The 70,801-nt window shown below is 50.4% G+C and overlaps 1 protein-coding gene, 1 non-coding gene and 1 pseudogene across 2 annotated transcripts; 2 read left to right on the top strand and 1 right to left on the bottom strand.

Moving 5' to 3' along the window:
* Window positions 1-8,127: 8,127 nt before the first annotated feature.
* Window positions 8,128-8,234, bottom strand: LOC142438201 (U6 spliceosomal RNA). The gene has a single exon (XR_012782626.1). It is a non-coding gene; the product is annotated as a U6 spliceosomal RNA (small nuclear RNA).
* Window positions 8,235-19,250: 11,016 nt separating this feature from the next.
* LOC142434855 (NADH dehydrogenase [ubiquinone] 1 alpha subcomplex subunit 12 pseudogene) lies at window positions 19,251-19,686 on the top strand (annotated as a pseudogene).
* An 11,471-nt stretch (window positions 19,687-31,157) lies between these two features.
* On the top strand, window positions 31,158-61,678 carry SLC2A1 (solute carrier family 2 member 1). The gene is made up of 10 exons (XM_075554899.1): window positions 31,158-31,395; window positions 43,414-43,509; window positions 53,235-53,395; window positions 53,585-53,825; window positions 54,478-54,640; window positions 54,755-54,942; window positions 55,188-55,292; window positions 55,714-55,815; window positions 56,932-57,135; window positions 57,607-61,678. The coding sequence occupies exons 1-10, from the start codon at window positions 31,378-31,380 to the stop codon at window positions 57,805-57,807; spliced, it is 1,479 nt and encodes a 492-aa protein (XP_075411014.1). The 5' UTR covers window positions 31,158-31,377; the 3' UTR covers window positions 57,808-61,678.
* Window positions 61,679-70,801: the final 9,123 nt, after the last annotated feature.

Here is a 70,801-nt window from a genome sequence, read left to right as displayed (position 1 = left end):
ACGGAAGTGGTTGCCCATGAGGCAGTAAGACATCTCTCTCCAATTCTTGACTCTTCTTCTTTCTCTGCTGCTCTAGAAACCAATTGTTGCGCCTAGAAAGTTTGAATGACTGTTTGCAAGCTTTTAAGATCCCCAGAGACTACACAACAAATTACGAGTTAGAGCAGAAACACTAAACACTAAATCAGGATCCTAACCCTCCCAACAAAAAACCAAAATCCCATGCGGTAGTTTGTCCTACACAAACAGCTTCCACAGCTAAACATTGTGTGTGTGTCATTATTAGACATCTATCTATAAGGCAACTTTTGGACAACTGACTCTTAAGACAGTAATGAGATCATTTTGATGACTCGTTGGGTTGTCAACAATTGTCATCCTCGTTGCTCTATGAAACTGATAAAAATGTTTGACTTATTCTTCTAGAGCCTATAACTTGGAACTTAAAACCAACCAACAAACACAGTAAGAAAGACTAAAAAGGCAAACCATACCAAATATTTTCCAGAGAGTCTTAAAAAGGTCCCTCGCGGCTGCTAAAAATGCAAGATGCACACGGTGTCGAGAGGCAAAGCCTTGTGCTGCAATCCCTTGCCTACAAGGACACAAAGTTGTCCTTCACGGAGTTGTTTATAACTGCCCCAAATTAGAGACATCTGGTAATGAGTTGAACTGTGTACCCCAAAACATCCTAACCCCTCTACCTGTGAATATCATCCCATTTGGGAACAGGGTTCTCTTTGTTACTTAATGAGCCCTTGTCAGCGTAGGTGTGTCTTACAGCTACTCACTGATGCAATAGAAGAACAGATTCGACACAGAGATTGCAAGCCTGAATTGGAGTGGAGGTGGGAAAAGGCTAGGGCACGAAGATCTCTAAGGGATGCGAAGAGGAACACGAGACAAGTTGCAACAAAGGTTTTCCCCCAAAGAGAGCGCGAAAGAGACAAGTCCTAGAAAGAGTGCCTGGATTCAGGCACGTAGACCCCTAAACTGTGAAACCATGAATCCCGGCTAAAGTCACCCACTTGTTGTATTTAGCTTATGACAGCGATAGCAAACATCTTTTAAATATTCAGCATAAACTCACCATTGATTCGGGTAGAACTGCCCCTGTGGGTTCCAGGACTATTCATTCTTGTTGTTGTTGTTGTTGCTATTAGCAGCCTTATTCATAACCAGCCTGGTTCAAGAAACAACGGGCTACCAGGAGTCAGCATGAAATCATGTTGAGAATGCCTACGAGCACAGAAACGTTCATGATGAATTAAGAGATGAAGCAAGTTATATCCTGAATGACTAGGATTTCCATGGATACGCAGGCTTCATTTGGGACTTTGCTTCCTCGCACGGTCCCTCTGCACACAGAGCCACTATGTGGGAACTCGGACTGCCCCGCTGGGGATCAGAGGCCACGTGGAGGTTGTAACATCACATGGAGAGAATTGTCTGCATCACGGTTCCAGCTGAGTGCAGCTGCATAAGCAACCTTAGCTAAGTCCAGGTGGAGAAGAAATAATAAACAATTGCTGTTAAAAACGGCACCAGCATCTATCTGTCAGTATATCATATTGTGGTGCCTTCAGCCATTATGTGGAAGAAGACAGGGCTTTCTGTTTCCGTAAACAGTTCGTCTCAGAGCCTCATCGAGGTAGTTCTACCCTGTCCTAGAGGGCTGCTATGAGTCAGCATGGCCTCGCTGGTCGTGATGCTGGACGCTATGTTTTCAGCATATCACATGTCAGCAGGACCGCCCATGGTAGACAGGTTTCAGCAGAGCTCCCAGATTAAGACAGACTGGGGAAAAAGGCCTTAAAATCTACTTGTGGAAATAGTCAAGGAAAACGCTATGGATCACAATGGAATCTTATCTCATTCAGCACTGAAAGATGAGCCCGCAAGTCAGATGTCACTCCAAATACGTAATGACCAGCAGGACAGACGTGAGCAGATCAGCAATGATGAAGACGGGACAGGTCCGGTCAACAATTCACTCTCTTGTACCTGGAGTTCCAATTGCTGTGGTTAGTCGCCCCTGCGTTGGTTCTGGCTCATGGTGAGTGGATGTCTTCGAAACTCTGCAGCTCTGTGAGTTAAGAATTATGCATACTTTTGCTTTTAATAGTTAATGTCCACTTACCACAGAAAAATCAGAGAAAGAAAGATGTTACCCAAAAAAACCCTAAACTCACTGTCAGTGAGTCAATTCCAACGATAGGGCAGGGTAGAACTGGCCCCGGGTTTTCCAAGCCCTTAACTCTTTATGGGAGTACAAACCCCCATTTTCCTCCCAGGGAAAAGCTGGTTTTGAACTGCTGACTTCGCTGTTAGCAGCCCAATGTAAAACCACTACACCCCCAAGGCTTCTTTTATGGAAGAAGAAAAGAAAAATTACCCCTAATTCCACCTCCCTTAGGCAATCTCATTGAATTGCCATTTGATATTGCTGTGGATGGGTTGGATCGGGTCAGTTCTGACTCATAGCGAACTCACGTAACAGAGTAGAATTTCCCCATAGGGTTTTCTTGGCTGTAATCTTTCCAGAAGCAGATGACAGTGGGTTTGAATGGCCAACCTTTGAGTTAGCCTCTGAACATTTAATCGCTGTCTAGAAATCCCGATGTATTGCCTATGCATCCTTTAAACTATGAGATAAGCAGACTATTAAGTCACTTAAGTTTAATTCAGAGATATCTTGACTTTCCCTCAGTGTCACTGGATGGACGGCTCTGTCCACCAGCCCTGTGAGTGGAAGCCCCTTGCATGATTGTGTGGCCACATTAGCTTCACATGACCAGTCTCTGGTCCAGCAGTCTTGTTGATGCTCCAGGACCTCATGACCTGGCCACAGCCACAGTCTATGCCCACAGACTTGACATCGGCTTCTCTCAGGTAGAAATTTAGGATTGGGAGCAGGAGACAGTCAAGTCAACTCTTAGGGCTGTTGAAATCGTCCCGTGGAAACTCTCGCGGTGTGGTCATCCTAGTGTCTGCTGTGAGGAGCACAACCAACCTGCCTGTGGAGGAATGAAGAGAGCTAATGAAAATAACTTATATTGATTTTTCTTTCTTTATTATTGTGATCTACTCACAGTAAAACATACAGCAATGCATCAGTTTCAACATGGACTTACCCAAAAATTCAAACTCCCACTCCTGCGGGAAGTCTCGTTTTACTCCCTCAGAGCAGCTGGTGGTTTCAAACTGCTGACCTTGTGGTTAGTAGGCCAGTGTATAATCCACTGTGCCACCAGGGCTCCTCGTCTACATGGACAATTCAGTGATATTGATTATATTTGTCCACGTTGTGCACCCTTTATAAATGTGATTCTGATACTTGCAACCAAACAATTAACCATTTGTTGTAAAGGAAGCAGGGAGGAGGAGACTCAGGGCTATGCGGGGCTAGGCCTCTGGGATCCAGGAGAAAACAGAAACAACCTGAGCTAAGAGAATGTTATAGATTAGATTGTATCCACCCCTGAAATACATGTTGATATCCTAACCTCTGTGGTTGGAATTCCATTTGGGATCAGGGGTTTTGTTAGGTTGGTGAGTCTTATCTGCATTGTAGAGTGTCTTAAACCCTCCTTTGTTTTTTGTTTAGCTATAAAAGAAGCAGATAAGAAGATAAACACCACCTGGAGATGTCCAAAGAATAAAGAAACGCTCACCCAAACCAAATTCACAGCCATGGGGTCGATTCTGATTCATGGCGACCGTGAAGGACAACACAGACCTGCCCCTGTGGGTTTGTGTCTGTAACTGTTTACAGGAGCAGAAAGCCTCATCTTTCCCCCTCTGAGGGTCTGGTGGTTTTGAACCTCTGGCCTTGCTTTTAGCAGCCCAGTATGTAGCCCACTGTCCTACCTGGACTGGGTCTGCTAAAATGGAAAGAACTCTTCCCCCAGAGGTGACACAGAGTCTTCCCTTAGAGCCAGTGCCCTGAATTTGAATTTCTGGCCCCTAATGTGGGAGAAAAGCAGGAACCCTGGTGGCATAGAGCTTATGTACCCCGCTGCTAAATGCACGGTCAGCAGTTCGAAACTGCCATTTGCTCCATGGGAGAACCATGAAGCTTTCCACGCCTGTAAAAAGTTAACAGTCGGAGAACTTCCGGGAAGATGGCGACGGAGTGACACATACCAGAGGGACTCGCAGAATCCAGCCTAGGAGAGTTGCTCAGAGGGAAATTCAACATGCTGGACTGCAGGAGGCGCATCATAAGAATGCTGAAGGTGGACTTTGGGGGCAGGGCGTGGGGCCCCAACAGACTGGACTGGAAAATGCTCCTGAAGGCCAGCAAACGATGCTTGAACGACGGTAACTACATGATTTTCTTTCTTGTGTTTTGTTTTGTTGTCATTGGTTTGTCACTGTTTTGTTGTATTTTGTTGCTTGGTTTTGCTCTGTCTTGTTTTTGTGCATGTTATTATCTCCGCAGGTCTGTTTGAATAAGATAGGCTGGATGAACAATCTGGAGGAGAAAACAATGGGACCGACAGTTCTGGGGGGACATGGGAGAAGGGGAGGTGGGGAGAAAGGAAGTAGTGTTAACAAACCCTGGGACAAGGGAACAACAGGTGATCCAACTTGGTGGTGAGAAGACTGTGGGAGGCCTGGTAGGGAATTATCAAGGGTAATGTAACAAAGAGAAATTGCTGGTAGGGACTGAACATGATAGTGGGACAGGAGGAAAGTCAAGGGAAATAGAGGAAAGAGCTGGGAGGCAAAGGGAATGTATAGAGGTCTAGATAAAGACACGTATATGTGAAAATATATTTATATATGAGGATGGGGAAATAGATCTATGTGCATATATTTATAGGTTTAGTATTAAGGTAGCAGAAGTACATTGGGCCTCCACTCAAGTTCTCCCTCAATGCAACAATACTTTCTTCTATTAAATTGGCATTCTATGATGCTCATCTTCCCAACACAACCACTGAAGACAAAATGGGTGCATAAGCAAATGTGGCAAAGAAAGCTGATGGTGCCCACCTACCAAAAGATATAGCATCTGGGGTCTTAAAGGCTTGAAGGTAAACAAGCAGCCATCTAGCTCAGAAGCAACAAAGCCCACATATAAAAAGAACACCAGCCTGTGTGGTCACAAAGTGCCGAATGGATCAGTTATCAGGCATCAATTAACAAAAAATCATATCATTGTGTGCTCACCTCCATGATACGATCGCTCAAGACAAAAGGGTGCATAAGCAAATGTGGCAAAGAAAGCGGATGGTGCCCGGATATCAAAAGATATAGCATCTGGGGTCTTAAAGGCTTGAAGGTAAACAAGTGGCCATCTAGCTCAGAAGCAACAAAGCCTACATGGAGGAAGCACACCAGCCTGTGTGACCACAAGGTGTCAAAGGGAACAGGTATCAGGCATCATCAGAACAAAAAATCTTACCATAGTGAATGAGGGAGGGAGTGCAGAGTGGAGACCCAAAGCCCATTAGTAGGCCACTGGAGATCCCCTTGCAGAGGCGTCTCGGGGAGGAGACAAGCCAGACAGGGTGTGATGTAGCAATGATGAAAAAAATATAACTTTCCTCTAGTTCCTAAATGCTTCCTCCCCCACCCCCACTATCATGATCCCAATCTACCTTGCAAGTCCGGCTAGACCAGAGGAAGTACACTGGTACAGATAGGAACTGGAAACACAGGGAATCCAGGGAGGATGATCCCTTCAGGACCAGTGGTGTGAGTGGCGATGCTGAGAACATAGAGGGAGGGAGGGTGGGTTGGAAAGAGGGAACCAATTACAAGGGTCTACATGTGACCTCCTCTCTGGGGGACGGACAACAGAAAAGTGGGTGAAGGGAGACATTGGACAGGGCAAGATACGGCAAGATAATAATTTATAAATGATCAAAGGTTCATGAGGGAGGGGGAAAGAGGAGGGAGGGGAAAAATGAGGACCTGATGCCAGGGGCTTAAGTGGAGAAGCAAATGTTTTGAGAATGATGAGGGCAATGAATGTGCAAATGTGCTTTACACAACTGATGTCTGTATGGATTGTGATAAGAGTTGTATGAGCCCCTAATAAAACGATTTTTTTAAAAAAGTTAACAGTCTCAGAGACTCATGGGCCGTCCTACCCTGTCCCACAGGCCTTTATCAATCAGCAGGGATAGGATGGCAGGGAGTTTGGATTTGCTTTTTTAAAGTGTGGGAAAATAAGTTTCTGTTTTATAAAACTACTCATGTGTGCTATTTCTGCGACAGCTGCTCTAGATAATTGAAGAATAATTAAAACAAAGAAGAGCACCTTCTGGAGGCAGAGGCTGTCCAGCCACCTGACAAGACCATGAGCACCTGCAGGCTGGAAGGTGCACCTTGGGAGGCAGGGCTCTGCCTGGCACAGCAGCAAACAATTCTGAGCACCTGCCACGTGCAGGGCACAGGGCTTGGGGCACAGATAAGCAAGGATGCAGCAAACTGGCTGCACAGCTGTGAGCAAGCCACCTCGACCTCTCTAAGCCTCCATTTCCTCTTCTGTCAATGGGGTGAAATGCATCATTCTTTTAAAAAAATGTTAATGCCTAATTCTAAAATCTTACTTCCTCTCACACTTCATAAATCTAAGCCAGGATCCCAGCCCTCCAGGAAGAAAGTATAACGGCATTCCGACTTTCCAACGCTGAGTCCTACCCTTTGTCTCCTGTGATTCTTCCAATAACCCACGCAAGGCAAGTGTAGGAGCCTTGGGAATGGGAGGGGCGAGGTGAAGGAACCCGCCTGAGGGTACCTAGCTGGTGAGTGGAAGAACTGGAACTTAAATCCACATCTGAGACAAATGCCCAGTGGGTGAAGGATCCAATGAACTGCAGCTTTCAAGGTGAGGAGACTGAGGTCTAACAGAATGCAGAGTCAGTGGCCCAGATTTTAGCTTTCTGAGGTCTTCAGACAGGAGATTGGGTTCAATTCTCTGAAGTGCCATTTAGCTTATGTGCACATGACCACCACTTCACCAGGGGCCCCTGACGTCAGATAGGCAAGCATTTAGGTAAACTTAGCTAGATCCATTTAGCTAAATGCTTACCTGTTTGACCACAGGGGGTCCTGGAGACATAGTGCTTACACCCTGGGTGCGAACTGCAAGGTCAGCCATTTCAAATCAGCAGCCACTCCAAGGGAGAAAGATGGGGCTTTCTACTCTGTAGTTATGGTCTCAGAAACCCACAGGGTCTGTTCTGCCCCACCCTGTAGGGTCCCAATAAGTCAGAATTGACTCAATGGTAATGACTTTGATTGGGCCTCAGACAAATGATTCTGAATCGGTGCCTCCTATAGGGTCCCTGTGAGTCAGAATTGACTCGATGGCAGTGAGCTTGGTTCTGGTTTGGCTTGAATCGGTGCCTCCGGTTCCCTCTTTGTGACATGGAGAGAACAGTGGCACAACTCAGCTCCGTCGTGAGAATGACATGTGATCAGTCCACACCAGCCACCTAGCCCAGTGCCCACTACGCAGTCATGACGTGGGCCTGGTTTTTATGATGGGCTTGCACCGCAGGAAGGGCCTGCTAACTCAAACCCACTGCCCTCAAGTCCATTCTGACTCAGCGTGGCCCTCGGGGGACAGAGTCAGACTGCCCTCGCGGGGCTCCGAGACTGTCCATGTTGGCCGGAGCAGGAAACCCGTCCTTCTCATGCAGAGGCTGGTGGTTAGCAGCCCGGACCGGAACCCAGTAGGTCATACGGGCTCCTTGGAAATGGTCAAACAGCCTTGGGGGTGGGGCACCTTTTTTTTTTTTAATCACTTTATTTGGAGCTCTTACAGATATTATAACAACCAATAATTCAATTAGGTCATGCATAATTGTACAATTGCTGCCACCATCAGTTTCAAACCATTTTCTTTCTTCTGGAGTTCTTTGGTGTCAGCTCCCCTTTACCCCTCCCCTTCCCACAGGAACCCTTATTGTTATTTTTTTGGGGGGTGTATCTTACACCATCCAATGTATCCGTTCCCCTATGGTTCTGTTACTGGTTCCTCTCGAGTGGGGTTCTACAGTCATCATTGCTGTCAGCTCCCCCATCCCCTCAACCCGTACCCTCAGGGAACCATTACTCCCATTACTCTTTCTTTCTCTCTCTCTCTCTTTCTTTCTTTCGTTCTTTTTAAATATGGAACGCTTCACGAATTTGCGTGTCATCCTTGCACAGGGGCCATGCTAATCTTCTCTGTGTTGTTCCCATTTTAGTGTATGTGCCGCCATAGCAAGCACCCATTACTGTTTCTTAAGAGTTATCTATCGTGGGTTTTATGCATTGAACTATCTTACTTACAGAAATGAGCATACACGGGTCGAACAAGATTAATGAGGCAAAACAAAGACCATAACAGTAATAGTAAGGGGAAAATATTAAAGAGCTACAGGATAGGTCTACTGCACCCTGGATCTTTCATCCCTTCTGTGGGCCCTTCTGTGAGGGACTGGCCAGTTATCTTACAGATGGATCTTGGGTCTCCTCTTTGTCCACACTTTCTTCACGTCAATTTAATTGCTTGTTTTTGAACTGCTGATGCATATTCCCATCGACACCTCATGATCACATGGGCTGATGTGCTTCTTCCATGTGGGCTTTGTTGCTTCCCTTGAAGGCCAGTTTACCTTCAAGCCTTTAAGACCCCAGATGCTATATCTTTTACTAGCCAGGCACCATCAGCTTTCTTCATCACATTTGCTTATGCACCCGCTTTGTCTTCAGTGATCATGTCAGGAAGGTAAGTTAATTCAGTGCCACATTATAAGAACACACCATTCTTGTACTGAGGTAAGATTTAAGTAGAGGCCCAAAGTCCATCTGTTTCCTTGTCATATATATACACCTACCTTTATATATTTACATATACACTCATCTATGTTTATAAGTATGTATATAAAATTTTAACTTTCTGCTTATTTTCTTTTCCTTTTTTCTTTCTTGGAGGTCACTTTTTGCCAACTTTTTTGCTACAAAGGCAAAGAATCTGAGGTCCAGACAAGGACAGACTTGCCGAAAGTGTTCCAGAGAACCTCGCAGAGAGCCCAGTGTTGAGCTGAATTTCCCATCTCTGAGTCCAGAGAACCTCCTTCTAGCCGGCCTTCCCTTTCTTCCCAGCTGCAGTGCTCCGGCTCTGAGGCATCGGTTCTGAGCTCTCAGCTTGCACTCCCTCTCCTAAGGCGTGAGTCAGCTAAGCCTGACTCAGCTAGTGGGGTGAATCCTCTTGAACACAGGACTGCCAGGTGACAACCAGGCCAGGGCTGGGAGGAGGAGGCACGCCCCACCAGGTACCAACTGGGTCATAGCTGTTCTGCTGCGGTGTGAGGTGTGGGCTTTCTTTCGGATCCCAGTTGCTGCATGGTAATTTCTAGAAGTGGAGACGGCAAGTTTTACTCCCTCACTATGTTTCTGAATTCCTCCAGTGACGTGATCTCAATGCGTGGCTTCCCCTCTCAGCACCTCAGTTTCCTCAGCCCCTCAGTGGATATGTGAGTAAAGCCGGCCTTGCCTTCAGCACCAGGCACAGGCACGACCCAGGAAAGGACACGTGGGAAGGCAGGTGTTTGGCCCAGTTGCAACACTGCACCAGCAGGAGCAATGACTTTCACTTCTCAGGAGGAATGTGGTCCTGAGAACAAAACTGCCAGCTCAGGCTGTTGGCTTATGTTTCCTCACCAGCCCCTGTATTTCTCAGGGGCCCTCGGCCCTCCAGACTCACGGCTCGCCTCCAGGCTTCCAGACACCAGGGGAACTCCTGCAGGACAGCGGCATGGCTCCTCTAGCCACAATCCCTGTAATGCCCACAACTGCCTGTGCAGGACGATGCAAGGTGACGGGTTTGCAGCCCACCAGGAGGACTGGCCAGCTTGCTAATAATGCAAATGAAGTACACAGCACCATGTAGGGTGGCATTGATGTGGGGTGGAACCATGCAAATAGGGTATATGGAACCAATGAGCTATCTCAGAATCTCATTACCATTAAGAAGAGACAAGGATGGAGGGTGTCCTTTGGACCCCAGGATCCTTGGGCTGTGCTGAACCCCCTCACTCCAGGAGACAGAGCGCAGTGATATCGGACCAATGAGAAGTGGTCGAGAAGGGACAGCAGCGGAGGCAGCAGCACCAAGAGCACCAAACAAGGGCTATAACAGATAATTAGTCCACTCAGCAGGACAGAGGACTCAGTTCAACTCACTTTCACGGAACAGTTGATATCCTGAAGGTCCTTCAAGCTTGGGAATCAAACCTGGCCTCATGCATGGAGGGCAAGAAGTGTACCACTGGACCACCATTGCCCTCCTGCAAGTCCTGGAGACCCCCGCCGAGAAATAATGGGGTTTGAGGGCGGCAGAGCACCGCAACCCAGAAGTAAGACTGTGAGAACATACAGCCGGAAGCAATTAAATAATAGCTATCATTTGCCAAGGATTTACTGTATACCAGCAACTTGACAGTTGGATTCTTAATATTCACACAAAGACTTTGAGGGCAGCGCTGGCAGGCTATTCACACTACTGTTGTTAGGGCCCATCAAGTCGGTTCCAACTTAGAGTGCACCTGAGTCCAACAGAAGGAAACGCAGCCCAGTCCTACACCATTCTCGAAGCCACTGCTGTGCGTGAGTCTGTCCTTCCGCCAGTGTCAGCCCATCTTGGTGATGTTCTTTCCCCTTTCCCTAACCCGCTGTGAAACATAATGTCCTTCTCCAGGGACTGGTCTCTCCCGACAACATGTCCAAAGTACAAGAGGTCCTTCCTGCTAAAGAACATTCTGACTACACTTTTTCCCAGACAGATTGTTCCTGCTTCATGCGGTCCATGCATCTTCAGTATTTATCAAAACCCGAATTCAACAGCATCAATTTCTCATCTGTATCCTCTCGTCACTCGCCAGCTGTTTTCAGATGTACCGTAGTCCTCAAAATGGTATCTTTGATTGTCAACACTTTAAAGAGGTCTTTTGCAACAGATTCGCCCAACGAATGACATCATTTGACCTCTTGGAGCTTTTCATCGTGAACTGGGTGAAAGTTTACAGAGCGCATCATCCGTCTGGCGCTCAGCACGCCGCACACATTTGGTTTCATCTCCTTCCCTGCAGCGCAGCGCCCAGCCCGCTTCCTCCTGCGCCCTTTCCATTCCTACTTCTCTCTTAACTCTTCCGAACTCTGCTCTTGGGAAAGGGCGGCCCTTTGATTTTAAACGGCTTATTATTCTAAGGTGTGTGGACCTCAGTAGTGTTTATCCTTCCTCAGCTGTTGTTTGGGAGAACGACCAGGCTCTCTGTTCCAATCAAGACGTACTGTCTCTGAATCCCACAAGGGCTCTGCTCCAAGCTGCAAGGTCACGAGGAGTCCACATGGACGCAATGCCTGTGAATTTGAAGTGTGTGTGTGTGTGTGTGTGTGTTGGGCCTTTTTTTAATGAAAAATTGAGTCCCATGGGGTGAGGGAAGGCAAGAGTTTGGTTCTAAACCAGGAGGGTGACTAAGGGCCACAATCTAGGGGATTCGACCAGTCCGCATAAGGCCAGTAAGCCAGGTCTCTTTTATGAGTTGGAGATTTATCCCATTGTCTCCCACACTTTTCAGGACTTTCAAACCTGTTCCCTTTCAGAACAGTTGGCAGTGGTGGCTGGGCACCGTCTAGTTCTTCTGGATTCCACGTTGGGAAGACTGATCTGTGTTCATGCCCAGGTTTTCAGTCCATTACTCTTCCGACCTCAGAGCAGAGAAAGACCAACAGTTGCTCCTCGGGCGGCTGTGCATGTGCTTGTAAGGCTGCGGTCTCTGCGCATCAAAGTTGGATGCAGAGCATTATCTTTGTGGACGATGCTCCGTCTCGGTGTCCATGGTGACGATGGTCCTGAACGCCCACGACTTGAGACCCTTCCCTCCAAGGTTTTTACTTACGTGTAAAATGTTTTCATAACTGTATGAAATATAGAGCATGGATGCATGTGTGCTCCACCCCATTAATGAGTGTTTGCACCAAAGGTCTATAGCCACATGCATCCTTTAGTAAACCTGTATTTGTGAGCCTCCGCGCACTCTCGCTCCCGCGCCCTTTCGGCCTGCCTCTCTGTATGTTTGCTTGCGGATCGCCAATATTACAAGATCGTCTTTAACTCTCGCACTCTCTCAGTGTCTTCTCCTGCATCCATCCTTTTTCCTACCTCCCTCTGATTGTCTATTGCCTTCGCCATCACCCAAATTAACATGTGACTATTTCTTTCGCCAGTGGCTTACATATCCGCCTCCTTCCACCCCTTCTAACAAAAAGCAAGTTTCTTTTTGTATGAAAACCTTTTCTGGACTTTTTACAGTAGTCCCAGACAACATTTGTCCTTTTGGGATGGACTACTTTCACTCAACACAATGTTCTCCGGTGCGTCCATGTTAGGAAGTGTTTCACAAATGCATCAGGAGTCTTTCATGTTCTGTCTGTAGCCTGTGCGCACACACCACTGTTTATTTATACATTCTTCCACTGATGGGGATTTAGGTTGTTTCCATCTTCTTGCATTTTCTAATAGTGTTACAATGAACATAGGTGTTCATATATCTAGGCGTGTTTCAGTTCTTATTTCTCTAGGATATATATCAGGGAGGTGGATTGTTGGCTCATATGGTTTTTCTATCTCCAACTTCTGGGGAAAGCACCATTCTCTTATCCCGAGTGGCTGTCCTATGTTACCGTCCCATCAGCAGTGTATGAGAGTTCCAATCTCGCCACACACTTAGCAGCATTTACTGTTTTCTATTACTTTGGACTTGTATATTATACTGAGATGAGAGGATATTCTCACTGCTGTTTTGATTTGCAAATGGCAAAGGAACATACACATTTCTTTTTTTAAATCATTTTATTGGGGTCTTGTACAATTCTTATCACAATCCATACATACATCCATTGTGTCAAGCACAGTTGCACATTTGTTGCCATCATCGTTCTTAAAACATTTACTTTCTACTTGAGCCCTTCGTATCAGCTCCTCATTTTTAACTCCTCCTTCCCCCCGCCCCCCTCCCTCATGAACCCTTGATAATTTATAAAGTATTATTATTATTTTGTCATATCTTATACTGTCAGACGTCTCCCTTCACCCACTTTTCTGTTGTCCATCCCCTAGGGAGAAGGTTATATGTAGATCCTTGTAATCGGTTCCCCCTTTCTACCCCACCCTCCCTTCACCCTCCCGGTATCACCATTGACACCACTGGTCCTGAAGGGGTCATCAGTCCTGGATTCCCTGTGTTTCTTGTTCCTATCTGTACCAGTGTACATCCTCTGGTCTAGCCAGATTTGTAAGACAGAATTCGGATTATGATAGTGGGGGGAGGAAGCATTTAAGAAGTAGAGGAAAGTCGTATGTTTCATCATTGCTACCCTGCACCCTGACTGGCTCGTCTCGTCCATGCAACCCTTCAGTAAGGGGGTGTCCAGTTGCCTACAGATGGGCTTTGGGTCTCCACTCTGCACTCACCCTCATTTACAATTATATGATTTTTTGTTCTTTGATGCCTGATACCTGATCCCTTCGACACCTCGTGGTCACACAAGCTGGTGTGCTTCTTCCATGTGGTCTTTGTTGCTTCTAAGCTACATGAACGCTTGTTTACTTTCAAGCCTGTAAGACCCCAGATGCTATATCTTTTGATAGCTGGGCACCATCAGCTTTCTTCACCACATTTGCTTATGCACACATTCGTCTTCAAAAATCGTGTCGGGAAGGTGTGCATCATGGAATTCCAATTTAATAGAGCAAAGTGTACTTGCATTGAGTAAGTACTTGAGTGGAGGTCCAATGTCCACCTGATGCCCCACTACTAAACCTATAAATATATGCACATAGATCCATTTCCCCACCACCCCACACAAATATACTTATATATGTACATGCCTGTATTTAGACCTCTATAAATATCCTTTGTCTCCTAGTGCTTTCCTCTATTTCCTTTTACTTTCCTCTTGTCCCACTATCATGCTCAGCCTTCATTTGGGTTTCAGTAATTTTTCTCAGTTACGTTGCCCTTATCAGGCCTCTCACACGCTCCTTGCCACTAATTTTGGATCACTTGTTGCTCCCTTGTCCCTGGGTTGGTCAATACCACCTACTTACTCCTGCCTCTCCCTCTCCCATGTCCCCTCGGAACCATCGGTCCGTAGTTTTCTCCTCCAGACTGTTTATCCAGCCTATCTTATCTAGATAGATCTGCAGAGATAATAATATGCACCCAAAAAACAAGGCATATCACGACAAAGCAACAAAAGAGGACACAACGATGACAGCAAAAAAAGAAAAACAATGAACCATAAAAGAATAAATTGATTTAAACAAAAATGAAAAAAAATTTAATTTAAAAAAGAAAGAAAAACCTGTAAATAGATCAAGGTCTGGTTGTTGACCTCTAGGCGTGTCCTCCAGTCAAGTCTGATGGGGTGTGATGCTCTGGTCCCTGAGTCTATCCTTTGCACTCCCTCAGGAGCTCCCTGCTCTGCTCCCCCAGTTGCTCTGCCGCTTGCCTTTAGTGTTTTGCCTCAGTGTCACAGGGTCAGTTCTGGCCAATCCTGACACTGAGTCTCCAGTGTTGTCCCCCATAGGGCCATGGGGTCAGCAAGGGACGTCAAAGCATTTCTTCATATGTTTATTGGCTACCTGAATGTCTTATAAGTGTTTGTGCATAGCCTCTGCCCATTTTTTAAATGGATTTTTCTTATTGAGGTGTTGAACTTCCCTGTACACTTTTGAGATTAGTCCCTTATCCAATGTGTCATAGTCAAAAATTTTTCTCAGAAAGAGGGAACTGATCACAATGAGCAACATATAATAATCCATTCACCCCCACACCTGGGGATGAACAACAGAAAAGTGGGTGAAGGGAGACAGTAGTCAGTGTAAGACATGAAAACAAATAATAATTTATAAATTATCAAGGCTTCATGAAGGAAAATGGGAGAGGGAAGGGGGAAATGAGGAGCTGATACCAAGGGCTCAGCTTGGTATCAATTTTCTAAAGGAGAGGAAGTCAGGAGAGGAAATCAAGTATATTTCAAAATAGAATCAATTGTTCTAAATTTGTAGCGAAATTAATAAATTACAGGGCAACCTCAAAGAAAATTGAAAAACCTTCTCAGTAAAGCAAAGAAGCACCAATACATAGATAAAGAAATGAAAAGACATAACCATTTAGAAACCACTAAAGCAATGAAGAAAAATTTTTTTAATTTCACAAATAAATTTAACTCAACACAGAAAAATATGTCAAACAAGGAACTAGCAGCAGCAACACACACAAACACACACACCACAACAAAATGAAAGAAATAAATTCATACCTTTGAAAATATCCTGAATGCAAATGAATTAAATGCATCAAAAGAGACCCACATAAATAGGAGAATACACCAAGGTCCTGGATAGGAAGACCTAACATTGTGAAAATTCAATACTACCAAAAACAATGTATAGATACAACGCAATCTCAATGCAAATTCCAACATAATTTGTTTAAGGCGATGGAAAAACTAATTACCGAAAGGAAAGACATGAAATATACAAAGCACAGCTTCAGGAGAACAAAGTGGAAAACCTCTCACTTTTCCATCTAAAACACAGGCAAAGGGATCAAAACATTCTGGTCATGGTACAATGATTGATACATACACTAACAGAACAGAATTGAGTCTCCAGCAGTAAATCCAACCTCTTATGGACAGTTGATCTTTGACAAAAGACTGAAACAAATTAATTGGGGAAAAGATACTCTTTAACAAATGGTGCTAACAAACTTGCAGAAGAATGAATCAGGACCCCTATTTCATAACATATACAAAAATGAACTCAAGGTGGATCAAAGACTTAAATGTAAAATTTAGAACTATAAAGATCATCAATTAAAAAATAGACACAAACTTGGGGGTCTTAATATATGGCATAAATATACTATCAAAGAACTGAAGATACAAATAGCAGAAGACAAGCTAGATAACAGGGACCTCCTAACTAATAGACCCTTATGGGCATTAAACATTTTCACCAAATAGACAAGAGCTCATGGAATCCAGCTCAGATCAACCCCTCAGGAGCAATAATGAGTATAGTGAGACCAGGAGGGTAGGGGGAAGATGGGGGGAGAAAGAAGAAAGGGGAAAACCGATCACAATGATCACCCCCCTGCCCCCAGGGTGATGAACATCAGAAACATGGGTGAAGGGAGACAGTGGATGGTGTAAGATATGAAAATAATAATCATTTATCATTTATCAAGAGTTCATGAGGGTGAGAGGGTGGGGGAGGGAGGAAAAAATGAGGAGCTGATACCAAGGGTTCAAGTAGAAAGAAATGTTTTGATAAGGGTGATGGCAACGTATGTACAAATGTGCTTGACACAGTGGATGGATGGATGGATGGATGGATGGATGGATGGATGGATGGATGGATGGACTGTTTTAAGAGCTGTAAGAGCCCTCACAAAATGATTTATTAAAATAAAATTTAAAATTCACCAAAAGAATGAAAAGAGAATCCACAGACTGAGAGAAAAAAACTTCTTTTATAAAGCAAATACTTTATTTCTTAGACAAATAATATTAAAAGACATAAACTTTTCTTTAAAATAATGTTTTTTTCCATTAATGTATTATAATTATTTTTTAATCATTTTCCTGGGGGCTCTTACATGTTATTGGGGGTTCTTTTTTTAAATACTTTTATTGTGGGCCCTTACATTTCTTACTACAATCCATACATTCCTCCAGTGTGTCAAGCACATTTGCACATATGCCGCCATCATCATTTTCAAAGCATTCTTTTCCCACTTGAGCCCCTGACATCGCTCCTCCCTCATGAACCTGTGATAAGTTATAGATTATTATTTATTGGGGGCTCTTCCACATCTGGATTAACTTCAGGGTGGGGTTGTCGTGTATGTTAATCTCATTTGTCTATTGGTTTTGGTTGGAATTCCCTTTAGTATTTCTTAATAAAGTTGGTTTGGTTTTATAAATTTCTTTAGTTTCTCTCCATCTAGAAATGACTTCATTTATTTGTCATCAGACTCGAGGGACAATTTTTCTGGGAATATGATTCCTGGTTGGCTTTTTTTTTTTTTTTTAGAGTTTTGTATATGTCATCTATTGCCTTCTTGCCTGCACAATCAAAACTTAATCTTATTGGTTCGCCTTTAAAAAATGAAAGTAAAAGTGCTCACATTAAGAAGCCACGTTGGTTTTGAGAATGATGATGGCAACAAATGTACAAATGAGCTTCACCCAATGTATGTATGTATGTATGGATTGTGATAAGAGTTGTACGAGCCCCAATAAATTTTTTTTTTAAAGAAAAATAAGAAGCTACTTTGGAAGTTATTCAGTACTTATCAGCTAGCAACCAATTCTGACATTCCATCCCAAACTTAGTCTGGCCTTTCTTTTCATTCTTAGAATAATCCTTGTTGCATTCTTGCTCTGAAGATAAGCAAGCACTGAATGTGAGCTTTGAAAAGCAGTGATAGAGTTGGCCATTAAGTCATGGCATATGTGAACATACTATACATGTAGCAGGGAGTAAAACCTAGAACATTCTGCATATAAAAGAATGCTCTCTAGAATGCTGGTTCCAGTTACTCTAATACCACATAACAGACATTATTTTTAAAAACGTAGCACCCCTGTAGTGGGAATGAACACCAAACCAAACCCACGGCCATGGCCACTGAGTCTATTTCAACCCAGAGCAACCCGAGAAAACATGGTAGAGTGACCGCTTTATTGCTTCTCCTTTGTAGGGCAGTTTGTGTTCTTCCCAATCCTTTCTCAGAATTCTGTCCGTGGTTTTGCTTTTAGAAAGTTTTATTACACTCTATCTTCGTGTTCTATTTTGGGGTCTACCCCATGTGGCGCTTACTCAGCTTCTTGAATATATAACCTCTCGTCTTTCATGTTAGGAAAGTTTTCTTCCCACGGCTCTTTGACTGTTTTCTCTGTGCTCTTTGTTATCCAACCTGAATTCCAGGAATAAGTAAGTTATTCCTCCTGCTCCGGCTCTCTTCGGGTTTATGGTTATTTTCCCTGACTGGTCCTTCAGAGCGGCCTTGCGAGGCTTGTCCTCAATCTCACCAACTGAACCTTCCACCGCTTCAGTCCCGCTCCTTGGCTTTCGCTGTTTTCTCGACGTCTGCACGTCCCATAGCAAGCACGGGGCTTCTGCTTGCTGTGCGTGTAGGTTTTCACCTGTCCATCGGTCAGTTTGCTTGTTCCGACAGCGCTCCCCTGAATTCCCCTCATGTTTTTTTATTGTTTATCTTTTATTTCATAATCATAAACTTAACTCTGCTTTCCAGCTGGACTCGGGGGGAGTAAGGAAAGTAGGAAACTCGAAGAACTGGAGTGAGAGCACAAGATGACACGATACTGCAAGCACACTGGGAACAGAAGGGTGGTTTCCCAAGCTACATGAGGAGCGGTCTGGTGCTTACGATAAAACAGAAAATCCTGATCACATTTAGTTAGAGTTGTCCACAGTCAGCAATGGTGATCTTGCTGGTCTTGCCACTTCCACAATGTTCATGCCTTCTTTCACCTGGCCGAAGACCACGTGCTTGCCATCCAACCATTCAGTCTTAGCGGCACAGATAAAAAACTGGGAACCGTTCGTATTGGGTCCAGCATTTGCCATAGACAGGATGCCAGGACCTGTGTGCTTCAGGATGAAGTTCTCACCTTCAAATTTCTCTCCATACATGGACTTGCCACCAGTGCCATTATGGCGTGTGAAGTCACCACCCTGGCACATAAACCCTGGAATAATTCTGTGGAAGCAGGAACCTTTGTAACCAAAACCTTTCTCCCCAGTGCTCAGAGCACGGAAGTTTTCTGCTGTCTTTGGAACTTTGTCTGCAAACAGCTCGAAAGAGACGCGGCCGAGGGGCTCACCTTCGACGGCTATGTCGAAAAACACAGGAGGGTTGACCATGGCTGGGCACAGCAGGACCAGACAAGACTACAGATTCAGGCGGCGGCGTCTGCAAAGCGCCCCTCATGTTTTGTCTGTGCGTTCCTTGATCTCATCAGAAGCCTTCCAGATTTTTCCCCCACTCCATTGAGGGAGTCGAAATATTATTCTTTTGAATTCCTTTTCAGATAATCCCAATGTCTTTTCGGTCTGAGGAAGGACTGTTAGCTCTGTATTTTGATGATCTCTTTAAGCCGCTTGTTCTTGGTTTTGTGTGCGAACGAAACTCGGCAGCCTGCGGGGCAAGATGGAGGCCTGGCAGGTCTTGAAACGTGGGCTGCAGCAGGGCAGTGGTCACAGCAGCCTCCAGGGCTACTGACAAGCTTTCTTCAGAGCAGACGATGTAAGGGTTGGTACATTACTGGGGGAGACAAAATGGGCACAAATACTATGAAGACAAGAAGCAGGTTTGGGCGGTCCCCAGAGGGTCAGGTCTACTAGGGAAGCGCATGGCAGAAACCCCATCTGGGATGTGAATGGGAGCATGGTGCCACCTGAATGGCACCGTTGGCTTCACTGTCGGACTGATAATCCCCCAACCACAAAACCACCTACTGTTGTAAGTCTGTTTGGGTAAACCATAAGTCAACCTGGTGGCACTCCAGAACATATGCTCCTTATTCCACCACCAGGAAGAAGACTCAGGGGTGGCCCCACTGTCAACACCTTACAGGTAATTGATGCAAAAACGTGCTGAAAAAAATCAGCTTTTCGTGTAATTGCACTTTGATTCTTGCTAGCAACGTGATTTAAATTGTTGGACAAAAAAACAAAGAGGAAATTGCCTGTTGTCCTTGAGGTGTTGTAGTGTGGTTGTTTTTGTATTTGCTGATCGCAGGTTGGTGTGCACTTGGCCCTCACTATTAGTCTCCAGGTGGGTTTGATCATGAATGTGAGTTTGTGCACAAATCTCTGTTTTTTTCTATTCTTGTGTCTCAGTTGAGGGTGAGTCTGGTTGGTGTTGGCGGCTTTCTGTTGAGGACAAGGTTGTGCAGGAGTGGGTAGTGTGGGGGCCGTGGGAAGTACAGATGTGCCTGGGCTGTGTCAGCATAGTGCTGCTTACCATTGGGTGAGTCCAGAACACACAAACAACACTAAAGATAAAAGAATTAAGAACAATGCAGGGGAGCAGGCAAACAGCGAGGAGAAACAGGGAAGAGAAAGGATGAGATAAGAAAGGACAATGAGACAAAGGAAGAGAAAAAAGAAAGTGACAAAAACACATTAAATAAAATTGAGGGGAAGAAAAGAACAATGGAAAAAGTAAGAAGGAAAATAGAGTGAAAAACAAGGAAAGGCAAGAAGAGAGAAACTAGAAAAATGAAAGTAGAGAAAGGAAGCACAAAGGCACAGAGGGAAAGAAAAGAAAACCAAAAAGAGGAAAAAGAAAAGAACGGAGAAAACCAGGGATGAGGCAGGAGGCAGAAAGGAGGAAGCTGTGGGGCCGGCACCCAGGATGGGTTCTGCCCTCCTGGCCAAGGAGCTCGTAGGGCGGGGAGGGAGGGAGGGAGGGAGAAGGGCGTCCTTGAAGGAGTCCTTGCCAGCCTAGATCTTGTCAGGCATCGGAGCCCCTGATCTGGAAGTAGTTCCTACTAGTTCAGAATGTGGCTGAGGGCAAGGAACCTCTTTCAGCGTAGAGGGCATCTGAGGGTTGGAACGGCTATGGAAGGTCTTGGGTCTGCCTGAAGTCAGCCCTCCTCTTTCTGCTTGTTTGACGAGGTGCAGTTCTTGAGCCTCCAAACATGAGGGAACTGCTCAGACCTTAGGCAGAGCAGAGGCTGTAAAGGGGAGGGCAGGGGGTTGTCAGAAGCCACTGAGGTGGGGGCTTCCCATAATCACCAAAAGTATGGGAGAACGAGGAAAGATGCAAGCTTTCTCATCACCAGCCCCGTGTGCACTTGTCTTGCGAGGCCGTGGAGGGCTCCATCGAAAGCTCCCTGTAAAAGGTCGAGATGGCTGTGCCACATCACGTCTTCACTGCCAGCGGGTCAATGCTGGCTCATCGGAACCCCACAGGACAGGGGAGAGCTGCCCCCGTCCCAAGACTGTAACTCTCGGTGGGAGTAGAAAGTCCCACCTGGTGGTTCCAAACGGTAACCTTACGGTTAGCAGCAGCCTAGCCACCAGCACTGGCTCTCTCAGCAGGCTAACCAATAATCCACACATCTCCTCTCAGGTCCTTTTGTTTGGCTTCTTCTCTTAGTTGGTCCTCGATCGACGTGGGTAGCCTTTCCTCCAAAGCTCAGGGTTCCCAGATTACCGTCCGAGACCAGTTTCCCTTGTCTCGTGGGCATTTGTTGGCCTGAGCAGCATGTCTATCTGCTCTGCCATCTTACCAGAGGTCGTCCTTTAACTTCTTGAGTGCTGCGTCCATAGCAAATGCCAGGAAACGTGTTCGGCTGTGTTTTATTAACTGTACAAAGACATTTATCTGCTGGGACCATAACAAACGCTGGTTCACATTGCTAAGAATGGGAATCCCCAAACACTTCCTTGTGCTCCTGGGGAGCCTATACTTACACCGAGAGAGCCGATTGAACAGGACAAGGGATACTACCTGGGGATACTTACCTATTAATTAGGTGTGTGTCAGAATTAGTCTTTTACCATTATGTATTCATTCTGTGTGCTGAGCAAGCAATCCAAGAGCTGGGCTGCATGGAGACACACGTAGCATGGGGCTGGAGGGAGACTCCTTAAGAGCCTGCAATACACAGAGGGTCCAATCTTGCTTGCTGAAAGTGCAGAGGGCAGGAGGCACTGACTGGGGATGCTCAAAGACTGCAGCCTTCAGAACAGATTACAGCGCAACACAAAACTCTCAAAAAAGACAAACACACAACCCTCATTGCCGTAGAGCTGATTCTGACTCATAGCAACCATAATAAAGACAAAATTCCATACCACGGGACCAAGATCAACATCATGTTAAAAGGAGGAACTAGTAATGTCAAGAATTACCGAATGACAGTTAGGGAAATTGAGGCTCAGAAAGACTAGGTAATATTGAGCTAGCAGGTCTGGCCACAAAACCTGTGCTGTACTCACCTCATACAACTAACTGTTGGCTTCTTCGTTCATCATGAATTAGTGCGTTCATTTACTAAATAGTTCGAGCCAGTGCCCCGGACCAAGTACTTCTCTGGGCAGAGAGAATATAAGAATGCTTGGACACCTGCCCTGAAATGGGTCATTATCTAGACACGGTGATAATGTTTAATTGTAATCTATGATTAATTGTAACCTAAGATTAATTGTAATCTACGTGATATGAGCAGAGCAAAGCTAGAGCCTGTGCTGGGTTGGGTGCCTGAACTGTTTCCGGTCATGGTTTTTTATTTATCTTTTTTTTTTTAAACTATTTTCTTAAATCTTTAATAAAGATTATATTAGCAATCCTGTATCACTTTTTTCTGATGATATATTCTTTCAAATAAATAAATGTTTAAGGGCATCTAGTTATCATATGGTATGTGTATTTTTTTAAATCATTTTATTAGGGGCTCATACAACTCTTATCACAATCCATATATGTATCAATTGTGTAAAGCACAATTGTACATTCGTTACCCTCGTCATTCTCAAAACATTTGCTCTCCACTTAAGCTCCTGGCATCAGCTCCTCATTTTCCCCTCCCTCCCCGCTCCCCCCTCCCTCGTGACCCCTTGATAATTTATAAAGTATTATTTTGTCATATCTTGCCCTGTCCGACGTCTCCCTTCACCCACTTTTCTGTTGTCTGTCACCCAGGGAGGAGGTCACATGTAGATCCTTGAAATCGGTTCCCCCTTTCCAACCCACCTTCCCTCCACCCTCCCAATATCGCCACTCACACCACTGGTCCTGAGGGAGTCATTTGCCCTGGATTCCCTGTGTTTCCAGTTCCTATCTGTACCAGTGTACATCCTCTGGTCTAGTCAGACTTGCAAGGTAGGATTCAGATCATGACAGTGGGGGTGGGAGTGGGGGGAGGTTGGGGAAGGGAGGAAGCATTTAGGAACTAGAGGAAAGTTGTATTTTTCATCATTGCTACATCGCACCCTGACTGGCTCATCTCCTCCCCAAGACCCTTCTGTAAGGGGATGTCCAGCGGCCTACAAATGGTCTTTGGGTCTCCACTCTGCTCTCCCCCCTCATTTACTATGATAAGACTTTTTGTTCTGATGATGCCTGATACCTGATCCCTTCGACACCTTGTGATTGCACAGGCTGGTGTGCTTCTTCCATGTGGACTTTGTTGCTTCTGGGCCAGATGTCCGCTTGTTTATCTTCAATCTTTAAGACCCCAGACACTATATCTTTTGATAGCTGGGCACCATCAGCTTTCTTCACCACATTTGGTTGTTCACCCTCTTTGTCTTCAGTTTGTGTCAGAAAGGTGAGCATCATAGAATGCCAATTTAATAGAAAAAAGTATTCTTGCATTGAGGGAGTACATAAGTGGAGGCCCAATTATTTATCTTTTTAATGGAGGTGCTAGAAGTCATACCTACCAGCTGTGTGATCTTGGGCAAATCACTTCCCTGATCCTGTCTCCTCCTTTAGAAAATGGAGAGAAGTTTTTGCATAGAACTCCCGTGGGGTCTAAATTAACCTACTTAGATGATGTGTTCACTCATTCAACAAATACACCCAAGTCCCGCTGTGTGCCTAGCACTGTTCTTGGTGATAGAGGAGCTGGGAGAACCTGAAAGGAGACATTTCCTAGAGCTGTGTAAAGATGATTTTTTAAAATTCATTTTACTGGGGGCTCATACAACTCTGATCACAATCTATGCATACATCCATTGTGTCAAGCACAGTTGTTGCCATCATCATTCTCAAAACATTTGCTTTCTACTTGAGCCCTTGGTATCAGCTCATTTTTCCCCCTCCCTCTCCGTATCCCCTCTCTCATGAAGCCTTGATAATTCATTAATTATATTATTTTGTTATATCTTACACTGTCCGGTGTCTCCCTTCACCCACTTTTCTGTTGTCCATCCCCTAGGGAGGAGGTTATATGTAGATCTTTGTAATCGGTTCCACCTTTCCACCCCACCCTCCCTCCACTGGAAAGATGATTTTTTAAGTAAAAAAAAAAAAGTTTTTTTACTTTTAATGGAAGCATAATGGGAATAAACAAAGTGTCAAAATCTTATGTGTTCATAGCTCAATCAATGTTCACAACCAAATACTCCTGACTGTGTAAGCAGTGCCTTGATCAAGAAACAGAATATATATTTTTTAAGAGTCAGAACATTGCCAGCAAGGAAAGGATGAAGGTATAGCAAATAATTCCCCTCTTTCCCACATAAAACTTAACCTGAAACCAAACCCACTACCATCAGTGGATTCTGACTCATCACAGACCTATCTGGAGTTTCCCGGGCTATAAATCTTCATGGGGGCAGAAGGCAGCCTGATCTTGTCCCACAGAGCTGCCGATAGTCCAAACTGCCAACCTTGCAGGGTTCTTCCATAAAATTTAAGGGACATCCAAGAGTTCAAAAATCAAGGTAAGTAATATTTTTAATGATTTGGGGGGGGGAAATGTCAAAGAATCCCCAAAAGTCCATGGTGAAAAAAATATCAGAATTTTAAATAAAGAAGAAACACTGTCATGCTAAATCTTGGGGCAAAGGGAAAACCCCGATTTGTATAACCACTGTGGAAAGTGAGCTGGTGTGACCTTCAAGCAAATGGGAATAGAGATTCTAGACACAGCAATCCCTCTGCTGGATAGATCCTAAAGATGTAACAGTCAGACCAGGAAGTGACTTGTGTACACCCAGTGTAGCGCTGTGCACCAGAGCAGGATGGAAACATGAGCAGACGAGTAGATAAAACACAGCATGCTGGTACATATGCACCATGGAATCCTATGCCTTGCTAGAAACAATGACACCATCAGGAAGCACTTGACCACATGCATGGACCTGGAGACCATTATGCGGAGTGAAGTAAGTCAATGACAAAAGGACAAGCATTGTATGAGGTCACCGTTACAAGAAAAGCAAACACAAACCTAGGATAAAGGGACCAGGCTCTGGATTGTGCCAACGACGACGCAGAGGGAGGGAGAGCAAGCGAGGGCAGGCAGCAGACGTGGGTGAAGTGCAAGATGGTGATATGCGGATGGAGAAGGGAAATCAAGGGGGAAGTTGCCGACAGGGAGGTTGTTTGGTGGTTTACACTATGGAATACGAAGTTAAAGATCTGAAATGTAACCCCCATACACACACATACCTCACCCCCGCCGGCTGAGCGTGTCTCACTTGCCTCACTTGCCTCATCCTAGCTCTGGGCTTGACCACCCCTGGCCATCATAGAAAGCACACTTCTCACTGCCACCCATGGCTGCGTGACAGAAACACCCCCGCGAGTGGCTTTAATGAACAGAATTGTATTCTCTCCCAGGTCAGAGAGAGGCTTTCTCTCTGTATCAGCTCTGGAGAGAGGTCTTGTCTCCTTCCTCATCTGTGGGCCCATCACCCCTTGGAGAGTCTCTGGGTCTGGGCGCCAATCTTCCCCTGGGCCAGGCGGTTTGCAGCGTGGGGGCCTGGTGCTCCCAGCGCTTCTTTCTTGGTGGTGTTGAGGCCCCTCTTTCTCTGCTTATACTGCTCTTTTTTTTTATCTTCTTTGTAATATTTGCGGTGACAGATGCAGGCCATATCCCGCACATAGGATCAAGGCTATGACCTGAGGAAGGGTACTGGCTCCCTCCCTAATTCCCCTACAATTGATTGGCTGATCACCTCAGGTCACCTAAGGGGGGTGGTAACACCATTACCTAAGTGCCAAACCACTGGGAGTGATGGCCCAGTCGAGTCAAGCTCTCCCCAGATCTGGGGAGAACACAGTTCAATCCATGACCCTCACCAAGAACCACCATCCCGACGTTTAAGGCCCTAGATAAATGTGGCTGTGGCTGAAGTTCATTGTATCCACGCACTCACACTCCTTTGCGTAAGACTTTTCACTCAACCTTTTGTCTGTTGGTGCCACAAAAAGACACGTAAACAGGGGAGTGCTGTGCTCTGCTCTGAGTTTGACAGAGCAATGGCAGGTGGTAGAACAAACAGAACAGGGGTGCTGGCCTGCACCCACTCACTCACTCACTGCCGTGGACTCATAGTGCCCCTCTGGGGCAGGGGAGAACTGCCCCTTTGGGCTTCCAACACTGTACTTCCCTGCAGGAGTTGAAAGCCCCATCTTCCTTGGGGCAGCTGGTGCTTTTGAACTGCTGACTTGGTGGTTAGCCTAACCACTACACCACCAGGGCTGCTCCTAGCCGACACTAGAACAATAAAATAAGGACGGAGATGGAGTCGGGTAATATTTTGCAAGAGATTGGCTGGAGATCCGGAATGAGGGAGAAAGGGGGGTTCGGAAAGATGTCAGAACTCTGGCTTGGGCTACTAGGTGGCTGGAGAAAGCTTAGGGTGGGGTGGGGTAAGATTGGTGGGGAGCTATGAGGGGAGGGTTCAACTTGGAGAGTAGGAGATACCTGTAGGATGTGGGCGGGCAGGGGTGGGGGTGCTGGAGGGACTGGGGCAGACACTGTGGGCATCAGGAGCGAATGGAGCAGAGAGCTGTACCAGCATCAATGGGCAGTACACGGTGAGAGGAGACACTTACATAGGGCTGGAGAAGGCTGCGGGGAATGGACCAAAAAGGAATCCCGAAGAGCTTTCTGGGAGCAGGTGGTTCTAGCAGGTGTGCAGAGCAAATGGACACCCTCCCCACCCCACCCCCCCGCCCCCACCTCCTTAGCCCACCTGGCCTACCAGGGGCCCAGCACTATTTACCTGCGTGCCAGGAGGATTTGAATTGCAAAACACGCTGTGGTTTAGGGGGTTGCCCCTCCCGGCCCCCCTTGCATCAGCTGCTGCTGACTCAGTAAAGCCCTTTATCTTGGCTGCCTGGGACGCTTGCCTTTAAAGGCAAAAGCACCCTTGCCAAGCCAGCCTTACTCACTCCTGACTCGAGCGGTGAGACCCGCCCTGGCGGCCTCCCCCCCACCCCCCGCCCCCCACCTCTCCTCCTCGTCCTGCTGCTTGCGTGCTCTCCGGCACGCACCAGGCACCACATTTGCCTGTCTACCAGCCATTGGCTGACCAACCCCGGGAGAGCTCTTTTCCACCCCACCGCCTGGAGCTGGGACTGCTTGGAATTGGACCCAGAAAATCCCAAGTTCCCGCCAGGTCTACAGGCAGCCTCTGGGGAACAAAGCCGCCACTGTAAAGAACAGCTTGGGATGGGGGCACTTGGTGTGAGGTCCTGTCCCTGCTCAGAGCACCGCCTTGTAGACAGCAGAGCTGGGACCCACTAGTCCCAATCCGGAGCTTCACTGTGCCACAGCGACTTCTAATTGTGTCTCAGAGACGCCTTCTGCCCTCCGTGGCCGCCCACAGAGCACTGAAGAAAGTCCTGACTTTTTCCTTTAAATCCTTTTATTAGGGGCTCTTACAGCTCTTATCACCATCCATTGTGTTGGGCACATTTGTACATTTTTTTTCTACTTGAGCCCTTGGTATCAGTTCATTTCCCTACACCCCCCCCCCCCTTGCTCATGAACCCTTGACAATATATTTTAAAAGACAGACCGCCGTCTCTCATTACCCACTTTTCTGTTGTCTGTCCCCCTGGGAAGGGGTTCTATGTTATCCGTTTATGAAGCCCTAACTTATCTGGTCTTTATGGCCTTTTGTGATTCTACCCTTTCAACTTCTCTCCCTCAAATTCCACCCCCGTCCCCTGCTGAGTGGAGTCACTAGTCGAGCATTCCGGCTTCAGCTCCCCTCTAAGCCTCCCCTCCAGGCATCTCTCCATCCACCCCCCACTCCCATCCAAAGGTTCCCAGCCCAGATGTTCCTTCCTCAGGCAATCTCTGGAGCTCCCTCTCGGTCTGGAGTTGAATCCTGCTTCCCAGATTCCACCACCAAAATGCTGAGAATGTTGCCTCTGACCGGTGTCAACAGTATCTGGTGAATTTGCCTGTAAATAGTAGCCTACAGGGATCGTAAAACTTCGGCTTGTGGAATCTCCATCTGGCAGTTCAGGGGTCTGGACTGGGAAGGCAAAGATAAAGCTGTTTTTCCGGCCACTTCTGCTCTTGGACAAAGTAGAGTGGCCAGAAAAGCAGGATCCGGAGCCGGGCAGTGTTCTGTTCTGTTGCACCCAGGGTCCCCAGGAGCCCACTCAACTCAACGGCACTAGACAACAAAACGACTTTATGCCCCCCAAACCAGAGACCAGTCACTGCCACCGAGTCGATGGTAACGCACACTGAGTGACTCCACAGAATGGGGCAGGACTGCTCCTGTGAGTTTCCAAGACTGACTGTCACTCTTCACGGAGCTGCTGATCTTAGAGTCAGTAGCCCAACTTGTAACCACGACGCAGCACCCCACAACCCCGGGATGGGAATTGGACAGAACTTCTGACATCAAGATTGAGTGCCGTGTATTTGGATAAAACTTTATACCCTTCAGTTATTCCCCGGGATGACCCAGGATAGGATCCTCATGCCCCATTGTACCAAGGTTGGTGTTGAGAAGGGATTTTGTTCAGGGATGTTTGCCAAGGAAATGGCAGGGCTGGGTCCTGGGAGTCCGAATCCAGAACGCTGCCACGCCACCTTGGCCTCTGTGTCCCAGAGAGTCCTTCTTCCCTGGGCCTGTCAAATGCCTTTGCACATACTCTTAACTTCTGATTACACCCCACTTTTCAAATCTTGCCCAGCTCAACCTCTGTCCTCCCTAAAGTTGTCTCTTTCCTTCCTTGTGTCTCCTCTCCTGCATCTCCTTCAGCTTGGGGTTTCAGAAGGCTCCAGGCTGGCAGTGAGCTCACATTCCTCTGCTCTCAGAGATGTCAAACTTCTGAGCGGAGGGTCAGGCTGCCCAGGGCTGGAGGAGGTGAGATCCGAAGAGGGAGAGAAAAAACCACAGACAGCAGGGGAGGGTGGTGGTGTAGAATGTGCAATCGGGGGGGGGGGGGTCCTGGAAGCCCCTCATACTTATATGGAAAGAGAAAGTGAAGGTGCAGGTGGCCGCAGCTTTCCAGGCTAGTATCTAGATAGGTGGCAGAAATAGGAGCCATGCCCAGCAGAAGATAAGCGTGTATCCAAAAGAGATCTCTCTTCCCTTCCAGGGCTCCTTGCCCAGCGGGGGTCCCGTTGGCCGGTGGCCAGCACTACCCACCCAGCACAGCACAGCGACAGAACTCCAGGGGTTAGCTCATCAGCTCAGCTTCCTTTTCCTCCATAAAGTAAGAGCACCCTGGTTCCACTCTTCAGGGAGAAGGTCATGCATGGGCTTAACCTCAAAACTTTGGCCAAAGCTTTGGAAAGGTCTGTTACTGGTCAAGTAAAGCCTTAGTCCAGGCGGGTGAAATCACCCTCATTTGACTGCTGTTCTAAGTTGCTGTGGGGTGCACTTTATTTAACTCAAGGCCACCTTACCTGCATCAGAAGCAAACATCCAGCCCCAACCACCCATGGTTTTCATGGGCTCCAACCCACGGTTGAGGCTATTTGTGTCAAGCCATCTTAATGATGGTTTTCCTCGTTTGGTTGTTTGTTTGTGTGTTTAGTCTTGGTTTTGCTGCTTGTCTACTTTACCAGCAACAACGACAGATGTCCCTTTCTAGCAGTCTTTGGCTGATGCTGTGTCCAAAGTGACCAAGTCAAAATCTGTCCAAGCCTGCTTCTCTAGAGAATTCCCAGTGCATGTCTTTGCAGACTGCTTTGAAATCAGAGAATCCTGCCACCACTTAGACTAGTCCTGCTGTGTACCCAGCACCTAAGCCCTGCACAGGCTTGTTTGGAAAGGCTAGCTCTCACAATGGCTCGTGAGGTTGGTTATGTCGGAAGCCCATTTCCCCTGAGAGAGCAGGCTCAGAGATGAGGAGCGAGCCTGGGACCACACTAGGGTCAGTCTGGGCTCTTACCCATTCCGTTAACCTGTTTCTGGTTTTGGTATCTTTCACTTCGCCATTTGATTGATCCACCTCTCCCGGTTGGTTGGTTTATGGATTTCTACTCCCATTAACAGCAACAGTCTTGGGAACCCACAGGGGCAGTTCTACCCTGTTCTATACAGGGTCACAAGGCATAGGAATTGACTGGATGGTGGTAGTAAGTTTGGTTTTTTAATTTTTTTTTTTTTTTTAGTGGCATGATAGATACACATGTGCCGCTGTCAGGAGTAGAAAAGGAGGGGGGTATTAAAGCCCAGGATTGAGGTAGAATGGATTTCCAGGCAGGGGAACCAAGCATGGACAGGGCTTCTACTTGTGGGAGAACTCTCCAACTGTTTCTTTATTAGCAACTCCGGATTTGGGACACACGCACGAGTTCCAACAATGAGCTCAAACGTAGGCATGATTGTGAGCATGGTCCTGCAGGGGCCAGCGCTTCCTTCCGTTGTACACAGCGACTTGGAGTCGGAACTGACTCCACAGGCACCCAGCAACACAACAAATATCAATTACCAGGTAACACGATGCCCTAGACACTTTATAAATATTAACTCACTTAATCTTCAAAGCAAATTTACTAAAGGAGACCCAGATGGGACAAAGGGTTACTGCATTCCCTACTAACAGTTTTTAGCCCACTCCTGGGTGCTTGCAGGGGCGGATGCCGCGGGAGGAAACCTGGCGATCTTTGATTAAGATCACAGCCAAGAAAATCCTCTAGGGCAGCTCTATTCTGTAACGTGCCATAGCTGTGAGCCGCACCCCACACGCGTTCTTACCATCCTACTTTGCTGAAGTTACCTGGTGGTGGCGTCAGAACCCCCGGGTCCTAGCTCGGCCGCCCTGGCCTTACAACCGGATACCAACACCACCATGTTGCTAAAGGAGGCCGTGAACCTCAGAGAGGTGCACACACTTGGCCGGGGTTACACAGAGAACGCCATTCCCTCGATTCGCGCACTGGGTGCCTCGGAGAGACTGCCAGCCAGAGCGAGGGGGCGACCAGGAGCCCGGTCACCACCAGCAGCGCTAGCGCCCCCATCCTTCCTTTTCCCTGGTCCTCTGAGCCCCGCCCGAGACGCCTTCGTCCCCAAGCCCCGCCTCAGAGTCTGCCCACACCCCTGACACACCCCCCGGCTACCGGAGCCAATGGCAACCCGCAGGCTGGAGGGGTCCTATAAACGCAACGGTCCGCGTGCTCATCCGAGGTGGCACGAGCGAGCTTGTAGGTCGCGATCTTCGGGTCCTCTGAGTGGGAGTACCTGGGAGCGGGAGGACGAGCGAGGGAGTCGGAGTCTCGGAGCCAGAGCGGGAGCCTGAAGCAGGAGCGCGCCACCGTCACCGCTTGCTGCCCGCCCGCCCGCCGCGCACCCGGCGCTGCCCGAGCCACACGCGCTGCCCGGCCATGGATCCCAACAGCAAAGTGAGTGCCGCGATTGTGCGCGCCCGCGGGCGCCCGCGTCCAGAACAAAGGCGCGGACCCCGTCGGGCCCCTGCGCCACCCGGGCCCGGCCGCGACGTGTGTCCCCGGCGGGCGGCGCGCCTCCCGGAGCCTCCCGGGTCCCGAGCTCAGCTCCCGGGCCGCAGGGGCCGGGGGCCGGGAGCGGGGCTCGGGATGGACTCCGGATCGCCCGGCGAGAGGGCGCCGCCTCTGAAATTGGCGCCCTCCCTGCGCACGGCTTCCTTCCGGGGGTGCCGCGCCGTCTCCCGGGCCGGGCGGGGGCCGGGACCGGAGAGCCCGAGCGCTGCACGTCGCGCACGGCCTTCGCAGCTGCGGCGGCGCGCGGGCTCCTCCCGGCGCGGGGGAGGGGGCCCGAGCCCGGCACCCATTGGCCGAGCGGGCCGAGCCCCCGGCCCTTCCCCGGGCCCGGCGTGCGTAGGAGGCGGCACCCGCTTCCCACTCGCTGCCCGCTGGGACCGCCGCCTGCCCCCAGCCCGAGCGCCACACTGTGTGCGCGGCCTTGTTGGGGGGTTTGCGCAGCTTCTCGGCGGCTTTGCGCCTTGCTTCCTGGACACTGGGCGAAAGGACACCTTTATAAGGCCGGCTCGACCCGGAGCCTTCCAGCTCCAGCGGGGAGACGAAAACCCGGCCTCCGAGACCCCCTTTCTCCCCCAAGTCCCAAAGCTGGAATGCAGGGGACATTTGCTAGGAAGTGGCACGTCCCCTGCTCGGGCGGGGCTGTTGAGGGATGGGCGGAGGTAGACCCTAGGGGGCCGGCGCCTTGCCCCCCGTGGGATCGGAGGTTGGGAGGGGGCCTCCGGGCTGGAGTCTGGAGGAGGAACCCATCCCTGGGCGCTGTGGAATGAGGAGAACCCGTCTCCAGGGACCACTGGCTAGAGCACATCTTTGTCCATCGTTCAGTCTTGTGAATCCTGCCCTCTTAGCCGCGGAACCCTGGCCCTTCCGCGGGCTTATTTTTGTCGGCAAATATTTACTAAGCCCTCCGGTGTGCGGGGCTTTGGTGCTGTCCTCCCTCTCTTCGTCCCTCTTGGAAAGGTTCTTTGAAGTCACTCTGTGCTTTTGAAACGCTCCCTCTCATCAACATGGATTTCCCAGTGCGGGGATGCTCTTTCTTTGCCCTGGGAGACCACAGGACTGAACTCTGCTCTGCTCCCCCTGTGGAGGTGTCTAGAGGGGCTGAGCAGGGTCCCTGGCTGGGAAAGTGCGGGGGAGGAGGTGCCTACCGGGAGCCCCACGTTAGCGGGAAAAGGCGCCCTGGGACCCCAGACCACTTGCTTCGCCCAGCCCCGCCCCACTGAATTGAGGCGAAACCCAGAGGAAGTTCTCGGTAGCCTTTCCGACAGTCATGGCCGAGCCGATCCCTCGGGTTTAAACGAAGTAAAAATAACATATGGACTGATTCTAGACAAAGGTTTGGGATCCTGTTGTTACCAGGCTCTGGCCATGGATTGAATCTATCTGGATCGCAGTTTTCTAGGATGAAAATCGTATCTTCCTTAAAACTTGAGTTCTTCCAGGGCCACCTCCATGTCAGTTGATTATGGCGACCCCCCGCGTGCCAGAGTAGAATTGTGCTCCTGCCGGGTTTGATGGCGTTTGAGTATTTGCAACGGGGTGGGCAGTGTAGGTCACCAGACCTTAGTTCCAAGGCATCTCAGAATGACTTGAACTTCCAACCATTAGCAATCAAGTGCATTAATCCTTTGCACTATCCAAGATAAGAACGGAGATGTAGGGCCAAGGTGTTTACTGGGAGAATCAGTGCTTATTCTTACTGAAGCCAGAAAAGCAGGGGGGAAAAGTAGTAAAACCCCTACAGTTTACACTTAAATGTGTAAAATGTGATTCTTTGGAATTTCTGAAACGGGAATCTTTATGGGAATAGATAACCAGCCTCCTCTCTTTCTCCTATGGAATGGTTGTCGGATTCGAACTGCCAACTTGGTGCTTAGCAGCACAAGCCCCAAGGATGCCACCCAGGGAACCTTGAAAGATCAAGGCCCACCAGAAAGGTCTTTCGTTGTCCCTGTTCTGGAAGCCTGCCTTAACATGTGGACTGGACCGGGGAGAGCTTGTCTGTCCCTAAGGGCTGCCCTTGTACTTGCGATGCTTAGACACTATCAGCCGGGTGTTTTTCTCTTATATGATCTTTAAAGATTTCCAATCGCCCAATCGTGATCTATATTTATACATTCATTCATGTGCACTATTATGTGAAAAGATATGTCCACGAAACAGCAATTTAAAAAAGTTAGTACTGTGTGTTTTTGTCACATCCTCACAAGATCATCTTGTATACATTTTTGTGATAAAATTTCTTTGGGAAATTTGATTTAATCAACAGTCCTTTATTGGGGATGGGGGCGGGGGTTAAACTGAAACCTAGAGAGGTTATGTCACTTGCCCTAGGTCTCAAAAAACAGGTTGTGTCTGACTGTAAAGTCCGCTCTTTCTGCTGTGTTCTTCATTTTATTTATTTTATTTTTGTGTCTGCGTTCTTCATTTTATCGCCTGCAAACTGGGAATTTACTCAGCTGACTGCTCTGCTCCTCCGCTTGGCCTCGCCGCTGCCTGAGGAATGGGCTTCGGAATGGGCTTCCTTGAGCAGTGTTAGAGAGGGGCAGGTCTGTTCAGTTCTTCCTCCAGGCAAGGCTGAGCCCAGCCTTTGGTGAAGAACTTGTGGCTGCTTCAAGGATGGTCCACAGACCTCTGCCTTCCAACTTCCCTGCCTTCCACTTCCCGGCAGAAGCCAACTACTGCTTCTGCCACACAGAGGAGACACCCAGAAATCGGCCACTTCAGTAATACAAAGAGCGTAGACTTTTTATTGTGAGTTGAGTGGAGCATAGACTTCAATTTCTAAACTTTTTATTGTGAGTTGAGTGAGCCGTGGTAGTGTAGTTGCTAGGAGAGGGCCTGAGATCCGCAAGGCCAGCATTTCGAAACCACCAGCGGCTCCCCGGGAGAAAGGCGGGGCTTTCTACTCCTGTATTAGAGTTACAGACTACGGTACAGGTTCACGATGAGTCGGCATGGACTGCACGGCAGTGGGGTTAGTTTGGTTTTTGAGTGAAGGTTTCCGTTTTCCACTCAACACTTTAGACACATTTTTATTCCAGCCATTGCTTGCGACCCCGTGCTTCCCACTGCCTCCCCTTGTCTTCTGTTTTATTCCGCCTGATTCCCTAACCCTTCTCTTCTTGGGGGATTGCTACTCCAGAGTGTTACTGCCCCCCTTGTAGACTTGTCTTTTGTTTGGCTGAAGTTATCTGGGGGGGGTGAGTGCATTTTTAGGCGATGGGGTCAGGCTCACCACTTGCTGACCGGTAAGCCTGTTCTTTTTTATGGTTTTGAGTTTTTTTCGTGTTTTTCTCCTGTCCCACTTAACTTCTAATGTGATCCCGTTGGTGGTCGCCAGGTGCCCTCGATTTCACTGTCCCGCAGCTCATGGTGTTAACCCCCTAACAAACTTCAGGAGCCCCACCTGTGAAAAATGATATTGTTTATCAGAGTGGCTGAAAACATTCAGAAAAGAGGAAAAAGAAATACAGGAATCTGTCCCAATTTAAAAAAATGCAAACCCATTGTCATTAAGTGAGTGCTGATGAATGGTAACCAGTATTAGAACTGGGCTCCATGAAGTTCTCAATGACTCATTTCCGGAAGTAGATGACCAGGCCTTTATTCCAAGGGCCCCTATGGTTAGATTTAAACTTTCACTCAGTCTTCAAACGCTTTACCAATCCTGTCGCCCAGGCACGCTGCCTCTCCCTATAGATGCCCCCTTAGTTGTTCCCTCCCTGTCTGGACATCTGCCTGTAAGGCATTGTGCTTACCTGAGCCTGGGGTTGACCTATATGTTTTGTGCTATGGTTTCTAGCACTGTAGGAGTTAGGGGAAGGAAGGGTCCCTGGACAGGGCCTGGGCTGAGAGCCTCACTTGAACCAGTAACCCATGAAAGCTCTCCGCTGCCCAGGTCTCCTAGCAGGAGTTTGTCAGCAAGTGGCTTTTCTTGAGGCCACACACGGATGAGTGGATCCAGCCCTGCCTGGGCCCCTCCTGCTTGCCAGAAGCTCCCGAGGCGCTGGGCTGATCTGAAAGGAACTTTTACTTTACGTCCCCCATCTCCCGGGAGTCCCACAAATGCCTGGGAGCAAGATGCTAGTCCAGATGATAACGTCACAGTCCTGTGGAAAGTGCCTCTTTTAGGCTGCACATGGCCCTGCTTCCCAGCTTCACAAGATTAAAGAAGGAAGTCAGAGCCAGAAGAAGCCTTCCAGCCTCAGGCCCAGCCCTGCGTGTGCCACATGGGGAAACGATCCCCAGGAGGGAAGAGGCAGCTTGAGATGAGACTGTCAGGAAAGATTTGAGGTGTTCAAGCCCTCCGGCCACTCCAAAGGGGTGAGTGTTCATTTGTGCAAAGGGTCAGTCTCGGATGTGCTCGGGAGCAGGTCAGAGAGGACTCCACGGCCGGCGGTGGGTTTGGGTGGTTTATCGTGATATAAAAAAGTTTTGCTGTCCGCTGTTCCAGAAATATCCCTGACAAGGCATTCCTAGACAAACACTTTCCAAGCATTCCCTGGGAACATAAAGAACCAGACTGCTGGAGTAGACACAGACCGGACAGCGGAAATGCTTCTGGGAATGGAAACAATACATGGGGTCTTCCCACCAAAATGACCTTGGGGAAGTGACCTCCTTCAGCTTTCCATGTAAAATGGAGGCTTAGGCTCACAACTGATGCCACAAGACGAGGTGGGCCCGGTCCCCTAAGGCAGGGTGGTGGCCGTTAAAGCAGAGGACCAGACTTAGAGCCAGTTTGGAAGTACAGGTCATGCAAATGGCTCGAGGAGGATCCTTGTCCAATGCTGAGCCATCCAGGGACCCAGCCCACTTGTCCCAGCACTAGGTCAGCCCCAAAGCCTTTGTAATCCGCTTGTGACCACAGTGAGCTCAGCTTTGCCCAGTGCCGGCTGGGCCCAGAGCACTGCTCCAGCACCGAGGGTATAGATACCCCCCACTTGCTCCTATTCCCCAGGCTGGCAGCGCTGGGCAGGCTGGGAACAAAGGGGGAAGTGTGTAGCGTTGGCCTGGGGCCTGCTGCCTCACCCCTTCCCCCACTTCGCCCCAGCATAGAGGTGACAAAGCAACTCAGTCCGGTAACCCGGCGTCCTGAGATGGCAGGGGTTGGGAAGGCTTCTGGTTGGACTCATGAGCTAGGAGAGGCTATGTCCAGGCTGGCAGGCCCAGCCCTGGCCACCAAAACAAGCCTCCAATTGTTCACTGCCCTCTACCACCGTAGAGGTGGAGTGGAGCCCAAGGCCTTGCCAGCCAGCCAGGCCAGGGAGGCGAGGCTGATGCACACACGTTACTTACACCCATGCTGTCACAGAGCAGGCTCTTGGACTTGAACCAGGGCCAAATCAGAGTATATAGTGTTACCCTTCTCAAGAACTGTCCCTCCTGTTGGGGTTTATTTCCTCCCCTTCGCTATAAGGGAGATAGAGGATCCCTACCTTTCTGGGTCAGGGGGTAATTGTGTTTTTTTGTTTATTTGTTTGTTTGAAATTACAGAAGTAACAGACCAACCCTAGAGAAGCACCCATGTAGAAGGGGTGTACCCTCACAGACCTCTTTCTGTGCTTCTGCATATGCATGCTAAAGAGGTCATTTACATATAACTGGATCATTCTTTCCACATAGATCTGCCAGGCTCATCCTGTTCCCGACCCCCCCCTCGAGGCAAATACTTCAGTGCTTCTCTCTGCACTTATACAGGTTTCCTATCCCCCTGCCCCTGCACACAATGTACATTCTCTTCACTGGTTTGTGCCTGGTTGGGGTATTTTTACCCCTCCACCATCTATCCCGGGGTCATTTCTAAAGTATGTGCAGATGTGTTTCAACGCTGTTTACTATCCCATTACAGGCATACCCTTCTCCCCTCCCCGCTCCAGTGGTTAGGAAATAGCTCCCCTCCCATCACTTCTTTCCATACCACTCACTGCCTGATAAATGTATTTATTTTTGGACCCCAGCCCCCAACTAAAATAGCAAGCTCCAAAGAAGGTAGGGATTGTTTTTAGGTCACTGCTGAGTCCCCGGGGACTAGGATGGCATTGAACACAGGCTCAGACATGGCTATCTTCCCTCCGTGATACCCTTACTGGGGGAGGGTCTGGGACTTGTCTCCAGAGAGAGTAACAGGAGGACCTTTGCATATCACTGCTGCTGTCTTCTCAGGACCTCTGGGTGATTCTGACTTAGGGAGACCTCAGAGAGTGTCAAACTGTTCCAGAGGGTTTGCTTGAATCCCAGCGGCCCTGTTGGACTGCTAACCGTAGGGTCCGAAGTTCAAGCCCACCAGCAGCTCTAAAGGAGAAAAGGCGAGGCTCTGCACCTGCAAAGGTTTCCATTCCCAGAAGCCCTCTGGGTTGCTATGCTTTGCAGTGAGTCCATTGCAGGAGGTTTGGTTTTTGTCATAGTTGTTTAATCAAGACGGGGTGGACAGGATTTTCCTTCTGTGGTGTTGCTGGGTGGGGTTGGACCACCAACTGTTCAGTTCACAGTCAAGTGCAAAACGTTGGCAGCACGCAACAACAAACGCATGTCCCCATAGTCTTATCAAATTAAAATAAACCTGGTTGAGTTGGCGCTGGTCTCCCTGTGGGAAATGGGTTCCTCTTCCTCAGGGCCATCAGTCAGCTAAGCCTGGGCTTGATCCCAGATCTTGACCCAGGGCCCAAACCGCCCAGGGAGCCGGTAGCCATTGAGCTTGTGCCGTGGAACAGACAAGTGCTTTCTATTATGTTTAAAGGGTATCCCCTGGAAGGCTGTGAACATGTTGTGCAGTTTGCACCGAGCAGCTCAGGTAACCGAGTCCAGCTCGCAAACGCTTTCTGCGAAGGACCAGACACTCCCTATTCCCAGCTTTGGGGCCATAGGATCACCCTTGGCTGAAAATACTCAGTGCTGTCATTGTCGTGGGGAAGGAGCCATAAATCATATGAATGTGTCTGCTCAAAAAAAAAAACCCTTTATGGGCACGGAAATTTAGATTTGATATTATCAGAGTAGTAGTTTTTGTTTATTTTGTGTATTTTTTTTTAACCACTGAAAAATTGTTGCTGGATTTGGCCTACGGGGGCAATGGTTTCCAACCTCTGGCCCAGATAAAATCCACGCAAGTGGCCAACAGCTGCCTGGGCCCGAACTGTCTCAGCTCATCCTTGACAAGTCTGGGAAATTACTGTAATAACCTATATAGAAACACCACCCTTCAGGGACTAGTCCCTGGAAACGGGGGGGGGGGGGCAAGAGCAGGAAAGGTAAAGAATTTGGCATCATACCACACCCTCAACTAGAAGCTTCACCAAAGTCTAGGGCACTCCTGATTAGCTGCTTGCATTTTCTTCTCCAATAGCAGCAAAGTCCTGGTTCATTTGCCCCACGGGGGCTAAATCAGGCTGTGAGGGTTGCCTTCTGATCTCTGATTTAAAGGTTGACCTCCAGGCCTGCTCAACTGGGTGCGCCTCCTGACCTGGATCCTGAAGGACAGGGCTTAAAGGGGAGGAAAGGACAAAGGTCAGGCCTGGGGCACCTGGCTCATCACTCTTCTTTCTGAAAAGACTTGCAGGTTGTAAGAAGGGTGGAGGGGATAAAACACCAAGCTGGGAATCCAAAGAACTTAGAATCTACCCGAGGCTTTTGTTTACTGTGGGGAGTGGGGTTGGTCTCTGATCTCAGCCCCCATCTGTCACACGAGGGCGGTACAGCAATGCCAAATTTCTTGAGCTTTCCTTTTTAATGCCCAGACCTTTGTTCAATTGAAGTCTTACACACACAAAAACCTCAACCACAATAAAAAGGGGGCCATCCTGGTTCAAGGAAACTTGCATTCATCCTCCACTTCAGAACTGGGGACCCAGCATGTCCCATTTTCTATCACACTGGGGGGAGGTGGGTATAGGGGGGGCGGGAACCATGTGGGAGTAGTAAGAGAAGAGTCAGTTGCATTAAGCTGTGTCCTGGGCCCTTCTGAATGACGAGTAGGGAGTGCCGGGCCCTCCCTCTGACAATATTGACCAAGGGCTTGCTGCAGGCTAAGTGTGAGCCCGGGGTGCTGTGAGGAGGGGACACCTGAGCGTGGGTCAGAAGGCCAGGGTGCCTGGCAAGTGTGTGGGAGGCAAAGTCCTCACCCGATGTAACACTCAACGAGGGCTTCCTGAGATGGGGACAGCTCTCAATGGGCCTCTGAACCCCCAGAACTGGGAGAGCTTCCTCTGTGCTGGACCCTGAACCCAAGCATTTGCAGAACTAAGATGCCCATTACACTGCTGGGAGGTGTTTCCTGTACAGTCCAGGCGGTGTGAGTCTTTCTACCCCCTTGGCCTTCCGACACTTGAGTTCATCTATATATTTGGATGAACCAAGGTGCTGACAATCAGACACGCAAAGAGCCACGTGAGCCTCAAAGCTAAATTGAGATGTGGCTGTGTTTGGCCATCCTTCCGTGCTGGACCTCACCCTGGGCTGCCCGACTGCAGAGCAGAGGGAGACCCCGGGCCTGTGGGTCCCGAGCCTACTGAGAGGGTCACTGATCCCCCCAACTACTTGGACCAGAAGCTGAGGTTGTGGGGCTTATCCGAGAAGAGCATGGGGTGTTCTAGAGGGCAGCCCCATACCCAGGGTGGGGATGGCAGTGGGCTGTTGGGCTTCTCCCTTCTGGGTTCTCCATGGCTCACTCACTCCCCAAATAGGGCTTGCAGCCCTTTGGACTCACTACCATCTACTGTGCCAGTTCAGCCCAGGGGAAACCTCACGCTGAATGAACGAATGAGTGCCAAGGCGGCCCGAGGCCGGCTTCTATGTTCTCAATCCACAAACACTGGGAGCGGGGACTCCGCCGGGCTCCCTGGGGAGCACTTGTGCAGAGCTGGCCAGAAACATCCCCACTCCCCATCTCAGGAGGAAACCAGTCCCGGCCACACAGTCCCAACTCAGCCCGCAGCACGCGGTCTTGGGCCTCCAGGTTCCACCCTGGGTGTGGTGGGACCTTGGGGCGTGTGACACTCCCACCAAGTGGTAGAGGCCCTGCTGGCCCTTTTATCTAGCCTGGAGCCACGCAGCGCACCGCTTCTTACTCCGACTGGTTCTGCCGGCTCCCCTCTCCGCACGCTCTGTGTTCTGTTCTGCTTACCTGGAATGCAGTCTTGCCACTGCTTCCCCTCCTGGCAGGCTTCCTGCATGTTCTTCCTGCCCACCTCCAGTGTCCCCTCCTAAAAGCCCACCTTTGATTGTCCCCAACCCAAATTAGAAAGCTCTCTTTCTCAAAAACCTCCTCACTGCCTCCAGCCCGTTACCCCTCTGGAACCCCGGGCCACACCAGTTTCTCTGCCTGGTGCCTGGATGTCAGGGCAGGCTCTTGTTTCACCTGGGGCCCCAGCTCCCGCCCGGGTCACTGGCCGTGTGGGTGTGTGCTCTCGCCCAGGGTGTGGGGAAGCAGGTTTTTAAAAGCATAGTTTTCCCTTCACCTGCCAGTGGCAAAGTCCAGCAGCGGGATTTGTCCTCGGCCCTCCCTTTGCCGGAGGCTACAGCAGTGCAGCTACCAGTGGGCCCCGAGGGGGCGGGCCTTCAGGGCTTAAAGACCCCTGGACAGCTGCAGAGCCAGACTTACCGAGGGCCTGTGGACACAATCCTGAGTGACGCCCCGCAGAGCCACTGGGCCACAGCGTGAGTTGTGCAGGCTGCACGGTTTCTCACTGTTTTTGCTGCTTGCTTGGCTTCTGTGGAAGGGATGTGAAATCCCAGGGCTGGTCAACATCTGTATCTTGCCTAGGTAGATTGATACATTGACAGGGTTCAGAATGCAAAGACCTGCAAGAGGGAACAGTCCCGCCCTGTTCTTGCAATAAGTGGATGGGTGGCCCCTTAGCCCCAGCCACTTTTGTGAACGCCCATATTCCATGTAGTAATACTCACTGCTCCAAAGCTGGCCTTTGGTGCAGAGCATACCTTGAAGAGTGTCCAAATCAACATGCATGGACAGCAGTTCTCTGAGATGTCCTCCATCATATGGACCTACCATGTTTTCATAAACCGCAGACTTGCATTGCTAGCTTTACATTTATCCTCGTGTGGGTCAGGGTACAGACCTTGTATGCCATTTAAAAATATCCCCCGTGGTGCTGTCAGGTAACCATAAGGTCCGTGGTTCAAACCCACTTGCCGCTCGGAAGGAGAAAGATAAGGCTATCTGCTCCTATGGAGAATTTACAGCCTCGGAAACCCTACGCCAGGTCATTAGGAGTTGGAATTGACTCGTGGCAGTAGGGTTTGGTATTGTACCACATCCTGGACATCGCCAGGCAGAAGTACTGGGCGTGCATGCTCTGGGGTAAACCCAGCCACCGCTGGACTCGAATTCGGCTGGAGAGCCCTGCTACTGGGAGCCCAGCGCTTGGCACAGTTTTGGCAGATGTTCACCACACACCCTGAACTGATGGCCCAGGGTCTGAAGCCCCCAGTGAGGTTGAGAGAAGGGAGACTTGGAGGCCTGTCTTCTGAGTTGGATTTGGAGGGAAGGCAGCTGGAGGGAAGGCAGCCAGGTGGGAGGGAAGCCCCAGCATTAGCCAAGGAGGGGCCAGCTGGGCCTGTGGGAAGGAAACCCAGAGTGCAAGCATGCTGTGGGAGGGGGGGTGTTGCGGGGGCGGTCTTCCTCCCTCCGCCTCTGCTGTGAGAACCGGGGTTTTTGCAACTGCTGCCTGACCGCATCTAGAGAAGACAAAGGCCAGCGACATCTGATGAACAGCTGTACGCAGTGCCAGCTGTGATGATCTTGACAGTCAGGGCCGCCCCTCGGTTGTGTGGGTGTAAACCGAGACCCACGGCAAGGCCCTCCTCGGTGTGTGTCTAGCTTGTGTGATACGCTCAAATAAGGACAGGCCAGTTCTTTGGTGCGCCCCCAGAACGTCCCATTTCTTGGCTGACTTCAAAGCCAAAGAAAGATTTCTTCTCCCTTCCTCTGGCAAGACCTGGCTCACCTCTCCCATCCCTCCCTGCAGCAGCCCCCAGGGGACATGAGCCCGCTGCCTTGTCTCCTCAGAAATTCCTTGGGCCGGACCTCCTTGCTTGCTTCCGGCTTGTGTCATGCTTTTCCAAAGCACATTTCTCGCTGGCACGTCATCTGTGCTGACGGGACCCTGGGGAAATCGTCGTTGTATGGGGATCTTTGCTATGCGGGGCACCGCGTTGGGGAGCCGGGAACCAGAGCCTTACATGATAGGTATTTTATCTCAGCTGCCAGGGCCACACAGGCAGAGGGCCCCCGCATCTCCCCTGCTGACAGCATGACTCAGCCCATTTTGTAGATGCAAAACTGAGGGGAAAGCGGGAGAGGTGCTAAGGAGAATGACTTAGCGTTTTGTAGTTCACAGGTTGGCCGTGGTGGGGGAGAGGTGTTAAGGAGAATGACTTAGCGTTTTGTAGCTCACAAGTTGGCCTTGGGCTAGAATTGGGTGCCAACAAGTCCAGGGCAAACCCCTCCCTTGATGCACAACTACCACATTGTTTGGCTGATGGCGGTCCAATGCATGGGTGGTTTGACTCACGAACCTCCTGGTCAAAAGGTCCAGAACCACTTGGACCCTAAGCATGTTTCCACCAGGAGGAGGAGACACCAGGGTGCTAACATCCCATCCCATTTCTCCCCCCCCCCACACTTTATAGCCAAGACCCTCGCCTCACCCCCTCTCCCCCAGGAAGGCAGCGGCCAGCATCTAGAAATGGGCAGGGCTGGCTCAGGCACCTAAGGTCAGGAGTGGCCAAGTTTCCTGGGAGAAGGACAGGCATGGTGCCAAGAGTCAGGTGAGAGAATCTGAATAGGGGAACCTGCCAGTGCAGGCTCTGCCCTTGAGTAACCTGGGCCCAGACATGCCTTGCCTGCCTGTGACAGTCCTGTTTTTTTGTTTCTCTCCGCAGAAGCTGACAGGTCGCCTCTTGCTGGCTGTGGGAGGGGCAGTACTCGGCTCCCTGCAGTTTGGTTACAATACTGGGGTCATCAATGCCCCCCAGAAGGTGAGTACTACGCCATCCTTTACTAACGGACACCCAGTCTCTCACACCACACACCCACAGGCTCCTGCTACCCCCTGGGTGGCAGTGGTCATTTGCATTAGGTCACTGCCTACCTCACCTTGCCGGCCTCCATCAGGAAGTCAGAAACACTTCTCCTCTGGTCTTGGAGTGTCGATGAAACAATGCTAGACCATCAGGGCCTACAGGTTCCTTAGGGGTCTTCCTCACCCGTCTCCTGCCCAACACAGCCACACCATTGCGTGAGCAGTGCTCGGAGTAGTGACGCCACGTTCCCATGCCGTTCTGGGCCCAACAAAGGGCTTTGGCACTTGCTGCTCCCCGTAGTCCTGGCAGCTGTCATTGTTCCCACTTTGAGATGGAGAAAGTGTCCAGAGGAGACACCTGCCCAGGCTCCTCCTCCATCTGGACATAGCCAGAGTGGGTATCTGATAGCAGGCTGCCTGGGATCCCCACGCCTGCCAGGTGGTCCTGGAAGCGGTGCTCACCGCCACCCAGATGCATCAGCTCTGGCTTGGCAGTGCCTTCTCTCCCCGAAGGCCCTGTGCCAATCAAAGCAAAGATGGCGTCTCGCCGCAGGCCACCACAGTGGTCGGAGATCTCTGATTGACTTCCTTTTCCCAGAGACACATCCTGGATCTGCCCTCACTTGCTCTCGTGAATGTCAGGGCTGGAGGCTCCCAGGCGATCGATCACCTCCATTTCTCTACAGAGCCCGTTTGCTTTCCGGGGAAGAGAAGGGGGAGGGGACAGGACAGGAAACTCACCAGCCCAGCCCCACCTCTGTCGCAGACATTTTACATAGGGCATGCGGCTGGACAGATGTCCAGTATATAGACTTGGGAACCCAAGCTCCGGCAGGCAGAGGGGATGCTCTTGAGAGCTGGTAAACAGGCAGGGTCAGAAGCCAAACTCGGTCTTCCTCACCAGAGTGTCTGATCCTCATCAGATGGAAGAACTAGCCCTTCCCAGGGAGGATGGGGTGAGAGGGGCCGCCCCCGCCCGCCCGCCCTCGTTCACTCCTCGTCCACCGTTGAGGCCAGAGAGTAGTGAGTGTCTGACTCCCCAGGACCGTAGTCTGCTCAGGGGGGCTGGGCAGCATCAGCCAGAGCTGGACCTCCTCCAGATAGGTGGAGGGTGGCTGTGGGAGCCACGCCCACGCCCGGTATTGGAGGGGAAGGCGTGCCGGCTGAGTCATGCTGAGCCACCGTGGCAGCGGCGGCAATGGGACTTTTCCACACTACTCTGAAATGGCAGCTGGGGCCACACTTCCAATGCCTGCTTTTTTACTAAGTGCACTCCACCTCGATCACAGGTGGACACTCTGGATTCCGATCCACTTGGTCTGGGGTTGAATTTTAAAGTGAGTCTAGTGTGCAGCCATGGTTGAGCGACTGGATCCAGCGATATCTTGACAGGGATCACAAGGGAAGTTGCTAAAGACAGACCCAAGACCCTCAGTCAGGATTCATGGCCAGGATAAAACTCAGCTCACTGCTATAGAGCCGATTCGTATCCACAGCAACGCTGTATCGACGGTCCCAGTGGGTTTCTGAGGCTCTAAATCTTGGAACAGAAAGGCTCTTCTTTCTCCTGTGGAGCAGCTGGTTGGTGGGAACTGCTGACCTTGCTGTTAGAGGTTACCACATAACCCCCTTCGCTACCAGGGCTTCTATGGTCAGGATAGAGATTCCTGAGATGGAATCTGGGGGGAGGAGAGTAGGGGGTGTCAACAGATGGGGACAAATGCCAAAAGGGGAGGCAAGCTCACATCCGTAAACAGGGACTGGCTTGGTGTCACTTGAGGAACAGAAGAAAAGGAAGGTTCGGAAGTCCACCCAGGTACTCCAGGGACCTACCAGGAAGGGCCTTGTGAGTGTGGACATCAGCAGACAACAGGAAGCCACCAGGCAAGGACAGACAAGGTCAGATTTGCATCATAGGAAAATGATTCAGCCTAGTGAGGCAGGCTGGGTCTGAGACTGAGAATACAGACAGGCAAAGGAGTGAGAACACCGTGTTGCAACATAAGTGTAAACCCCAAATACAGAAGGACGAATGGACAGGATTTGGTGGTGAGGAAAAGAGAAGGCTGCAGAGCGGGTGGGCTGAGAAAGAGAAGCGGGGGTGGGCCGAGCTGACAGGCCTCTGAAGGGTGCGCAGTAATAGAAGTTGGGTGGGAAGTAGCAACAGGACGCATGATCTTTCTTAGGAGAGCAGCCGGCTAGAGGGAAGGCTTGGGGTTGAGCGCCGGTATCTGAAGAGGTGCGGATGCCAGTGCCTGGGGAGACTGCAATAACGCGGCTGGCTCAAGCCCCAGAGAACACCCCTATTGGGCAAAGGAGGCTAGTAGGCAGGGCCAGAAGAGCTAGACCTCTCAAATCAGAAGTCCAGGACTTTTGGGGGGTGGGGGCTTTTTTAAGACAAAAGGGAGAGTTAAAGCTCTGGAAGGGCAGGGGCTGTCTAGTTTGTTCACTGCTCTATCCTTGGTGGGCGCCCCTGGATGGCGCACATGAACACTCGCGTCTACTCCCTGAAAGGGTGGCAGTTTGAACTCTCATAGCACACACCTCCATTGCACACACCTCCGTAGCACACACCTCCGTAGCACACACCTCCATTGCACACACCTCCGTAGCACACACCTCCATTGCACACACCTCCGTAGCACACACCTCCATTGCACACACCTCCGTAGCACACACCTCCATTGCACACACCTCCGTAGCACACACCTCCATTGCACACACCTCCGTTGCACACACCTCCATTGCACACACCTCCGTAGCACACACCTCCATTGCACACACCTCCGTAGCACACACCTCCATTGCACACACCTCCGTTGCACACACCTCCATTGCACACACCTCCATTGCACACACCTCTGTAGCAGACACCTCTGTAGCAGACACCTCGGAAGGAAAGTCTCATGATCTACTTCTGAAAAGCCCCGTGGGCCCCATTCTACTCCAACGTTCACAGGGTCCCTTCCATGAATCTGAGTCTGTGTCTGCCTGTCAGTAAAGGGAAGGAAGGTGGCCAAATGCCTCCAAGATGGCACGTGACCCACGGATCACAGCGACGTGGCTTAAACCCCCTCCTCCCCAAATGATGTGGTGACCTCAGGGTGGCAAAGTGGAGTCCCGTGGGTGGAGAACATTGCAGCAAGGCTGAGAGGAGAGAGAAATGAGGGATGTGGAACAGGAAGAAAGCATGGTGGTGGCTGACAGGGCAGGTGTCTGTCAGCAGAAGAGGGGAGGCGGCAAGGGAAGAGGCTTCTCACGGAGGCTGGAGTTGGGAAAGGAAAGGTTGGAGTCGGCCAGGAGGGACTTGATCCGCAGATTCAGGTGGGGGATGGATTCAGAATGGCGCAATCAGAAGTAGGTGAGAGTTGGAAGGCTGTAAAAGTGGGTGGGCAGCGCAGAGGGCCCAGCTGAGGTGATAAACGGCATTTATAGGAACACTGGGCACCTGGCCAGAGTCACTTCAGACCCCACCTCTGAGGAGGGAAGCTCCAGAGTGACCAGCATTGATAGCGCTCGAGCGCACACACTGCAATCGAGTGGCGTTTCCGGGGCAAGCACTCGGGCCCCTGGTCTATTTACTTTTGCACTTTCCAAACACTTCTCACTGTAGTTCTTCCAGCGGGAGCAGATTAGAAGCAATAACTGGGAGTGGGAAGAGGGGATCGGAGAAATGGCAGCTCGGAGGACATGTGTAATAGCTGGGCAAGCCGGGTGGTCCACAAGCTGGGTGACACATCACTGACAATGCACACTGAAGACATTGCCTTGTGAGGAACGGGATTCATGGCTGCCAAAACTTTCGTTCACCCAACACTTTCTGATCATCGTGGGGAGAGATGGGTGGTGTGCCCGTGGGTCCATTCTGACTCACAGCCACCCTATAGGACTGGGTCAAACTGCCCCCCCCCAGGTGTGGGGGGGTCAGGATTCCTTTATTTAGAGCAGATCCTCTGGTCTTCTCCCATGGAGCCATTGGTAGATTCAAACCCCCAACCTTTGGGTTAAGAGCCAAGCACCTCACCATTGTAGCCGCAGGGTGTCTTGCGAGAGATGGGGGAGGTAGCCATCACCAGTACAGCCAAATCCTGACCTTTGTGGAACGTAACGTCCAGCAGTCTGCGTCTGGTTCTGGGCTGGGCTCAGGAGGCAGAGGGGGACCAGATTGTCCTCGCCCTCATGTCAGAAGGACCGTGGTAGACAGATGCTTTAGAAAAAGCCCGAGGAGATTCGTAGAAGACCTCACCAAGGAAACCACTAGTTCTGCCTGGGTGGGTGTGAGGGGAGAGATGGGTTCCAAGAAGTTGGCTGCCTTGCTCTAGACCTTGATGAGTGAGTGAGCCTGCTTTTGTGGAGGAGGGGCAGGCACCCCGGCGGTGGGACGAGCTTGCGCAAAGACGCAGCGGCACACCTTGCTCCCCTGATGTAGAATCCCTACCTGGCGGACATCTCATAGCTGCCCAGGTGAACTTGGGCAGTTGCTCTGGGTTGGTCATGGTTTGCCTACTCTGGAGAAGAGACTGCCACCCTGATGTTTAAGATGCAAATCATAACTGTAAATTACAAAAGCTTGGCCTCTTCAATAAACCAGGCCCCACAGCGTTTCCTCCTGGAAGTGGTTAATTAATCATAACATTAACTTAAATGTTTATAGAGCGCCTCCCCATAAATTATCTTGAAGCAGCTTGACGAGGCAGGCAGGTCTAGGGAGGAAACTGAGGTCAGGGGAGCTCACCTGCAGAGGGAGAGGCTGAGCTGGGCTCGAGTTTCATGGCTCCTTCTGCCCTGTGCTTGCCCCCCCGCCCCCATGCCCCCACGCCGCAGTGGTGCGTGAGGACATGCCGCCAGGTATTTCTCTGAGCAAAGTAAGAAGAGATGGGGATGAGCTCAGCCACAGAGGAGGCGAATAAATCCACAGAGGGTATTCTGACCACCATCCAGAGATGACCCAAGGCCTGCCTTACATCCAGCTCCCACCCCACGTGAGCTCATTTGCCAACAGAGATGACTAAAGGTCATTGAGAAACCATGAGGTGTCCTGGCCAAGGGACCGTGTCAGGCATGTCTGGCCGTTTGGCCTGGAAGGAGCAGAGGGCCAGTGGCTTAGCCCTCCTTCTTTGACAGAAGATGGAACCCAGCAGCTAAAAGCGCCCTGCCCACCCTGCCTGGGGCTCCAGTAGCCTTTCTCATCAGCCTTGCTCCAGAGAATCTGTGGTCTTTCTCCACAAGCCCTGTCAGCTTCCTCGCTATGTGCCTGACATGGTCCTAAGCCCTTTAGGGAATAGGAATTTATTGTTGCGCATCATAGTCCGCTTAGGTAGGCACTATCCTCCTTGTTCCCTAAGAAACAGGTACAGGGCTATTAATGGAGTCACAGACACCCGGCCAGTGAGTGATGGGGCAGGGCTCAAACCAGTGAGTCAGACTCCAACCTGAGCCTTGGCCGCTGGGGAAGGGCCGGAGGTTATATGCCAGAGCCAGCCTCTCGCACATACATCCACGCTGGGTAAAGCTCAGCCCTGCTCAGGCATCCCAGTGGGCTCCCACACATAGTTGCACAAGGTCTTAGGCCGTTATATGCACATGCATCTCTGAGAGTCCTTAGTGGACCCCGGGCTTGTTGGTCAGTTAGTAGCAGCTCTCTGCTCCAAGCCCGTGCTGGACAGCAGACACAGGTAAGGTCAGACCTGAGGAGCATCAAATACCAATAGACACCGCGGAAGCCGGGGAAGGGGGAGGTGGAAGGTGCTGGCTCACCGAGCCAAGATTCTCCAGGACCAGCACTATTGCTGGTCTGGCCAAGGTCATTCTTTGGCGGTGGAGCTGTTTGGGGTTTGTAGAATGTTTACCAGCAGCCCCGGCCTCTACTCACCAGTTTCCAGAAGCACTCTGCCAGGGTGACAGCTCAAACGGTTGTGTTGTGCCCACCCCCACCCCCCGACTCCTCCCATCCAACCTAGAACCCCTGCAGTGAAGGGGTGGCTATCAGAATGACCTTCAGAAGCCAGTGCAGGATCAGAAAGGTCATGAACCACTCACCAGGAAGAAGGCACAGCACCCACACGGAGCCCAGAGGTGTGGGTGTCCGGGTAGTCAGAGGAAGGGCGTGAGTCATCGTGTGGGTGGGGAGCTTTATCGTGAGGACAGTCTGGAGCTTAGAAAGGCTTTGAGTAGGGGCAGCCACGGTGAGAGGAAGCTCTCCCTGGCTGCTGGGCACCAGTAACCAGCCAGGAGGCAGCATCAAAGACCTGGCCTTGATTCAGAGAGAAGCCATGTTCAGGGCTCTGGAAGAGAAGTCACCTGGGTGGTCTGGTCTTGGCCTTGGGGCCCAGCTTCTGGCCTGCTAGGCACTGGGGAGAGGCCAGGTCCTCCAGGAGCTTCTGGCTCTCCATTCCCAGCAGGCTCTGGGTGTGGCTATGGGTTGCTATGGAGATGTAGCTCAGCTAGGAGCTGGGGGATGGGGGACAGAAAACAGGGGTCAGGGCCAAGCTGAGGGACTAACTAGGCTGCCCCTTTCCTCCCCCTTTCTGGAGCTCACAGCTTGTCTGGCGGCTGCTTAACCCCTTTGTGCCCACAATAACATCTGAGAGGAGGAAGGCTGAGGTGGTTGGGGAGGTGTATGTCAGGGTGTCTATCTGTCAGGGGCCATCTGGGAGAGCCAGGTTTCCTGGGGTCAAGGGATGTCTACAGGAGCCCATAGGGAGGGATGTTGGGACATGCTGGAGACCCCAAAACACACGCTCCCTCTACTGGCTGGGCCTGTCAGCAGACTAGATTCTAGACCAAGGGTGGGCAGGACGGTTGAATCTGGCTGGCAGTCTGTTATTTTTTTGTTTTGTTTCAACAGCCCATGAGCTAAGAATTTTAAAAGGGTTGTTTAAGAAAAAGGAGGAAGAAAAATACTATCTTAGCCACATGTGACACGTAGACCCTAAAATATGTTCTCTCTGGCCCTGTACAGAAAACATGCCAAAGCCTGCTCTAGATCACCATGACTTGCACCCTCCTGATTGACAGGGAACTCACCACCTTCAGAGGCGGGGCAGGCAGTGTCACTCTCTGGGGCCTAGAAAGCTCTTTCCACGGAGCTATGTCCCTTGAGTCCTGTCCTCTCGGGATTCCACAGATGGGTCTGCTTGGTCCCTCTGCTCTAGATAGCCAGGCAGGGCTCTGCAGACAGGCCTTGGCCCCTGCCCCTGTCAGCCTCTTCCCTGCACTGGACATCCCTCAGGGGGGTGTTATCTGCAGGCAATTAAAAAAAAAAAGGGAAACCCTGTCCTTCATGTCCCCGGAAGGTCACAGGAACCACAGTGACAGTAGTCAGAGCATGCCTATTTACTCCTGGCGATGTGTCAGACAGGGCTCTGCCACCCACCCAGGCCCAGACAGGGCCTGGCACGGAGAGGAAGTGAGCACTTCCTCCCAGACGGGCAGACGTGTGGTCCTCAGCCACAGCTGCCCAGGCTGGACCAGGGGGCACTCCCTCCCAAGGAGCTGTTTAAAGCAGCTCTCCCCTCTTGTGCTCCCCAGGAGAACTGCTGGGGGTGAGGACTTGTTTATATTGGAAACCAGCCAGCCAGCACCCCCCGCCCCGCCCCCACCCCCATCTCCTTAAGCTGACCCTCACACTGATGCTCAGTGGACCCTGGGTCTCTTGGTTCCCCAGGCTCAATGACTGGAGAGAGGTTTCTAATAGCCTCGTAACCCCACAAGCCTTTGCCTCCCGTTCTGCAAGCCCTTACCTGGAGCCCAGGTGGTGAGTGGGCTGGGGAAGGAGCCAGGCAGCAGCTTGGACAGGGTGTGGCTCCTCTGACTTGTGCTTACCCTGGGCTTGACACAGCTTAACCTGGGGCAGGGCTTTGATAACACTGCAGGTTTATCCACTGTCTCCCTATCTCCTGCCAAGTCACTAGAGGAAGAGGGTCCCACCTGAGCTGCCGCTCCTGTAAGCCCTGACTCAGCATTACTCTCCCTTTACTCACTTTCCAGAGGGAAGGGTGCCTTACCCTGAGAACTATGGGATGCAGAGAGCTAGCAGGCGGGGATGGGGTGGAGTGGGGTGTCAGCACAGGGCAAACCCCTCTCCTTGCCTCCCTTAGTGAGTCCCTGGGACTGGTTACCAGGACAGCCAAGCGAGAGTGACAGGAGGGAGAAAGGTCTACACCTGATGTCGGCTCAGAAGAGTTTGGGCCTCCGAGGGACCAGGAGTCGAGCTTACTTATCTGGACCGTTCCCTTGTCCAGGACAGCTTGTTCCCCATGCAGCCTGATAAACAGGCCATCACTGCCCCCGTCCACCCTCCTCTGTGGCCGTGTGTATCTCTTGAAGAACACAGTCACTGCGCTCGGTCTGGGAGCCGGTCCCCCTCTCCTACCCCAGCAGAAGCAGGCTTCTAGGAGGGGAGCGCAGGCCCTTCCCTCACCCAAAGGCCTGGCCTCTGCTCTGGGACAGGCCCTGGCCGATTCCCGCGGGTCAGGGATCACATCCTAGAGAGGTGCCCTGGGGTGGGGAGTGGAATGTGGACAGAAGGTGCCACTGGTGTGCTGGGGGTGGGGCTCGTGGCAGGTACAGGCCGGGCTCAAATTAGGGCTGTAGTAAGAGCATGGGTTTTAAGCAACAGGGTGCTGGATAAAACCAGACTCACTGGATGTCTACTCAGTGCTCTGAGAGTGTCCCAGACTAACTCTGTATGAGAGAAAGAAGCCCCCTCTTTTCCCTCACAGGGGTGGGTGGTTTCGAACTGCTGACCTTGCAGTTAATCCCCCAGCGTGTAACCACTCTGCCATAAGCACTTTCAATACAAGGGGGCTCTAAAAGGCTTGTGGAAATGTGGGATTAAAAAGTAATGGAATTTCCCCAAAGATTCTTGGAAGCCCTCTGCTCTTGCATACGAGAAACTACGTGTCTGTGAATGCTGGGCCCGCGCCCAGCTCCGAGGGTGGCTTGGATGGGTCTGGCCAGTCTCGGGGCACGATGGATGAGTGTGGCCATGCAGCACTGGGGCTGCCCTACTACCTCAACCTGGGATCCGGCCACCCCCTCCCCACCCCCGGGAAAGCGGGCTGTGCTGGGACAGGTGTCTCCAGTTCCTGGACCAGCCGCTGCCTTGTCCTTCAGCTTTCCCTTTGCCGCCCAGCTGGGCGCCTGAAGAGGCAGGAGGCTGGGAGCTGCTTCAGGCTCCCAAGGGAGCCAGGCCTGGAGACAGAAGGTGGCAGTGCCATGTCAGGAGGCTGCCAACTCCCCGTGTCAGAGTCAGGGCCTGACTTTCACTCCTGGCTCCTAGATGGCAAAACCTGTCTGTCCAGCTGTGTCTCCTCCAGCGGGGGATTGGCACAGGGCCCTGGTGGCAGGAACTGAAGTGGAGGAGTACTTCCCTGTGCCTCCCTCTGGTTGTGCTGTCATTGCCACTCATTGGTCATCTGCCACACTATGTTGGGCGCGTGAAGCCACGGGACACTGGAAGGTGGACCGTGAGGGCAGTGTGAAGGCCGACCCTGCTGGACACAGGGCCCCACCCAAGTTCCTCACATGGGGAAAATGAGGCCCATGCACAGGAGGGGCAGGGGGAATCCAGTCAGAAGCATGCAAGTTGGTGACACAGTTAGGCACCGTGGTCGAAGGCCCCTCTTGGAGGGAGGGGCCTGGCCTTGGGTTCACCTGCCAGGCCACTTCTCCCTGCAGGTGATCGAGGACTTCTACAACCAGACATGGATGCACCGCTACAACGAGCCCATCCTGCCCACCACGCTCACCACGCTCTGGTCCCTCTCCGTGGCCATCTTCTCCGTGGGTGGCATGATTGGCTCCTTCTCTGTGGGCCTCTTTGTTAACCGCTTTGGCCGGTGAGCAGAAGGATCCTGGGCTGGCTCTGGGGAGCCCTGGTCTGGGGGAAGGGGAGGTACTGTCCTGCCCACTGAATGCCCGGTTGGACTGGGAGATGGGAGACTGGCCTGCCTGCCTGTCCTGGGTACTACCCCTGCCCTGGGAGTCTTACCCAGGGCACCCCCCTGACCTTGCGGCCCTGCCCACAGGCGGAATTCCATGCTGATGATCAACCTGCTGGCCTTCTTGTCCTCCCTGCTCATGGGCTTCTCGAAGCTGGGCAAGTCCTTCGAGATGCTGATCCTGGGTCGTTTCATCATCGGGGTGTACAGTGGCCTGACCACAGGCTTTGTGCCCATGTATGTGGGGGAGGTGTCCCCCACCGCCCTCCGTGGGGCCCTGGGCACGCTGCACCAGCTGGGCATTGTCGTCGGCATCCTCATCGCCCAGGTATGTGCTGCCCACCTACAGTTTCCGGGGCTCAGCATCCAGACTTGCAGAACTCCCCCAATATAGGCTGCCCCATCTGTCGTCCCTAGCCACCCAACCCCCAACCCTGACCAGAGCAGCCCTGCCAGGCAGGGTAGAACTGTCTCACAGGTTCCTGGAGGCTGTCAGTCTACCCCATGGAGAGGCTGGTGGGTTCACAGGACCCACCTTCAGTTAGCAGGCTCAGCCTCCTACAGCCCTGCAGAGAAAAACACGCGGTACATGAGCTGGGCACCCTGGCCTTAACGACTTGAGCTCTCTGGGCCTTGTGACCACAGCAAACTGTATCCTCTGCAAGCCCCAGGCCTTTGCGCTGACCGCCCTCTCACCAGCAGGGCAGCCCTTCAACCCCCAGCCCTGCCCATGCTGTGGACATTTGTGGGCTGTCTTGCCCTTTGTTCCCCCAGGGAGGCTAGGGGGTGTGGGGGGCCAGTGCTGCAGATCAGCTTAAGCCTCAGGTGGGTCGCGGCGTCGCTCGAAAGGAGCCCCGGTCCCTCGGGCTTCACACGCAGAGCTCTTTCCCTAAAGGAGCAGTGGCCAAGCAGGCGGGAACCACTGGGGGTGAACAGGACTCCACAGCTGCTCCCTCCATCCTTGCTGCTTCTTCCCCTAGGTGTTCGGCCTGGACTCCATCATGGGCAACCAGGAGCTGTGGCCCCTGCTACTGAGTATCATCTTCCTCCCGGCCTTGATTCAGTGCATCCTGCTGCCCTTCTGCCCCGAGAGTCCTCGCTTCCTGCTCATCAACCGCAACGAGGAGAACCGGGCCAAGAGTGGTACGGCCTGGTCCCGGCCCCCCCCCCTTGCCTCCCTTTGTCCCTAAGCCCCCACCCCCCACCCAGCCTTCTTTGCACCCTGTGCCCGCCCTCACCTGCCTGTGGCCCCGGCAGTGCTGAAGAAGCTTCGCGGGACTGCGGACGTGACCCGGGACCTGCAGGAGATGAAGGAAGAGAGCCGGCAGATGCTGCGGGAAAAGAAGGTCACCATCCTGGAGCTTTTCCGCTCCGCCGCCTACCGCCAGCCCATCCTCATCGCCGTGGTGCTGCAGCTGTCCCAGCAGCTGTCGGGCATCAACGCCGTGAGTACCTCGCCCACCGCTTCCTGGGGCCCCAGCCAAGCCTTGGGTCAAGGGTGACCAAACCTCAAACTGCTAAAGTTAAGAGCGAGCCACGGTTGAGGCAGTGGGGTCCCTCGGCGCAGCGTCCACCTCCCCTATTGCCATACTGCTCCCCGGGTGTGTGTCCCGTCCCCCCCCCACTCCCACCTCCCACAGTGGTGCCGAGGTGGGATGGCAGCGGTCCTAAGAGCTTCTTTGCTGGGCAGGTCTTCTACTACTCCACCAGCATCTTTGAGAAGGCAGGTGTGCAGCAGCCCGTGTACGCCACCATCGGCTCCGGCATCGTCAACACGGCCTTCACTGTGGTCTCGGTGAGTCCCCGCTTGCCCGCCCGCCACTTGTAAGTAGCCAGGATGCAGCCCGGGTCCCCAGGGTCTAGTGGGCCGAGAGCCAGGCCTCTGTCTCTGGCTGTCTAGTGCATCTCCTCCCACCCTCAGCAGCACCCAAAGGTCACCACTTCTCATCCAGCTGAGGCCACGCTGCTCAGGGCGAAATGCCTCCCCAAGAGCACAGCCAGGATGCCCGGCTGCCTGGCTTTCTAGGTCCAGCTATCTTGCCTCACTCCACTCCGACCCTGGGCAGAGGGCCACGAGGAGGCAGTGCCGTCTTCCTCCAGGTCTCCCTTGGCAGAGCTGGGTGGCTCTCCGGCTGGAGGACGAGGCTGTGGATGGGAGGATTTCAGGAGGCATCTGGAGGGCTGGGTGCCGGTGCTGACACTCCTTCTCCCCCTAGCTGTTCGTGGTGGAGCGAGCCGGCCGGCGGACCCTGCACCTCATCGGCCTGGCTGGCATGGCGGGCTGTGCCGTGCTCATGACCATCGCCCTGGCACTGTTGGTGAGTCCTCAGTTGGAGGGGAGGCTGCAGCAGCGTGGCAAGCTCACAGTGGGTCTCAGATCCCCTTGGTTTTGATCCAAGGCCCAGCAGAGGCTGCTGAGGGTCCCCTGGCTGAGACCTGTGTCTCTCCACTTGGTGGCTTCTTTGCATAGCCCAAGTCCCCTACTCTCCAGGGAATGAGTTGCTTTGACCAAAAAGAAACCTTTCAAAGTCTTCATTTTTTTGGCCCAGTAGAAAACCACCGTCCCACCATCCATTGCAGTCAAGTCTGACTCAGAGACCCCGTATAGGGTTTCTCAGATGACATCTCTACGGGAGCAGCCAGCCTCATCTTTCTCCCAAGGAAAGGCTGGTGGATTTGAACTGCCAGCCTTGTGGTTTGCAGCCCAGTGCCTTAGCCACAGCACCACCAAGGCTCCTTCAAAACAGCCATAGAGGTTTAGAGACACCCCCCCCCCCGCCCATCTACTGAATTCATGCAACTAGTGTGCACTGCTAGGTGTTACTCCCATTTCACAGGCAAGGAGTCCTGCTAACCCAAGTAAAGGATGAAGCCGGAATCAAATCTGAGCCCTATTGACCACAGGCCCCTGAAGACCCACCGTGAGGCCTGTGCCAGGACCTTAGGCACTAGGACGCCAGTTGTTTGACTACGAGGCTTAGAAAGCCTAGTGAGGGCGAGAAAGCCCCGCATCCTGCGAGAGAAGCAGGTCCGGGATTTGAACTGAAGTCCATTCCCTTTCCTCTGGAGAAAGAAAATCATCCACAGAATGACGAGCCTGGTGCCCCCTCCCCGCAGGCTGAGCTGGGCACCGGACAAGCCTCCCAGCAGGGATCCACCCCCATGCCCAGGAATGTCTCCACATGCGCCTGCCAAGGCCAGGCTGCTCCGCCTCCAGAGCCAGGGGGCCAGAGGCCTCTCCCCCCACACAGCATGTTCCCGTTCCCAAGGTGGGGGGACACAGCCACCCTGCAGGGCTGAAATTGTCTCACAGTGAGAGGGCAGAGCCAGGCTCAGCCCCATGGCTCCTGCAGTCTGCTCAGGCACCTAGCTTTGGCCCTTGTTCCTACAGATTGTTTCTCGCTCTAACGCCCATCTCTCCTCCTCCTCCACAGGAGCAGCTGCCCTGGATGTCCTATCTGAGCATCGTGGCCATCTTTGGCTTCGTGGCCTTCTTTGAAGTGGGGCCTGGCCCCATCCCCTGGTTCATTGTTGCTGAGCTATTTAGCCAGGGTCCCCGTCCAGCTGCCATTGCCGTCGCTGGCTTCTCCAACTGGACCTCGAACTTCATTGTGGGCATGTGCTTCCAGTACGTGGAGGTGAGTACACCCCGTTGCATGCGCTCACCATTTCTCACCGGCACTTGTGAACTGGCTGCTCCTGAGCTCTGCCCTCTGGGGTCTGCCTATAAGTGCTTTTCTGTTTGTCAGTCTTGAATGCCGACACGAGGTTAAGGTAGAGCCAGACAAAGCAATTTGTAAATAGACTGCTTCTTCCTCCCTAACTTCCATAACAGAAATGGCTGGGTTTCAGAAGTAAACGGTTTTGATGTGTGCATAGCGCTCCCAGCTTTTCTTACTCACAATCGTGCGGAGGAGGAACTTGAAGCTCAGGAGCCTCGTGGCTCCAAGGTCCCCTGGCTAAGCCGTCTGACCACTCCTGCCCATGTCACAGCATCCTGGCTCATACTGGGTGTGCCCTTTTCCTGATCAGAGTTCACAGGGAAGGTGACTCAGCCAAGGTGATGGGCACCAGCAGGATGCCAACCGCCTGTGTCTTGTGTGTTTCAGCAACTGTGTGGCCCCTACGTCTTCATTATCTTCACTGTGCTCCTGGTCCTGTTCTTCGTCTTCACCTACTTCAAAGTTCCCGAGACTAAAGGCCGGACCTTCGACGAGATTGCTTCTGGATTCCGCCAGGGGGGGCCCAGTCAAAGCGACAAGACCCCCGAGGAGCTCTTCCACCCGCTGGGGGCCGATTCCCAAGTGTGAGGCAGTCAACCCCACGGCCCGGCCTGCTCTCCCAGCAGCCTCCAGGGTTCCTCGGAGCACAGGCAGCTGGACCAGACCTCCACACTGACAGCGGTCAGTCGAGCCCCGGGCCTGGGACGCCTTCCTTCATTCAACAGTGATATCAGAAGAATCTTCAGGAGTTTCATGGTTCCAGGATTTTCACACAAGCAAGACTGTTGCTCCGTCTAGTCAATCAAGCAACAGCTTTTATATTTTTTTTATTATTATTATTACTGGTTTTATTATTTTTTTATCAGCCAGTTTCCTGTACCCACACCCCCTGCTTCACCCTGAATGACTCAGCACCTGAGGACACAGACCAGGCCCTTCTCAGTCACTTCTTCACCAAGCTAATCTGCAGGGCTGGACCTATCACCAAGGACACTTAGACAACAGTGAACTAACTGCCAGAGAAGCAGCCACTTTGTTCTGTGAGCCTGGATCTCCCTACTCCAGGGGGTCAGGCTCCATCAGGATTCACCCATTCCCATCTCTTCCGACCTGACCACTCAGATGAACCTTTCCTCGCCTGAGATCAGTTGGCCACACTGGAGTGCAGAGAGGAGAGGGGAAGGGCCCTGCTGGGCCTCCAGGCTCGAGTGGCCTTTGCACTGAGGCCAGAGGATCAAGAGAAGAAGACGACCCTAGGAGGCTGAGCGCCCCGTTCAAGAAGACATGGATGTTCCTGCTCTGCTGTGTATAGTCAGAAGATATTTATATATATATATTTTTGTTTTGGTTGTCAATATTAAATACAGACACTAAGTTATAGTATATCCGGACAAACCAACCTGTAAATACACCACCTCAACTCCCTCTGTAACTGACTTCAACAGATATAAAAATGGCTGGTTTTTAGAAACGTGGGTTTGAGCTGCTTGTGCTTAAAGGTAAAGGGTTCTGGATGGGAGCCAGAGAAGCATATTGGTTTGTAACCACTTCCCAGGGCTTTATTGACATAGACTCCAACCACCTTGATTAGTGCCCTGTAATGTTCAGAAATCTGTGTGCTTCCTATTTCCCAGAGAAAATCTAAGTGCTCTATCCTGGCCCTCAAGACAACACCATTTTCCTACATGTAATATGTGCTCAGTGTTCAGAAAGAGATAGCCATGCGAAAAGCTTGGTGGCTTGGGCCTTGATAGGCCTTATCTCGAAGGTAAATAAAGTAGGTACTAGATCCACATTTGAGATAATGGGTAATTTTTTCAATACCCACAAGTTTTTCAATGCCAATATATTACATGAAGGAAAATGGTAGTGCCTTGCAGGCCAACATAGGGTTAGGTGTTGTCGGGCTGCTAACACAAGGTTGGCAGTTCAAACCCACCAGCCATTCTGTGGGTGAATGATGAGGCTGTCTGCTCCCTCTCAAAAGCCCACAGAAGTTCTACTCTGCCTTAAAAGACCACTGTGAGTCAGACTTGACTTCTTGACGGTCAGTCTGATCTTAGCAGCACAGTGTGATGTGTAAGTGCTTGGCTGCTAACTGAAAGGTCAATAGTTCAAACCCACCAGCTATGATGTGGAAAAGAGGTACCGATGTGCTTCAGGAAACATTACAATATTGTGAGCCCGGTGGGGCAGTTAACCTCTGTCCTGTGGGGTTGCGATCAATCAGAGCAGCCCACTTGGGTATGACTCGGGTCATGTGCCCGAAGTCTCAAGAGTTAAGTTCCCCGTTTTTAACAATCCTACCACCCAGCCCCTCTCCTCGAGTAAAATGAGCTATTTGGATACCAGGGAGCTGTCAAGCTACCTTCCCCAGTGTGGTTTCTTTTGAAAACCCTCCTCTGGTTCCAGCTTGCCACCTTTGAAGACTTCTGGTCCATCCCTAAATTTCAAGAGTATTTGTGTTTTCACAGCGGCATTATCCCCATCTAGCCTTTGATCACTTGATTCTCATGGAAAGCGTTGCTGATGTGATTACCTGGGTCCTCAGCACCTAGGCTCTTTCTTAGTGACTCAGCTGACAAATCCTCCATCCTGGGGGCTCTTATTGCACACTAGCAAAGGTATTAAAAACTTGTTTTTTTTAAGGGAGGGCATGAGAAGGGAAAACGGATACTTGGTGAAATCCAAGTGCCTTTGGTTTTCAGATCAGGGCTCCTAGTGGCATGGTAGGTCGGTGGGCGCCAACAGCAAGGCCAGTAGTTGGGAACGACCTGCTGCCCTGGAGAGAGGGAGGTAAGGAAGAGGCTGTATACCCAAAGGGGCAGTTCCACTTATGGAATTGATTTGATGGCAGTGAGTTTGCTTTCATAACTCAAGTAGGCAGGGAGGTTTGGAATGAGCCTGGGGAGCCAGGGTGGTTAACTGATGAAGTGCTGTGACGAGGGGGAGTGGCTGAGAATGGAAGACTGAAAAGGTGACTAGTGGGCAGCAGCTCTGAGGAAAGCCATGATCTCGCTAGCTTTACGGACGGACGAGGAAAGACCCCGAGTGCAGAGGGCCAGTGCCTGGGAAAAGAGGGGCCCGGACGGTGAGGAACGCTGCAGCCAGGTCCTCCGGGGTTGGAGCCTAAGGATGGCGCACTGGGGCAGGCTGCCCGCGCGCCGGATGGGGTGGCAGGGCCAGGCTGCATTTCCGGTCCCGCCCCGCGGGCTCCGGGACCCGGCTCTGGGAACCTACATTCTGGACCGCCGCGCGCGGGGCCAGCCTGGGCCGGTCTCTCCGGGAAGCCCTGCTTCCGGGCCCGGAGCCGCGGGGACTTGGGGGGGGGGGGTGACTCCTCAATTCACCCCAGGTTACAACACCTGGGCGCCGGCTCCATCGCGCATTGCCAGGAGCGCCGCGGCCTCTCCATCAGCTAGGGGCGAGCCGAACGGGATGGAGGCTCCCTCCCTCCGCCCATCTCCCCGGGGGGCGGGGCCCCGCGCTCCACCAATCACAGGCCGGCTGCCCACCTGGCGACCGGCCCAGCCTTCCCAGAAGTGGTTTACGAGGGGCGGGCGGGGCTTCATTGTTTCCCGCCGGACGTCCTCGGGGAAGGAGCTCACCTTGGTTACCGATGGCACGCACCGCACGTAAGGTGACGTCTAAGGTTTCTGACGACAAGAGTAAACAGTTACGAGGCTGCTCTCTTTTTTTTCCACCCGTGCTTAAGAGCAGTGACAGTTTTGTGGCCCCTCCTGTCTGAAACCCTAGATGCCAGTCTTCCTGGAAACTAAATGAGGTTTCCCCCTCTGGACTCCACAGCGCCGTCTGTTGAGGGCGCTCTGCCCTGCACCGGAATTGACCGTTTTTTTCCACCCCCAACAGACTTGGGAGGCAATTGCTGGCAGAATATAGGTGCTAAGTCATTCCTTGGTCCCCAGTTTCACCGCAGACTGGTCAGGATTGTAAGAATGAATCGAATTTAGATTCAAAGAAGTCCTGTAATCTCGAGAGGAAACGACAATTTTCTAGAATGTGTATTCAATAGCAGGGAAAGAATCCAGGCAATCCTCGGGTTTGCAACGAGCTCTGTTCCTAAGTGTGTCTTGAAGTGGAATGTGTAGGTAGGTTGGAACAGGTGCATAGCGTTCTTATTTTGCCTTACTTTCGTGCAGTGATTGAAAAGCAGCGTGTGCAGCAAGTGATAGTGATTGTGTGAAGAGTTGGTTGGCTTAAGGACTCAATTGTTTCAAAGTGAGGAAAAATTTATGTGAACATTTGCATTGAAGTGCAAGTAAGGGTTAACCCTAAATCACATGTTAAGTCAGCCGTTGGCAACTGGGGAACTGCTTGTGTTCATTTCCTTCCGTTAGACTACTTTTTCAGAATTGTGTGTTTTTTTTTAACGTTAAAATGGAAAGTGTTTTTTGTCTTATATATACTTACTGCAATAAAAACGTTCTTAAAAGGAAAATACAGACCCTACTTTTTATTGCTTGCTTTCTCTTGATCTGGAACCCCTGGGTCGTGAACATGGTTGTTTGACTGCTAAACATTAGGTTGATGGTTCAAGCCCACTCAGAAGCACTGCGGAAGAAAGGCCTAGCCATCTACTTCTGAAGGGGAGAACAGCCATTGAAAACCCCTATCAGCACAGTGTGCTACTCTGTCAAAATGTGGTTGCCATGAATTAGAACTGACTCCATGGCAATAGAGGTGTGTGTGTGTGTGTGTGTGTGTGTGTGTGTGTGTGTGTGCTCCATGGGTTTCCATTAGCTGGTCTTGGTTTTGGTTTTTGTTTTCCAATAGCTGGTCTTACAAAAGCAGATCACCAATCCTTTCTTCTGAGGCACCTCTGAATGAAATTGACACTCCATCCCTTTGTGTGTTTTGTTTTTGTTATAGTTTTTCAACTTTTTCCTGGGAATTGCATGAAGGTCGACATAGCAAATCAGTTTTCCATTCAACAATCCGTATACATTTTGTTTCATGTCACTGATTGCAGTCCCCACAATGTCATTGCCATAGACAGCATGGAGGCAGGACATACTTCCTCTGGCTTCCCTGTTGCCACAGGCAAGAGTCAGACATACCTCCACACTTCCCTTCATTGCCTACTTGGATACTAACCATTCCTCCCTGGTGCCCTGGGGGCATAGTGTTTACACATTGGGCTGCAACCCAAAAGGTCAGTAGTTTGAAACCACCAGCCACTCCTTGGGAGAATGCCAGACTTTCAACTCCTGCAAAGATATAGTCTCAGAAACCCACAGGGGCAGTTATGCCCTGACCTACAGGGTCGCTATGAATCAGCATCAACTAGATGGCAATGAGTTTCGTTTTTCAGTTCATTGCTCCCACGCTACTCTGCATCTATGCTGGTTCGATAGTTTGTTGCAATGGCCACACAGAACTCACAAACTACTCACAATCAAGGTCTTTATTAGGGAAGTCAGTAGGTTATCCCAAGTCAGGATCAGCAAACTGTAAGGATACAGTCACTGGTCTCAGCCAGCAGCCAAGTGTCAGCCATACAGTTCCTTAGCCTTGGCTTCCATGAGCCAGAAAGCCAACCCACTTGTCACTCTGTCGCATAGTCTCAGGCCAGGTGAGGAAAAGGTGCCCCATCACTGTGGGTTCTGTGCTGTTCCTCAGTGCCACAGTCGGATGGAGCTGGTCTCTGCTTCTTCAGACAGATCTGGAAAGTTCTCTTCCAGTGTCCCTGGGGTTTCTGCTGCTGTTGCAAAAATGGCTCATCCTTATGGGGTTGGGGAGGGAGTTAATGAAAATGGACCAATTATTTGCATAGCCACACCCAGCCATTTTTAGGCGTTAAAGAGACTTGAACGAATCTGTCTTGGAAGAAGTACATCAAGGATGGCAAGACTGTCTCACGCTTTGGATACGTAAAGAGAGATCAGTCTCTGGAGACGGGCAGCATACTTGATAGAGTAGTGCGGCAGTGAGGGAAAAAGCAGGGCCTCAATAAGATGGATGGACACTGGCTGAAACCACGGGCTCAGGCATGGGCACGATGGTGAGGCCAGCGCAGGACTGGGCAGGGTTTCCTTCTGTTGTGTGCGGGGCCGCGACGTGTCCAAGTGACTCTGGCAGCTGACAGCAGCTGCAACAAACAGTTGGGAAAAGAGCCGCCTTGAGAACTTTCACTGCACCCCAGTAACATCATTTACCCCACTCCCTCTCTCTTTGCTCCTCCTCCCGCTGCCAAACATAGTCCTGGAGTAAACATGGCCCATTTGATCTCAAATAGTCGATGACCCTAAGGCGTACATACCTTGTCCCTCTTTAAGGTTATGGTCGCCCTTAGAGAGCTAACTGTTGTTGGCTTGAAAATTGAGTCATGGGGGCGAATTCCTTTCCAGACCTGGAGAGTGACAAAAGGTCATCATTGCAGAGGTTCCACCTTTTTAAAATTTTATTTTATGATTTTGAGCTTTATTTTGAGCAAAGTGGTCTACATTTTAATTATTAGGTGACTAGATTTTAACACTGGTAAAGCGTGACACCATTGATAAAACTCATATCCTGGCGAAATAGCCACATGGCAGCTGAAAACCGTATACTCTAGCTTGTGCATTCTTTCCAAAAATTGGGACTTTTTAAAAACGCCGCAGGATGCAGGGAAAATTGTTAAAAATCGGGACTCTGCTCACCTTATTTTAATCCCACTCTATCGAGGGGCTTCTAATGTGATTCCGAGTAGCTAGTAGTGATAGCCGTTACCGTGTAGTTCTCGCCGTGAGGTCATGGAGGCGGTTGTTCATGAGGTCCATTAGTCCCCTGGACTGATGGTGTCCGTGTGTACATCCTTTTCTTCACTCTTCTACCCTCTGGACCAACAGTTGTCACTCGTGAGCGAAGACCCTCATAGAATGGAGCCCATTGTCTGTGTGTGCCGATTGATACTGGGGTTCCCCGAGACCGTGGTCCAGAGCCCCCGGGCCCAGTTAGTCAATCCTTCCAAGTGTTTGTGAACGTCCTACCTTGGGGTTAGCAATTTTATTTCCGTCTCTTAGAAATTTGACTCTATGTCCAGGCAACTTCAGGCCTGAATGCAGGCTCCTCGCCAGCTATTCAGGATCATTGTCACAACTTCTGTCATTCTCGCTCCTTCCTGTCTCTTTCTCCTTATTCTCCAGACTGCGATCTTGGAGATATTTCTGTCACGCAAGTTTAATTAAGCCTCTCACACACTTAAAACTGCCTCTAGATCCCAATGGCTCCAGGTCCAGCTATTTCTTGACTGCCAACCATATCCTCTAGCCACTGATCCATCTATCCTCTGATCTCTGCATGTTCCTGCCCCTCTCACGGCCAATGAAGTTTGCTCTACCCAGGAGGAATGCCCTCCTCTCCTGTTTCTCACTAGGTGGTCTTACCCCATCTCAATCCAAGGTGTGGGCTGGGAAGCTCATCTTTCTTTGGCTCTCTGCTGCCAGCTATTGGCTATCGTGTGAACATTTCCAGTAGGGCAGTTGTTAAACTTCAACCTCCCAAGGATCAGCGAGAACAGACCGCTGTGAAGACTCGGAGGATTGCAGAAGATCCGCTTGATAACTCTGCCCCAGCTCCCTTGAGTAACCTTCCTAAAGCAACGCTCCGACCGAGCTGTTTTGGTTAGGTGCCAGTAAATCGGATCCAACTCATAATGACCCTTTGACGCCATGAAACAGAACAAAACAAGGCCCGGTGCAGCTTCCCCCGCACAATCTTGCCCTGGTTGAGCTCATGGCTGCAGTCACTGGGTCCGTGCAGTGGAGGGTCTCCCTGACTTAGGCTTTCCTTCTACTTCACCAAGCACACTGCCCTTTTCAGGGTGGGCCTCGCTTGATAGCATGTGCAGAGGACATGAGACAAATGCTGTACTTCTTCCAAGACAGATTTGTTTGTTCTTCTGGAAGTTTATGATATATTCAATCCTCTTTGGCAACACCATAATTCAAATGCATGGATTCTTCTTCACTCTTCCTTAGTCAGTGTCCAACCCTCACGTACATAAGAGACTATTGAGAATAACATGGCTCGGGCCAGGCACACCTGAGTCCTCAAAGCGATTTCCCTGCTTTACGGCACTTTAGTGGTTTTGCACAGCAGTTTGCCCAATGTGACATGTTGTTTGATTTCTTGACTGCTGCTTCCAAGAGCTTTGATTGTGGAGCCAAAAAAATCCTTGATGTCCTCAGTATTTTCCTCCATTTATCACATTGTCCATCGGTCCACTAGTGAGGAGTTTTCTACTCCCATAAAGAGCTAGTCTTAGAAACCCACACGGGTAGGTCTGCCCTGTACTATCTGAGCCAGAATTCACCTGATGGCAGTTAGTTTGATTTCAGTTACAATCCATACGAGGCTGAAGTCTTTGACGTTCATCAGCAAGCCTTCCAGTCCTCCTCACGTAAGTCAAGTTGTGTCATTTGCATCTCACAGGTTAATCAGCCTTCCGATCCTGATGTCAGTTTCTTGGATGATTTGCTTAGCCTGCAGATTAAATACGTGTGACAGCAGGATACAACCCCGGCACACACCTGTCCTCATTTGAAACCATACAGTGTGCCTGTTCTGTTTGAGCCGCAGGCTCTCGGCCCAGGTACACGATGGCGTGTTCTGGAATTTCCATTCTTCTCAGTGCTACCCATACTTCCTTATAACCCACACAGTCAGATGCCACGTGGCTCTGCTTGATGCCCCCACCTCCTGATAAACCCAAATCCCATGAAGTCAGGACCTTTCCCTTTGGAGCCCCTGTGGACCATTTCTCCCCACATTCGATTTTAACACCCTCATCTTCAGCCGAGACAATGTACTCAATAGCTCTCGAATAGCTCCTAACCCTGTCCTGCCCTTAAACTTTTGGTTCAAGCGTCTTTCTCCTGGTCTGCCTTTGTCCCCTCCGTCACTGTCTGATCTCAAAAGGCAACCACCTCTTCCTCCAGGAAGCCTTGCTCAGGCCTTCAGCGGGGACTTCGCGAGCGCTCACTCTTGACCCCTCTGCCAAGCTTTCTGCTAAGGTATGTGGTGTCTTGGGCAGAACATGATTTCAAGAAGCAGAGCTGGTTTCAGATTCCTGGTCTGCCACTTATTAGCTGAGTAACTGGACAAATCAGTTTGGGTCTCTGGTTCCCAGAATCCTCGTCTGTGGTGACGCTAGGAAGAGAAGATACACTGTGTGTAGGACAGAGAGCAGCTGCTCCACCTTCCCCTGCTCATAGATGTCAGGAAGTCTGATTCTCACCTCCAAATTCTCTGCGAATTCCCCAGTTTCCTTCCATCCTGAAGGTCATCTCTGTTTCTGACAGTCTGCAGCTCCTTCCTTCGTGACGTGGTGCAGTCCCCGGCACAGATTGTTTCTTATGGGAGAACTCAGATCTTTAGTCTTACTTCATTCCTTTACTGAGCATTATTCTAATGCTGCGGCTCCAAGAGTAAACAAAACAGCGATGTGTCTTCCTGAAGATTCAAAAGATTTCCCTACAAGGAGGGAAAATGTAAGAACGTGTCAACAGATATATAATAGTGACAGATGGAGATATGTGTTATAAAACCAAAAGACAATGTAAGGCATAGAGGATGGTGGATTATGAGTGTGGTGGGGGGAGAGGATGTTTTAGATGAGTTACTCAGGCCTCCTGGAGGGGGTGACATCCCGAAAGATGGGAGCATATCATACATGGCTTTGGGTAGGGAGAGCCTGATAGGTCAAGGGAACAGCAAGTCCAAAGGGGCTAAAACAGGATCATATCTGGTAACTTCGAAGACCAACAATGAAGCCAGGTGGTCAGAGCAGGGTGGAGTCTTGATGATGTCCTAGAGGTGGCAAGATACCAGACCATATAAGGCCCCCTAAACCACACGAGGGCTTTGGGGCTTATTTCTATGGTATAGGCAGCCATTGGAGGATATCAGCCAGCGTATTGACATGATCTAATTGACACATTTATTTCAAGATGATCTCGCTGCTGGGTGGGGAAGAAATTGTAGCAGAGCAAGAGTGGGAGTAGAAAGATCAATCCAGAGCACCGCAGATGAGCGGTGATGGTGGCTGACGTCCACTGGTCACACCAGCGTGATGTGTTTGGAGCAGGGATGTATTTTGACGTGCTAGCCTCAGGATCTGCTGGTGGGCTTGCTGTGACATTCAAGAAACGGACAGCCAAGGGAACCAGATTGACTGCCGGAAGGGGGTCCAGTTAACTGGGAGAAGAGGCAGCAAGGAATTGAGAATAAGAGTTAAATTGTGGGTGTGTTAAGCTGGTTGCCTATTAAATATTCCCATTAGACAGGGACAGTGAGTCAGTGATTGGGTGCATAAATCTGGTCGTCACATATATCTTCATGGAAAGTTTGATGGAGAAAGAGGAATTTCAATCACAGCAGAAACCTGAATCTGAATTTCAGACCCTGAGAGTCCTTTCAGACACCAAAAGCCTTCCCCAGCATGAGCACTAGACCTCCGCCACCTTTCTGTCTTTTCCTCCGCTCCCCTTTTTTTTTTTTGAGGAGTGGGGGGCAGCTTCCTTTGTATTCTTTGCAGTCTCAAATTTCAACCAGTTCACTCCTGCACACACCCCCCCTTGCTTACTTAAGGATTTGGCTGGTACTCTGGGGTGAGAGATGGCAGGGCGTGTCCACTGAAGCTCTTGGGCTGTCCTCTGACTCAGATTTCACCAGAAGGTAGAGGAGACACCTAAATGAAATATTTGTCACCTCTTGGCCATTCCTTCGCAGCAGGTCAGAAAGCCTCAGAAGCATTCGGTATCAGGGATCGTGGGTTTCCTCTCTTCCCCTCTTGGACTCACTGTTTTTGTCCCATTTGAGAGGGGTGTCCCATCTGTCACACTGCCAGCATTACCCCTTTCCCTCAGTGCCCCAGCCCCTCCATGCGTGGCAGGCCTGACAGAGGGCTGGAGTAGAAGGCTCCAGAGAATGCCCTCGACTGCACCTCTGCTTATCAGTTTTCCTTCTCCCCCTTCAAGGTCTCCAAACAGGTTCCTCTTCTCTTTTTCTCCTAGTTCTGATGTTTTTGTTCACATAGCCCTTAAAGGAATTCTGGGGAAAAAATCTCTTTGTACATTTTTAGATTGATACCCCCCATTTTTTTCATCCTAACTTAATTTATGATTTAAAAAAAAGAAGAAGAAGAAGCCAAGAAAACATAAAAGCCTACTGCCATCAGAGGCTATACATCTTGACCAAAGCAGACAGCCTCGTTATTCTCCTGTGGAGCAACTTGTGGATCTGAACCTGGGACTTTGCGGTTAACAGTCCAACCATGACCCAACGGCACCAGCAGGCCTCCTGCATTTCTAATATGCATGTGAGATGATTATTTTAAAATAAAACCTCACTCCTCTGAATCTATTCAGTAGGAGTACCCCTGGGATGCCCACCGTTGTCCACTTAAGGCACACGGTGGTGCGGAGGGCTAGGGGTTGAGGTGCTAACCATCAGGGGGGTCGTCTCAAGCCGCGAGTCGCTAAGCAGGAGAAAGATGACGTCCTCTTCTCCCGTACAGACTTACTCTCAGAAACCCTGTCCAGGGCTGCTGCAAGAAGGAATGGCCTCCATCGAAGTGAGTCGGATTGGTGAGGTTGGTAGCGCAGTAGTGAAAACCACTTGGTTGCTAACCAGCAGGTTTGTGGTCTGGACCCACCAGCTGCTCCCCCGGAGAAACATGCGTCCATCTGTCTCCAAAGGATTGAAGCCTTGAAACCGTACGGCGGAGGTCTACCCTGCTCTGCCCAACACGGGCACCGAGTTGGCATCAAGAGACCACAGTGGATTTTTTGTTTGTTTTTTTTAATAGTCCTTAAAAAAAAAAAAGGAACAAGCTTTTCAAGAGCCAAAATTTTTACATTGTTCCCTTTTTATCTTCAAACTCATATTTCATTTAACTTCCCACACTTCATAGCACTTCCACCGACGCAGTAACTGTAGGCTTTAAGTTGTTTGTTGAATGCTCTATGGAATTTCTCTGCCACAAAATAAGTAAGTACACACACGTTGACATTTTACAATCTTTCTGGTGAGATGTGACTATAATTACTGTTACCTCACAGTTGTTTGAAATAACAAATATATTTCAAATTTTGATAAGAAATACTTGAACATAAACATTGAAATTCTATCAGAAAGGTGACTCAGCAAGAGCTAAGTGGGGCTTTTCACGTCGCATGGGTCGCTGGCCCAAAGATGGATCTTACCTTTGGCTAGAATCCATAAAGCTTACAAAAGAATATTCATGACTGCATTCAATGTCTTCCTTTCAGTAGAAGATACAGAATATTGTATTCATCTAAATGGCAGGAAAGACGATGGTAGGAAAACCTAAACCAGCAAAGAAATCATCGACAACAAGCAAGAGACAGGCACCCATGTCCACACTGTTGAATCACACTGTAGCCTCCAAAAGAAATCTGGCAAAACTTAATAAATCCATGCCTATGACAAGGGTGACCAAAGGTTTTTGAAAATATAAAACTCAAATTTACCCACGATGCATGTGACTTGTACTTTCAGAGATAACCTTGACCCATTGGAAGTAACCTTGGAACTTTTTAGCCTCCTCTTTGCAATTGCAGCTCCGAACAGGCTGAGACCAGGTGGATCAGAATGGATTCACCAAGCGCCCCTTTCATTACCGAAAACAGTAAAAATGCAGAGGGCATGCTTGGCAGGAACTTTTGAAAAATTTGCCTGATTTTTCAGGAAGCTGATCAGCTGTGGTGGGCACATGCACACTGGTTAAGAGCAAAAGCCTTAGTGTCATCTTGTCACCCGTTAAAGGAAGCTATTAACAGCAGAACAGGGAAGTCCCCAGAGAGTAACAAAAATAGACTTTGGGGTCAGGGTGTAGCACCCCAGCAGACTGGACCGGACAATGGCTCCTAAAGGTCAACAAATAGACCTTGAAATATTTATGGCTATTTTTTGTCATTGTTGTTGTTTTGTTTTGTTGCTTCATTTTGCTCTGTCTTGTTTTTGTGCATATTATTATCTCTGCAGGTCTATCTAGATAAGATAGGCTGGATAAACAATCTGGAGGAGAAAAGAATGGGACCAACGGTTCTGGGGGGACATGGGAGAGGGGGAGGTGGGGGAAAGGAAGTGGTGTTAACAAACCCAGGAACAAGGGAACAACAAGTGATCCAAAATCAGTGCCGAGGAGGGTATAAGAGGTCTGGTAGGGCTTTATCAACGGCAATGTAACCAAGAGGAATTACTAAAACCCAATTGAAGGCTGAGAATGATAATGGGACAAGAGGAAAACAAAAGGAAATAGAGGAAAGAGCTAGGAGGCAAAGGGCATTTATAGAGGTCTAAATACAGGCATATACATATATAAATATATTTATATACGAGGATGGGGAAACAGATCTATGTGCACATATTTATAGGCTTAGTAGTAAGGTCACAGATGGACATTGGGCCTCCACTCAAGTACTCCCTCAATGCAAGAAAACTTTATCTAGTAAACTGGCATTCCAAGATGCTCACTTTCCTGACATGATCAATGAAGACAAAGTGGGTGCATAAGCAAATGTGGTGAAGAAAGCTGGTGGTGCCCAGCTATCAAAAG

The sequence above is a fragment of the Tenrec ecaudatus genome, chromosome 1 (assembly GCF_050624435.1).
Source record: "Tenrec ecaudatus isolate mTenEca1 chromosome 1, mTenEca1.hap1, whole genome shotgun sequence".
Taxonomy (NCBI): domain Eukaryota; kingdom Metazoa; phylum Chordata; class Mammalia; order Afrosoricida; family Tenrecidae; genus Tenrec; species Tenrec ecaudatus.
This window is presented reverse-complemented; position numbering and strand designations above follow the sequence as displayed.

Coding starts and splice junctions, on each gene's coding strand:
- SLC2A1 (XM_075554899.1), top strand. Junction 54,641..54,754: donor GGAGAACCGGGCCAAGAGTG/GTACGGCCTGGT, acceptor TGGCCCCGGCAG/TGCTGAAGAAGCTTCGCGGG. Junction 55,816..56,931: donor CCATCGCCCTGGCACTGTTG/GTGAGTCCTCAG, acceptor CCTCCTCCACAG/GAGCAGCTGCCCTGGATGTC.